Genomic DNA, 70215 nt, shown 5'->3' with positions numbered 1-70215 from the left:
AAACGCTTATATATGCCAATTACAAAGTCTTTCTTTTTATCTTTGAGGGATTAAACGTCCAAGCCTAAATATGGTTATATAGAACTAGTGCACGCGACCCGTCAAAAATAGCTACTAAATATTTATATAGATATGCACGCAAGCGTACCATCCTCTCACCAGAGTATGACTACTCCCACTCCCCCTATCTGAGGGATGGAGAGATGAGCGTGATGGGAAAGGAATATATATATATATATATATATATATATATATATATATATATATATATATATATATATATATATGTATGTATATGTATGTGTGTGTATATGTACAGTATATGTACTGTATATGTATATGTATATGTGTGTCTGTGTGTGCGCGTGCTAAAAACGGTTCCACAATTATGTAAGACGCGTATAAAGCTGTGTATTTTAGTCCATCATCTATGGACTTGGTCACTGAAATAATTATAAAAATACTGATTTAATAGAAATATGTAAATATATAGACACTTCAAATACATAGCCATACAGTTAAAAACTGACTAAAAACTAATAACATAACCGTTTCAGGTTGTCCTTTTCAAAACTCGATGTTCAGGTAGTTATGATCGTTGGACACTTGAACAATTTTACGGGCTGCCAACGCAAGAGCCCGTGTCTTACACAAGGTAAGGCAATCTACACACACACACTTGAACAATCTGTGTTGAACATGTTGAACAATCTGGGGAGGTTGCACCTGTGAAGGAGGAATAGGGGAGGAGGCATCTTACTTGGCACATATATTTCTATTATTACGTATTTTTCTTCACCTACACATTTCCGCACTGATGTTGACATCTGTTGTTCCCTTGTTACCGTCAAAGGTCAAATTTAAAGAGATCACAGCTCCTTCAATCGTTGCCCATAGGAAAGTTCTACGAACTAGTTAAGACATCTGTAGAATCTACAATTTTTTTTTAATTTGAAGGTTAATTTTATCAGCAAAAAGATAGTCTCAAGAGAAACGGACAATCAATTACCCTTTCATTGAGACAACGTGAATGTCTTTTAAATTTTCTGATTTTAGAAAGAGAACGCATTCAAATTCATTTATTAACTTCTTTACATATGATGTTAAAGTTAAATTAAATGTTTTAATAAATCTGTTTTTCCGCGCATATTGCCTATGCGACTCTTTATATTGGTAAAGAGATTATGTTTGTAATACACAGCTTTGGGAACCTATGTTACCTTAAATATTTTATAAAGAATTGCCGCACAAAAGCGAGGAAGATATATTTTGATCCCCCTGACAAAAAAGGATAAGCCTGGTTTAAGAAAAAAATCTCTTCTGCATCCTTTCAACAAAGAACTCGCCAATTCCTCTGATAGTTTGTGTAGAGAAACCGAGATATAACCTTGCTTTTCAGTATATGATTACCCGATAAACAACAACCCTGGTAAAGATGATGAGGAGATAGGGGTATATGTAATTCCATGTTAGGATTGCCAGGAATGCTATATCGGGCAAAGCGGCCGCTCGTTGGAAGAGAGAAAAGGGGAACATATTGCAGCTTGTGGAACAGGGGACTATTACTGTACTGTATAGTGCCATAGCTCGACACACTTAAGGGAAAACCCATGAAACTGATTTTGAAAAGGCAGAAGTCATTTACAGATGTCATGACAGGTCAATGAAGATAACGATGGAAGGAGCTGTGATCTCTTTAAATAAGACCTTTGAAGGTAACATAGGAATAACAGAAGATGTCAACATCAGTGAGGAAATATGTAGGTGAAGCAAAATCCGTAAATATAACATGTGTCAAGAAAGAAGATGCCTCCTCCCTTGTTCCTCCTTCACAGGTGCAGCCTCAATAAATTGTTCAAGTGACCAACAATCAGAACTACCTGAACATCCAGTTGGATGGTGACCATCGCAACATAGGCTACCACCCAGAAGATCTCGAAGAATTTTGGCAAGGACAAGGGCCCAACAACCTGAAGCTGTTATAGAATTAGTTTTTAATCTGTTTCTAACTGTGTGGCTATGTATTTGAAGTGTCTATATATTTATATTTTTTTTTCCTTACATCGGTACCAGATTTGTATTTCTATAAGCATTTTAGTAACCCAGTTCACAGATGATGGCCGAAAGCTTTAAAGTTCATTGTACACAATGTGCAAAAATAAAGTTTTATAAACCCCTTTCAACATTGTAGAACCTTTTTAGCATAATAAGGAAGCGAGGCATTGTACTTATTTGTACCATATATATATATATATATATATATATATATATATATATATATATATATATATATATATATATATATATATATATATATATATATATATATATATACACTTTATATATATATATGTATATATATATATATATATATATATATATATATATATATATATATATATATATATATACTGTATATATATATATATATATATATATATATATATATATATATATATATATATATATATATATATATATATATATATATATATTAGATAGATAGATAAATAAAGAGATAAATAGATATCTATTAATGTAGAGTCCAATATATCACTAACTTTTTTCTGACATTAAACATTTTTCTTTTTGAAACAAACTCATTTTTCAATCGTCAACAAAAAAACCAGCGAATCAGCTCAAATAACACTCATTTTTATTCCCCTTAATTCAAAGTAAATGAGATCAGGAAAACCTTAACATACTTTTTTATCACTCATATATGTTAGTTCTATAAATTTGACATACGAGTTTTAGAAAAATAATTCCAGAATGTAAATCAGAATTCTGAATAGAACATGTTTGTGAAACTGCATGAAGTAGAATGGAATTGGGAAATGTAATTGACATTTCATTTTGCTATTTACATCATAACAGTTGTTATTGGTCGATGGGATTTAGATTATAGCTTACAACGTGATCACTGGATTTATATCCTAGTTAAAAAAACAAAAGCTAGGTATATAAAATACCGCCTAATTGGAGCTTTCCTCTACAAATAGATATGTGTATCTGCAACTGAAAGTGCGTCATCACTGGATTATTATCTTGATTAACAAAAAACAAAAACTAGATATATAATATAGCTCTAAACTGAGGCTTTCCTCTACAAATAGTTAGGCGTATTAACGATTGAAATTTCGTAAAAACACTATGGGGATTCTGCTCTCTCTCTCTCTCTCTCTCTCTCTCTCTCTCTCTCTCTCTCTCTCTCTCTCTCTCTCTCTCTCTCTCTCTCTCTCTCTCTCTCTCTCTCTTACGTTATCACAACAGATATTGTAAAGTCTTATAAGGGATGAATTTCCATGACGTACCCCAACATTCAGCTTCATAACCCTTCTTTGTTGAATCTTTTTTTATTCTTAAATGGTAGCCTACAGTATCTGTCCAAACATGAAGATTTGTGTGTATGTGATTGTATCTAATAACTATTTACTGTGTCTCTTTACTTTTTCTTATACCTTTATGAACATGTAATTTTGTTGGCATGATATGTGATTATGAATATAAGTAGGCTTTATAAAAGGGGCGCAACTTTCGACTTCAGGGCTGGAATTTTCGAAGTTGAAATTAATGTAATTTTGGATAGTAGAAAGTCTATGATTTATTCTTCAAATAGTTATTGTAACGCAAAAAAATCTTTGATAGTTAAAAAGTCATTTTTCTTTATTTATTCGAGGAAGTCAGGTTCCGTAAGCGACATTTTTTCGGATCTAAGGATCTATTTAAGTCAAAGCTATTATATTAGTTACCCATATTATTCTAACGTTTTCTCTGACACCTGAGGCAGGAATTTCCCATTTTCTTTATACAATATTATCTTTAAACAATCGTTACAAAGGCAGCGATTATGTTGAAAGATGCATAGAGTTTTGGAGACAATGATCATATAGGTCAAATCGTGAATTTTGGTCAGAAGAGGAGGGGAATATGTATATATATATATATATATATATATATATATATATATATATATATATATATATATATATATATGTGTGTGTGTGTGTGTGTGTGTGTGTGTGTGTGTGTGTGTGTGTGTATATATATATATATATATATATATATATATATATATATATATATATATATATATATATATATATATATATATATATATATATATGTGTGTGTGTGTGTGTGTGTGTGTGTGTGTATATATATATATATATATATATATATATATATATATATATATATATATATATATATATATATATATATATATATATTATATATATAATGTATATATATATATATATATATATATATATATATATATATATATATATATTCAAATAAGCCATATATATTTTTGATATATTAATGTCTGGATTCTCTTAACGACCTCGGGATCAAAGCCCCAGGCGAAATCTCACAAAGACAAGAGCTTGGCTCCGGCCGGGAATCGAACCCTGGTCGGCAAGCTTATATAGACAGTGACTAACCCATTCGGCCGAATGGGTTAGTCACTGTCTATATAAGCTTGCCGACCAGGGTTCGATTCCCGGCCGGAGCCAAGCTCTTGTCTTTGTGAGATTTCGCCTGGGGCTTTGATCCCGAGGTCGTTAAGAGAATCCAGACATTAATATATCAAAAATATATATGGCTTATTTGAATATGAAAAACACGTAAAAATGTGCAAAATTTATCATATATATATATATATATATATATATATATATATATATATATATATATATATATATATATATATATATATATATGTGTGTGTGTGTGTGTGTGTGTGTGTGTGTGTGTGTGTGTAGGTTTCTTTCCTTAAATTGGGTCATCGTTGACTGAAAATCTTTTAATCATATATTTTAGAATTCGTGCACACTTTGCGCCGAAAATATTCCAGCGAATATTAAATCAACAATATCTGCTAACAAGTTGGCACTGACACATGGCACCGAGCCAGTGTCATACTTGAATGAACGATGTTCCTAAATATGAGTATAAATAATCAGCAGGATCTGATTTTATTTTATGGCGCCATTGCTCGGTAAGAAATGAATGGACAAATATTGAGCTGGTAAAAAACTCAACAGCTGAAATTTATCCCCGTTTTGCACAAATAAAATAAAATAGCAGTATGAGCAAAGAAAACGACATGGAAACAGTTTTTGCTTATGATATATAATTTCATTCCTTTGCCCTTCATAACATAAGGATAGGTCAAAGTATCAAATATAACGTAAGACCAAAATCACAATATGAGCAAAGAAAACGACATGGAAGCAGTTTCTGCTTATGAGATATAATTTCATTCCTTTGCCCTTCATAACATAAGGATAGGTCAAAGTATCAAATATAACGTAAGACCAAAATCACAATATGAGCAAAGAAAACGACATGGAAACAGTTTCTGCTAATGAGATATAATTTCATTCCTTTGCCCTTCATAACATAAGGATAGGTCAAAGTATCAAATATAACGTAAGACCAAAATCACAATATGAGCAAAGAAAACGACATGGAAACAGTTTCTGCTAATGAGATATAATTTCATTCCTTTGCCCTTCATAACATAAGGATAGGTCAAAGTATCAAATATAACGTAAGACCAAAATCACAATATGAGCAAAGAAAACGACATGGAAACAGTTTCTGCTAATGAGGTATAATTTCATTCCTTTGCCCTTCATAACATAAGGATAGGTCAAAGTATCAAATATAATGCAAGACCAAAATCACAATATGAGCAAAGAAAACGACATGGAAACAGTTTCTGCTAATGATATATAATTTCATTCCTTTGCCCTTCATAACATAAGGATAGGTCAAAGTATCAAATAAAATGCAAGACCATAAACGTAAGTCGAAATTCCTTGGCGTCCAAATTTCTTGTATCTTAATTTTCCCTTCGGAACATTGTGTCATTAATACGATGGATATCCTGGCTTACGGGGGCACTCGTGAAATTGCAATCATATTAACAGGATTTCCTTCTTAACAATTTTCCTCCGGAAATTTTACGTTCTTGTTTCCTGGATTTTTCTTTTTTATTTGTCATATTTCTTTGTTCCAGAATATTATTAAAGCGGTAAATATTTTTGTACAGAGTTGTAGGCGTATCTCATTAAAAGGTGTATCTTACATGACTTCAATATATATTTCTTTTTATCAAGCTTACGCAGTTTTGATTTCTGTAATGTTCAGTTTCTAGAGAGAGAGAGAGAGAGAGAGAGAGAGAGAGAGAGAGAGAGAGAGAGAGAGAGAGAGAGAGAGAGAGAGAGAGAGAGAGAATTGAGGACTGCTTCAAAATTTACTGCGTCCAAGTTTCTTCAAAAGAACGTGGTTGGTCGCTGATTTGTGAGAGGCACTGCTGCTTACGAAAGAGAGAGAGAGAGAGAGAGAGAGAGAGAGAGAGAGAGAGAGAGAGAGAGAGAGAGAGAGAGAGAGGGGGGGGGGTCAAAACCTATCACACGCACCTCTTCAAAGGAACGTAGTAGCCAAAACGCCAGTTAGAAGAAATCCTTAGATAACGTAGCAAATGCCTTCAACACTCAATTCATCACTTCCAACTCCCTAAAAGCTGAGGTTGAACCATTGTTTATGATAATTGTCGTTTCAATTTGGATAAAAGAGCTTATATCTTTATTAGAGATCCATAGATTTCATGAAGCCATCCTCACAGGACAAAAGAAAATAGGTATTGTTACATGTTATGAAAAGAAAAATTTATTCCAGAATTTATTCACATGTCGCAGTGCGTATTAAAGACACGTCACTTGGAACTAAGATAGTGTCCTTAGTGGACAGTTTCTGATTCAGGAAGATGAGTAAGACAGCTTTAAAGCCTTTATTAGATTTCCTTGGAATTCGGACAGCTCATGACTCAAGACGGAGGAGCCGGATATGAATACAGGTGGCCTGACTGAAGGTTTGAGAGGTTAAATGATTAGTTTATATCACAATCTTAGAATTATCATCCTTTTCATTTAGAATTCTCTCTCTAAAGCTTCAAATCTTTGTCATGTATATTACCAACTTGTTTTCATTTGGTAAGGGGATGGGAAATGTCACGGTATTTGAGTTATCCTGGCATATTCTGTTAGATCAGAACATAATATTTTTCTTACTTCTGCAGTTGTATTACACGCGAGACAAAAGAATAGAATCAGTAAAACCATGAAAGCTAAACTTACATCTTAATATAAACAAAAAGATAAATTATAAAAACTTTAAAAAGTGGTACTGCAAATATAATGACCGCAAGCATCGTTAACAAACAAAATCAAAACAAATATATCATAATATAAATTATGAAACAAAACCAACAGTATTTTCGTGCGTACTTTTAGAACATCTATCCGAGACTTTATTACAGTTATGAAAAACGGCTTCTCTCCTCAGTCATATGTTTGCTGAATGGTCTTGCGCTGACGTAGGAAACATAGGATTTAAAGAATTAGAGGTTTAATACTTAGTTACATTATCAGTATAAAGAGGAGTGATTTAATTAGAAACAGTCCATATTGTCTATATTTCCTTCAAAGAATTTTATATTTGTATTTTCATTTCAGTTTATTATTGATCAAAAGGTTGGTCAACTGATCCCATTTCCACGTCGAATATATATATATATATATATATATATATATATATATATATATATATATATATATATATATATATATATATATATATATATATATATATATATATATATATATATATCTCCTCCTACGCCTATAGACGCAAAAGGCCTACGTTAGATTTCGCCAGTTGTTGTATCTTGAGCTTTTAATTCGATACGTCTCCATTTATCCTCATCTACTTCACACTTCATAGTCCTCAGCCACTGATATATATATATATATATATATATATATATATATATATATATATATATATATATATATATATATACATACATATATATATATATATATATATATATATATATATACATATATGTATATACTTATATATAGGCCTTTATATATATATATATATATATATATATATATATATATATATATATATATATATATATATATATATATATATATATATATATCAAGTTCCATACATTTGTTCAAGGTTTTCTTTTCCTTTTTTACCACTTATATTTCACTTGTTTATATATATATATATATATATATATATATATATATATATATATATATATATATATATATATATATATATATATATATATATATATATATATATATATATAATCAAGTTCCATACATTTATTCAAGATTTTCTTTTCCTTTTTACCACTTATATTTCACTTGTTTCATATAGGTAAGAAATTACATTCTTAAATGCATTGATAATAATCTTCTTTCCAATTTCTCCATTTTTAACATCACTTCTTTTGATATTCAATAATCAGTACCTTATAATGATCATTTTTTCTCTGGCTATGGTCACATATTTGAAAAAATTATCTGTAATACCATAAGAGTAAATTAGAATTGACTTTTTAAATAAACAATAAGCTTTTGATCTAAAAAAATGTTCTTTAGTGCTTATTCATTTTACATTTTATGATTAAGTAAGAAAGTTTTTATTTGTGTCTACTTTCGACGAATTAATATAATACAGTTCTTCGTCTTAATATTTTATTTTTCAACTAACAAAATAATTAAAAAATATTGCCTTTTAATCAATAGAATACTTCTTTTTGTTCAACTAAATATCATTGTATTACTCTGCTCTCTCTCTCTCTCTCTCTCTCTCTCTCTCTCTCTCTCTCTCTCTCTCTCTCTCTCTCTCTCTCTCTCTCTCTCTCTCATGGTATTTATATCAAGGGAAATATCTCTTATAGCTGCATGTGAGGCTTCCTTAAGTACAATAAATAAACTAGACTTTCTTTCTGGACTAATTAGTCCTGTGAAATATTATATTTCTTGATCTAAAAACTTCTTCTAATTATGACATAGTATAAAATTAGATAAATAACAGGATTAAGATAATTAATTGCGCATTAGTTGGGAAAAATACCACCGGTGAATATAACCGACTTTCTTAAAAATTGGTGAGTATCAAGGTCTATATATATCTGGACCGTGGTGAGTATATAGAGTATATAACTACTTTAAGTTTTCTTTTGTAGTATATATATATATATATATATATATATATATATATATATATATATATATATATATATATATATATACATACTATATGTATATGTATATATATATATATATATATATATATATATATATATATATATATATATATATATATATATATATATGTATATATTTGCGTATACATACATACACATAATTTATCTTATACTGTATGTTTATATTCATGAATAAATGTATGTTTGTATGTGTAGGTGAGTTTTTGGATGTGGTTCTATGTAGGATATATTCTTATTGGCTCGACTATTAGAACTATCAGAACTGTTTTTGAGGCCTGGCCAAAATTGTGCCAGAATCCTTTGCAAAAAAATATTTATCACCAGTGCCCTATGAGACGAACTTGATATAGTTTTCATTTATTTACTAAAAAATCTATCTTCCTTGTGTATAATATGTAGACTGTCATCATGTATTAACGTATCTCAACTGATTTCTTAATAGATAACTGTTCCAATCTTCCTTGTCCCTTTAATGGACATGCAAAATCCATGATATATATATATATATATATATATATATATATATATATATATATATATATATATATATATATATATATATATATATATATATATATATATATATATATATAGATGGCATATGAATGTGTGCATTCTTTATTAGGGTGTCTATGGATTTGTTTGCTTGGATAAAAATTCGAAAAAATCCGGGGAAAATGTAAAAAAGTAGTTCTTTGTATTTCCTCTGTTTTATCGTAAAGCCGGTGTACTTGAATAGACAGTTAATGTATCTTTTGTTCTATCTTAGTGCCGTGGTATTCAGGGGAAGAAAGGATTAGATAGTTATTCAAAAATAGATTTCCACATTCCAATATTCCTGCCAAATGTATTGTTCCGCATTGGAGTGTGTCATTTCACTACTGGTTGTTGTTGGGGTAGGAAGAGATAGAAATATTGTACATCGTCTTATTTGTATTTTAGAGTATCCAACGCTACGCATTTTACCAAAGGTTGGTACCGTTAATTTGACTACCAGTTCAGGTATATTTAGTTAGTTTCAAATAACAAATGGATAGCAATGTAGATTGTCATGCTGGTAAACCTATTTCGTTTTGTGGTTGAACTTTGTTAGAATCCCACCCAGCGGTTTTGTTGCAATATACATATTTGTTTGGTGAAAGACGTTAAAAAACAATACTTGTGATAACGTTATCGGGGCAAAGTCGTAATAAGAGAAAGATAGTCAGCTATTTTAAGTAGTGACGTTTTTTAAGTTAGGCTTTGTTATTGTTCACCCTGTCAGTCATAGTAATCCCTTTACTTCTGTATAACTAACTTCTGTTTAACTTCACCTCTGTATATTGTGGTAATTTTAGCCTGGTTGTGCAGTAGCTCCACCAGGATCAGGTTACTTCGTATCAAAGGCACCCTATACCCAATTCATTTCGTACCAGTCACTTCGCACCATACAGTGGTCGTCTCGTACCCAAATGAACAGTTATGCCAAGGTGTCTGGTTACCGGTAGGATATAGGTGGTTTGGTCATCGAATTTTTGTCAGGCAAAATATTCCCCCACTCGGCTAACGTGCGGAGCGCAACGCTTAAAGGTCGCTCATGAATGGCAGAGACAAGGAACAGTGACATTGCCCTATCAAGCAAGACAATGTCCTAGAGAATGACCATAGAAACATGAGATCAGCACCCAAGCCCCCTCTCCACTTAAAGTATGACCAAGGATGGCCAGGCAGTGGCTGCTAATGACTCAAAAGATGGACCTAATGGCTCCCCCAAACCCAGCCCCCTCCCATCCTTAACTCATAAGGATAGTGAGGTTGCAGCGACCAAAGGAACTAACAAGTTTCAGTGGGACACAAATCCCAGTCTAGTGATCACCAGTCAGGAACGTTATCACATCGGCCACCACAACCCTAACAATTATTGTTTGTTCATTAACCATCATCCTCATGGATATAATTACGGTAACGTGTATACTTTAGTGATTTTTCTTCTCATTTTATATTTTCATGTTTAAACTCAAATGCAGGTGTGCATAACCTCGTAATACCGAACGGTAAGTGTCTGTTTGTCAATATTCAATGTTAATTTGGAAACTTACCCCATATAGATATAATATAAGGTCAGCTCTTAAGTTCTAATTGATTTGCTTACAAAGATAGTCATTTTCGGTAAGATTCTAGAACACGGAAGTAAATTTCCAAGAGAAAAAACCACTTTTCCTACTGTAATTAATGTGCTTTCAATGAATTTGACCTTTCTTCCACTATAAATACGCTGTTCTCCCTTACCAGCACATGTATATCTTGGAAATGAGAGCAGCCTTTCTAGCTCTCCAGCAGTTCTATCAGTTGTTGGCGGGTCACTCTGTGTTGTAAATGAGTGACAACACCACAGTAGTGGCTTGATAAACAAGGTGGTACCTTTAAGCAGCCCCTATGCCATCTTGCAGTAGAGATTCTACAATGGTCAGAAGATCATTCGATTTCCCTATCAGTTCGCTTCATTCCTGACAAGAGGATTGTGCTTGCTGACAATCTGAGCAGAGAGAGACTGATAGTGGTCTCCGTATGGTCTTTGAATCCTCTGATAGCCAGCAAAGTCCTGACTGTGGAGTTTCCTGACAGGGGATCTGTTCACAACGTCCCTGTACTGCAGGCTCCTGAATTACTGCTCTCCAGTCCCAGACCCTCACTCTGTGGTAGGATGCATTTCAACAACAGTGAGACAACATTGATGTGTACTCCTTTCCCCCGTTCTGTCTGATGAGGCGAGTGCTCAACGAAACTAGAGCATCCAACAACTTAATGATGGTCCTAATAGCTCCACTATGGCATCATGCAGAATGGTTTCCGGGCCGTCTGCGCCTCATAGTAGATCTCCCGAAAAAACTTACTCCACGGTCAGATCTACTCAAACAACCACACACCAACATCTACAATAGCGTCCCATCTTTACGGCTTCCAGCCTGGAGACTGTCCAGCACCCCCTCTATCAGAGAGGTTTTTCGCAACAAGTTGCAAAGAGGATGTCTGGTGACATGTGGAAGTCCTCTGCCTCTGTATACCAGGCAAAGTGGACAGTCTTCTGTGGCTGGTGTTGTTGAAGGGGTATCTGTCCCCTTGAGGCCACTATTCCAGTAATAGCGGAATTCCTTTTATACCTTTGAGAGGAAAAACTCCTCTCGGTCTCGGCGGTGAAAGTGTATGGCTCAGCCTTAAACCTAGCCTTTAGCCTGAAAGGAGTAGACCTTTCCTCTTCATTGGAGGTTTCCTGGTAATTTTTCGTAATAAACCCACCCAGCACTTTTTTCATGAAAAAAATATTTTTTTCGTTAGTTTTCTTGTTTTGTTGTGTTCTGATGTGATTAACTTCCGCGAATGTATCATTTTCTGAGTATCGCCACCCAACAGTAATTTAAAGAAGAACAGCTTGGGTACTGAAAAATAACGAATTGCGGAAGAGAATAACAGCAAAACACAACAAAACAACTAGAAAAATAACGAAAAAAAATGTTCTTTCATGAAAAAATATGAGGAACAACACTTAATGAAAACTATCGTTGGCCCTTTTTCTTTTGAGTCCTGTTTTCTATTGAATGTTCAACGGATCTGTGCTCAGCCGTATATTGCGCTACACGGGAACCACGAATTACTGGAATCCCCTTGAAAATTACCAAATTCCCCTACAATATCACTGCAAACCCTTAGAAGTCGATAAATAATGTTTTTTAATAATTTACATTATTTTTTAGTAAATTAATTAAATAAAATGTTTTAAAGCATTTTTCTATATACCCTTAACAAAATATATATAGGGTACAAAAGGGTACAGAACCTAACAAACCCACCTAACCTAATCTAGTAGTTCCCAGGTCACAACCTCTAGCCCCTTCCCAGGTCAAAACCCCTAGCTGGGGGCAAGCCCCAGGACCCCCTTCCCAGGTCACAAACCTTCCCAGGTCACAGTCCTTAGCCAAGGTTCTACCTGCAAATATATAGAAAATATAAATGCTAAAAACAGATAAATGAATTTACCGTGACACTGCCAACAATGGCGATCAGGTCGCAAAGAACACGATTTGTAACACTTCGGGCAAGTTATTTCTAAAGGGAGCACACTGTGATTACGCAAAAATTTTAAAGTTTCTTCATTATTTGTTAAAAATAGTCTAATAGCCTCTTGTGTGGTAAATTCACAACCAGTACACAGTCGCCATCACTGAACTAATGAACGGTCAAGCGGCCAATGAATGCTTTGTAATTTGAAAATGAGCGGGCTTCATGGATATGCATGAATAACGTTTTTCATCAAGGACCAATGAAATGGTGAGATTATAATGTATCTAGATTCTGATAGGCCAATTCATATTAGAGCCCGCAAAATGGGAGAAATTTATTTTTTTTTCATGCACGCGCAGTAGGGTCGTGGATAACCACGACTTCGGCGCAATCAGGAGAAAATTATCACAGTGAGCAAAGGGGTGGAGCTTAATAGAATAGGAATGAACATACGAAGTAACAGGGGCTACTCTCCGTGTCACTGTGAAGATAAAAAAGGTAGTTAGAAAAAAATCTGTATTTACCGTAAGTTAATTTAATTTTTTTTCTCGTTACGTATTTGCGAGGATAATGTATTGACAAGAATTTATTTTTTTTCAGGTTTTACCGGACAAAAACACATATAACAACTAAAGCGCTGGGTGGGTTTATTGTGAAAAATTACCGGTTTCCTTACTCATACAAAGTTATGAGATCACTTGCCCCAAGTCAGAAGTAAGACCTCCTCCTTGGAAGTGTTTCGCGTCTTGCAAGCTCCCTGAAGTGATCTTCATACGAACCATTATGCCATGCAATAAACCGTAATCTCACTTTGAAGATGGCTCCCTACTTGCTTTAGCTTCGGCAAAGAGAGTTCGCGAACTTCATGGTCTCATACGCCATCACCCATTCAAGGGGATGGTGGTAGGTGACACTCAGCTTCATCCCTGAGTTCATTGTTAAGGCTAAAAATCCCGGGGTACTGGACCCTTGATTTAGGCCCTTTCATATTAAGAATCTACGTTCTTCAACCAATGATCCAGATTCAATTATTACTATCCAGTGAGGAGTCTACGATATTATCTTGAACGCACTGCACCAACCCAGCCTCGACTAGCAGCATTATTTGTTAGTTCGGGTTAAAGGAAGAGGAGGTAACCAAATACTGTACACCATTTTGGCTTGGATCCCTGGGGTCATTGACCATTCTCTATATCAGAACCCTCCTCCAGCTCAGACCTAGGGCTCATGATGTCAGGGGCATCACTATGTCCCTGGCATTCAAACGCAATTATTCCAGGTTGCAAGTTTTAAAAGAGGGCATGTGGAAGCGTCAGACGACCTTCACCACCCACTATCTACGAGACGTGACCCACAGGAGACTCTATATGTTCTCTATCGATCTTGTGGTAACTGCACAACAGGTGGCTTAGAATGACCTCTAGCACCTTGTTGGTCAAGTAACAGATGGTTGAGAGTATTGATAACCCGGGTTAAGTCTGGGATGCATGAAAGTGTCTGGCATTTTTCCTTTCTTCATCTCCCCTCATTTGGGATACAGCTCCATAGGTCCCTATGCAAGCTGGCTTCAACTTCTGCAGGTAATAACCATTTCCCGTGTTTAACCTAGTACAGTTAACATTTATACTTGTACACGTCCCCAATGCTTCCTGCGAGGTAGGCATTGGGAAATGTCTTTATTATGTGTAAGTTTCCTATTTAGACTCCAGGCATATTACCTAGACGTTCATATGCTATATCTCACAACAATGATGTAGCTCAGGCTGCTATCAGTCTCGCTTTGTTTTGATAAGCGAGGTGGCAAGGTTTTCCCAAGACCACAGTCTAACACTGTACTAGGCAAATGTGGGTCAATGACTAAGCCACTACTATGAGATTCAGGGCCTCTGTAACACGGTTTTTTCGCAATAATTTTGTATCTATGAATTTCATAAATATAACGCTCCTTCAGAATGCACATTATATCTACACATAAATTTTGACTATATTTTGCATTACTTAAGTTGAATAAATTTGGTACTTATAAGGTAAAAGTGACGTTTTTTGAAGACGGGCCAACTTACTCAAGAGAAAAGGTTTCGAACGCACTCGTTACGTAACTTATGACGGCATTTCTTCCCTCTTTCTCCATCGGTGATTGGCTATACGTAACGAAGGCTATACCTCTGCCAACAATGACACAAAAGTTTAAATAAAAGCAAAGCAGTACACCTTTATGAACTCTGAAACCTCTCCACTGATAATTGTCATAATGAACAAACCAACAAAATATGTTAATAAATACAAAAACACTTCGATTATTAGTCTAACTCCCAAAATAAGTTTCCTAAGAAATTACAGTCTACTTTATAGGTCACAATCAGGTTGACAAGGTGTAGGGAATAGTTGGTAATTTTCTAAAACGTAGAAGACAAGCTTGATTTGGTAACTGCTATATCCAATGTCAAGGAATTTTTATTTATTGTCTATCTACCTACCTATTTACTGTAAGAAAAAAAAATAGCCGATACCGTATTTTGGCTTTAAACCTTCACCAAGAATGATGACTTCATGAGGCTCCTCCCACTTTGGCCGCGTTACAATTCAGGATAACACTGAAGGCTATCATGGGCATTGTTGGATCAGAAAATTTAAATTCTGGCTATAAAAACTCATTTCTCGAGTAGTTGTAAGAAGTGCTAAATGATCTTCAAGGATCCCAGCAGTTAGCCTAAACGTTTAATTATGTATACTACTGTTGCGGCACTACTGCTACAGTAGTATTACTACGCTAGCACAGATACCCCACCCACATTTATGTATCGTTACGCCATTCATAAGTCTTTGTAGTGTTTTTTCACTGTGCAATAAGCCATGGCGTCCTCAGAAATTAAGTTTAACATTAGATGATAGGTTATTTTATTAAGCTGTCATATTATGGCAACTGGGTATGTTATTGCCGATGTTGAAGCTAAAGATAAAGTATGGTATCATTCCTTCATTGCATTATCATCTTTACTACTATTTGTTTTGCTACATGTAGTAATTATTTTAAAGGATAAATGAATTATTTTCACTCTACTTCTACAAATTCCCATTAGATGTACAAATAAAACTCCTAAAACTATTCATGATTTATTTACAAAATGCAGTCATGCCCAAAACATAGCCAACACGGTCGTACGGCCTAAGAAGAAGAAAAAATATTATATTGGATGATCCGTTGGTCTGCTGGAGAGTTTAGCACAAAATTCTTATTTTAACAAAAATAGTCATATAAAGACTGTTTACATACAATCTCTCTCTCTCTCTCTCTCTCTCTCTCTCTCTCTCTCTCTCTCTCTCTCTCTCTGTGGCATAGTGAATAGTTAATGGAAATGTTCAAAAGCCTGAATGACATTACAAGTATTATAACCATGTTACGCTACATACATATCAGACCATAAACATGGGATTTAAACTAGAAACTGAATAATTACCTATTCAGGCTATAGTAAATATGGCCACGGGCTTTCTCTTGACTGTATAAAGTTGCAAGTCGTAAGACAAATGCAGTTTTGCAACCACGGGGGCAATTCCCAATCCTGTTAGCCATTCTTGACTGTTAAGGGTTTCAGAGCCGATGGAAGAAGGTGAATGGGTGTCTGGTGGATGGGCGGGGCAAAATGTTGTCAAAAGGTGTTTACATTGCTTACGTAATGAATGTTTTCGACTCTTGGCTCGTTATCACTGGCCATGGTGTCAGCTAGATCATTTTTACTCTATAAAAATTAAAACTATCGGCTTTAGGTTATTGATAATGCTGACAAAATTTGTGTGTGGTTGTAAAATATACATATGTCAACTTTCAGCTACATCCGATGCTTTGATAAGGAGCAAAGTCCAAAAAACCGTGTTACAGAGGCCCTGAATCTCATAGTAGTTGTATTTACCACCTACCTAAGGGTGAGTCATCCATAAAAATAATGTAAGGTTTGTAAGTGTGGGAATAAATGACAAATTCATAGATCATTTGTATTTTTTCCCCAATACAAACCTGGAGTTTTATATTGTCTTGCCATCACCTGTTCCCAGGTAAGTCCTGCCTGCAATAAAAAAGTGACAAGATTCACTGAGCTGTTAGTTATAGGTCGTTGGGTACCCCCTCCACCCCTACCTACCCACAGCAAGTGTTTAGGTAGGCTTGCCACTCTACAATTAGAATATTACGGCTACCTTCCAGCTTTGCCGAAAGATTAATCACATAAATAACTCCAGGTTTGTATTAGGGAAAATACAAATTATCTTCGAATTTGTCATAAAATTGATACTTTGATAGTAACTTGCAAGTATGACGTTCACATCACATTTATGTACTGCTTGCCAGAACAGAGGAGCAGTGAGATCGTTCATTTGTTAGCGAATAAACATGTGAATCATAGGTAATATGATACTACAACTTCGTGCCATTTATTGTGCATTTCTGACAATTTACTATTGCTGCAAATCACTTGTGTCATACCACCCAATACCACAGTTTTCCCACCCAGTACCCCAGTTTTCTCACACAGTACCCCAGTTTTCTCACCCAGTACCCCAGTTTTCTCACCCAGTACCCCAGTTTTCCCACCCAGTACCCCAGTTTCTCACTGGGGTCCCCCATAAGGGTTATTATATGGGAGGTAGGAAAACTTATGTACAGGTGTTTGGCCCAATATTCATGGTTAGAAATGGAAAATCACAACATAAGTAGGGAGAATGTATAGCTCATGTATTTGGCTAGAAATAAAGTATCATATATTTTCCATTTATTTTTTAACGAAAATAGAATTCGCTATAAGAATTAAACAGGTGTTGGCTATTTTGGCATTTTTGTCTATGACTAAAGGGGGCCTGGGGCATAACCCCTGTATCAATTGACTAAATTGTGAACACTACTTAATTTTCCAAGCTGATTGGTTACTTTTCAGTGATTGTTGGTTATTGCGCATGCATTGTTACTTTTTGACAGCTTTTTTTATTCAACATAAACATGAGCTGGCTTTTTTAACCAATTAAGAGCTTCTAAATATTCATACACAAGTTCTCTGACGTTGCTTCACAAGTCATTTTTTTTCCATCTGCTTCAATTCCAGCATACTACAGTCACAAGAATAATTCAATATATTTTTAGATTTAGTGTAATACTATGTTTGTTCCGTAACTGGAATACAAACCACGCTATTTAATAGGGGTATTACTTTCGTCATAGCTGAAATGACGAGCCATTAATTTTTAATGATCGTTTACTACCCACACTGCTAGTCAGCGGGGTAGGGGAGGGTAGTTAGTGTAGGGAGTGGTCTGCCTCCCAGTGGGAGAGGTTTTCGCGATGACGGAAGAAGTCCAAACGAGATATTTCTCCTTCGAAGGTTGCTTCGAAAGGAGAAAAACCCAAGGCCTCTTCTTTCGTTGCGCAAACCTCCTCCGAAGCACCTACTCGGTTGGTCTCTTCCGAGAGACCATCGAGTGGAAGCGTAGACTGATGTATTGTTAACCAACCTCGGGTCTCGAGAGATAACGTTGCTTCCCCTAGTGAAGCAGCTCCACCTCTCCCCCCGGGGGAGGATATGTCACTAACCTCCTTATTTCAGCTTTGGGGCTTACGGGTTCGCCCTCCAAGGTGGTTTTGCTTAACTACATCTGATCGGGTGCCGCTGTCAAGCATTCGTCGTCGCTGTCAGAGGTTGATCCTCTGTCTCTTGTCTACGTTGTGGTGTCAGAGGTATCCAATGCGGTCTCACCCATCTCTTCCACTCCAAACTCTACGGTAGCTGACGGCTTAGTTTCTCCCGTTCCTGGTCAACCTATGAGGGGGAAACTTAAGTCCATCGGCAGTCTCTCCTGCTAGTGTTTCTCTCCCTCGGGGGAGTTCACTTACAGAGACTACTCTTCGGAGGACTGCATGAGGTCAGCTTGCTGATCCAACGGCCCCCAGAGGGCGCATTCGTCGGAAGGCTCGCCTTCCTCTTCGCCATAGAGGCCCTCCTTCACCTGCGGTAAGGAGGCGCCTCTTTGGTTCAACATCTTCAATGCAGTCCCCCGCAGAGGAGCCTCTAGACCAGTCATCCGTCACTGCACCTGCATTGTTCCTGGACCTTTCTGCAGATCGTTTGCGATCACCTTCAGTGGAAGGTTGTCCTTTTAAAGTACACGTCGACCTTCCACCCGACAGACTTGCCGTCACCGTTTCTGCATGGGCCTAACAAGGCTCCACCCAAGCGTGCTGTTGCGCGCCAACAACATACGTGCGATGCGCCCACGAGACCTGACAAGCGCTCTTTAGTAGCTCGTCAGGCCCCATCGCTATGCGCGGACATCCATCATAACCCTAACACAGGGCATCAAGAGCGTACGCACCAACAGGTACATACGCTCCACTGCACAAACTACGCCCATGCGCTAACAGTCTCCTATGCGCCCGCGCCCATCTGCGGGCTAACACTCACCTGCGCACCATCAATCTACTGCGCAGTGACGCTCTCCTGCACGCCAGCACTCCCCTAGGCGCCCACGCTCTCCCGCGCACTAACATTCTCCTGCACGTGCGCATACGCACCCAGCATCTAACTCCTGCGCGTCATGCTGCATACCATCCTATGCACCAGGTAAAACCTGCGCGCCATGCTGCGCACCATCCTACGTGCCAGGTAAAACCTGCGTGCCATCCTACGTACCAGGTAAAACCAGCACGCAAACTTTCAACTTATAGCAGGCCTTCTGGGAAGTCAGCCATGCTGTCTTCTCCCGCGCGCCAACCCTTACCAACGCGCCAGCGCTCACCTGCGCGCCAGCCTTCTCCCGCGCATATCCACAAGGATATGTACGCACGCTTAGCCATCTTCTCCGATGGATGCGCGCCAACATTCTCCGGCGCGCCGCCCCACATGTATCCATAGGGAACTTTCTCCTGCGCGGGCGCGCCTTACGGCCGGCACAGACGTGCGCGAACATTCCTGCGCCCACGTACTCTTCGTAATAATCCTGCGCGCCTGCGCGCCATCAGTCTCCTGTGCGCGAGCGCCATCGTCCTCCCTCGCGCGGGCGGCATCGTCCTCCCTCGCGCGGGCGGCATCGTCCTCCCTCGCGCGGGCGGCATCGTCCTCCCTCGCGCGGGCGGCATCGTCCTCCCTCGCGCGGGCGGCATCGTCCTCCCTCGCGCGGGCGGCATCGTCCTCCCTCGCGCGGGCGGCATCGTCCTCCCGCGCGCGAGACTACATACCCTAATGAACGATGTACGGCAAGGTAGCCATCGCCTCATTCTCCTCCCTGCAAGCACATACCACTGAGCATTGTGGGAAAAGGGAAACTTCCAGAGGGGTCCAGTATCCCAAAGCTACCACAGGCGACCCACCAATGATTGTGACTCCTCCCGGGGATCCTTTAATCCCTTTCCCTTCAAAGGGTATGTCTGTCAGCCAACAACCATGGTTCGGTTCCCTGATCAGAGCTGTAGCTCAGGATTTCAAGCCTGTCTTCTCTGAATTGGGACACAGAACCATGGCTTCTTCTACCCCTTTGAAGAGAAAAAGAGGAGTCCCAGACGCAGTCACTTCCCCAAGGGCGAAACTGACTCCACGCAGACCTTCGAGGCAGGTTCCTTCTATTCCTCAGAGTGCCTCTCCTTCCCTTTCAGACGAAGATTTCCTGTCTCCAAGAGAATCACGCGAGGAGAGACTTTCCTCCATCGCACCAATGGAGGAAATCTCTCTTCGAGCCAAGGTGTCTACTCAGTCGGGGATTGGAAGGGACACGCCACCCTAGTCAATGTTGGAGTCTTATATCCTTCCCAGGAAGGAATCTAAAGACTCCAAAACATTGCCTATGTCCTCTACTAGGACTAGGATGGAGCCAACTAGCCACTCAGGAAATGTCTGTGACTCTCCCCAAGAAGAGCCTTCGGGGATAGAAGGAGACTTCGCTGCAAGTCCTACATTAGGAGGAGACCAGCAAGAGTCATAACATGCGTTTTGGCAAGTTCTGACTAACGAGGGCTCTCAACGGGTTTTCTACCCAGAGATCCCTCCTCGAGAGGGCAAAGACATGGTCTTAGACCGCGTCTTTGGTACTCTAAAACCCTCTAAGACCAGTGCAGCCCTGCCCTGGTCTTAAGGGGTAAAGAGTACCAGGAACAAGATCTCACAACAGCTCTCCGAGATGTCCTCCTCCAACCAATTCCGGTACCACCAACAAGCTCCTCCCACCTCCTCGCGTACAACAGAGGAGGTACTTCGAGATCCTAGAGGAGCCTTGTCTAGCTCTTCCACTTCACCACTCACTGGAAGAGCTAAACGGCGGAGTCCCTCTTGAGAGAGACTCCAACCGGCAGGTCTCTTTCTCGGCAGCCGAGATCCTCAACCAGGAAAAAGTTGCGAAGTGTGCTATGCAAGCCACTTCGTGGCTCGATATCTGGTTGGGGACCTAGGGTATCCTGATACGTTCGGAGGATTTCTCCAAGGAGTGTACCAGGAAAGCTATGGAAACCTTCTTTCCCTCAGGTACTCGCACGATCGAGTTTCTGGCCCGCCAAGTCTCGAACTTGTGGGCAAATACCATCCTGAAATGCCGGGATGCGGTAGCTGAGAGATTCCATCAGAAGTTCCCTAGCGCCGAGATCAATAGGCTCAGACATTCCTCCCCAGAGGGATCTGTCCTGTTCGAGCCTAAGGATGTGGAACATGCCGCTGAGAGGTGGAGGAAGTCTCATCAAGATTTCTGCCTTCATAAGCCTTTAACATCTAAGCCCTATAAGCCTCCAGCACCCCAGCAGCCCCGTCCTACCAAGACCACTACGACGACAACAGCAGCGAAGACTTTGGTGTCTAAGCCCTTTCCTGTCAAAGAAAGGAAAGGCAAAAAGTCCCCCAGGGGAGGCAAAAATCCTAGAGGGAGCAGCCGAGGCCGCAAACACTAGGATAGGCAATCCCCCTGCAGTAACACCAGTGGGGGGATGCCTACAAAGTTGCTCAAACAGGTGGAAGCAACTCGGGGCCAATTCCTGGGCAATCTCTGTAATCAGTCTAGGATATCGCCTCCCGTTCATAACATCTCTACCTCCCCTGACGACGAATCCAGTGTCATTGAACTCCCTTGCCATGGGATCGGCAATGGGGCAAGCCCTTTGGGCAGAAGTCCAGACCCTCTGAAAGAAGGGAGCTCTCCAAGATGTCCTCGACGGATCCCCAGGCTTCTTCAGTCGACTTTTTTGTAAAGAAGGCGTCTAGAGGCTGGAGACCAGTCATTGACCTCTCGGCTCTGAACAAGTTTGTCAAATAAACTCCGTTCAGCATGGAGACGGCAGACACGGTCAGACTAGTAGTAAGACCGCAAGACTTCATGTGCACACTGGACCTAAAGGATGCGTACTTCCAGATCCCAGTCCATCCGTCTTCAAGGAAGTACTTAAGATTCAGCCTAGACAACAGAATGTACCAGTTCAAGGTGGTGTGCTTTGGTCTTTCCACAGCACCACAAGTCTTCACCAGAGTGTTCACCCTAGTATCATCTTGGGCACACAGGATTGGCATCCGTCTCCTCCGTTATCCGGACGACTGGTTAGTCCTAGCAGACTCGGTGTCAACCCTTTTTCAACACCGAGACAAACTTGTGAGACTTAGCCAAGATCTGGGGGTCATGGTAAATCTCAAGAAGTCTTCACTGCTTCCCACTCAAAGACTGGTATACTTAATCATGATTATAGACACCACTCTCCACAAAGCCTTCCCATCAGGCGACAGGATAGCAAGGCTGAGGAAGGTCGCAAGACCTTTTCTCAGACGAGAACTTCCAGCCCAATCGTGGTTACGTCTCCTCGGTCACCTTTCATCGCTGGCCCGTTTAGTTCCCAATGGTCGCCTCAGGATGAGATCCCTCCAGTGGCAACTCGAGTCCCGGTGGAATCAAGCGTACGACTCCCCGGACATCCAGATCCCCATAGGACCTGCGGAACTGACGGATCTCCAGTGGTGGGTGCCAGACGAGAAACTACGAAAAGGAGTGGATTTCCTCGTCCTCCCCCCCCCGGATTTTATGCTGTTTTTGGAAGCCTAAAAGAAAAGGGTAGGGGGGCCCACGTGCTGCACCACACGACCTCAGGGCTCTGGTCAGAGTCGGAAAGGTACCTCACATAAATCTCCTAGAGATGAAGGCCATCTTTCTAGCCCTTCAACAGTTCCAACAGGACCTGGCAAGTCACTCTGGTGGTGATGAGCGACAACACCACAGTAGTGGCCTACATCAACAAACAAGGAGGTACTTTTTCGCAGCAACTATCCCATCTAGCAGTAGAGATACTGAGATGGGCCAAAATCCACTCGATACCACTATCGGCACGCTTCATTCCGGGCAAGAGGAATGTGCTCGCCGACAACCTGAGCAGAGCATCTCAGATAGTGAGTACTGAGTGGTCTCTGGATCATCTAGTAGCCAGCCAAGTCCTGACTTTGTGGGGTTCGACTGTGGACCTCTTCGCAACGGCCCTGAACTTAAGGCTCCCGCTGTACTGTTCCCCAGTCCCAGACCCCAAGGCTCTCTGGCAAGATGCTTTCCAACAACGGTGGGACAACATCGACGTTTACGCCTTTTCCCCGTTCTGTCTGATGAGGAGGGTACTCAACAAGACCAGAACATCGGTCAATCTTTTAATGACCCTCATAGCTCTGCTATGGCATCATGCAGTGTGGTTCCCAGACCTTCTGCAACTCCTAACGGAGCCACCAAGAGAACTCCCTCCACGACACAATCTACTCAAACAACCACTCGCCAACATCTTCCACAAAGCCGTAGGTTCATTACTACTTCACGCCTGGAGACTATCCAGCATCTCCTTTCTGAGAGAGGATTTTCGCAACAATTTGCAATCAGGATGTCTGGACACCTGCAAAAGTCATCAGTAGCAGTCTACCAGGCAAAGTGGAAAGTCTTCTGTGGTTGGTGTCGTGGAAGGGTTATCTCCCCACTCGATGCCACTATTCCAGTAATAGCGGAGTTCCTCGTGTATTTGCGGGAAGAAATGCGCCTATCAGTCTTGGCAGTGAAAGGCTATCGCTCAGCCTTAAGCCTCTCCTTCAGACTGAAAGGAATGGACATTTCCTCATCGTTAGAACTTGCTCTACTCATACGTAGTTATGAACTTACCTGCCCTCAGTCGGAAGTGAGACCTCCCCATGGAACGTTTTTCGAGTTCTCAGGTCTCTTTAAGAGACCTCCCTATGAACCATTACGCCAGGCATCAGATCACCACCTAACCTGGAAGACGGTGTTCCTACTAGTTTTGTCCTTGGCCAAGCAAGTCAGCGAACTTCATGGTCTCTCGTATGACATCGCCCTTACAAGGGGATGGGGGGAGGTAACATTCAGCTTCATCTTTGAGTTTATTGCTAAGACTCGGAATCTAGGAGTAGCGGATCTTCGATTCGACTCCTTCCGGATTTCCGTACTGTAACAGATGACCCAGACCATCTCTTACTATGCCCGGTAAGGAGCTTGAGGCTATACCTCAAAAGAACAGCCACAGCCCATCCTCGTGTGCGTGCACTATTCGTCAGCACAGGAAGGACTAAGAGGAGCGTCACCAAGAACACCATCTCTGCATGGATTCGTAGGGTCCCTAACCTGGCACTGAATGCAGACCCTCCTCCGTCACGTCGCCCCAGAGCACATGATGTCAGGGGCGTAGCTACGTACGTCCCTGGCCTTCAAAAGAAATTTTTCAGTGACAGGTTCTTTAAGCTGGGGTGTGGAAACGGCAAACCACGTTTACATCCCACTACCTGCAAGACGTGACCCACAGGAGACTCTATACGTTCTCTATCAGTCCTGTGGAGGCTGCACGACAGCTGGTTTAAAACCTCAAGCTCCTTATTGGAGAAGTAGCAGAAGGTTGAGGGGGTTGTTACCCAGTTTTAGTCTGCATGAATGAAAAGGTTTGACTGGCCCTTATTCTTTTCTTCATCATCCCCTCTCTTGGGGAAAGCAGCAGCCTGGGCTCTGCATAGCTGACCTCAAACCACTGCAGGTAAACCATGCTCCCTTGTGTTCCTAGTGTTAATATTAATACGGTTACGTCCCCATACCCTGACGAGGTGGTATTGGGAAACTCCTAGTCTACAAGTTTCCATCTAAAGAACTTCAGAACAACTTTCTAGGATGAGTCACACTTCTTCATACCTTCACACACAGCTTGCGTAGGCCGCAGACCTTGCATTGCAAGGTTTTAGCGAGGTGCAGGGACTCCTTATTTCTTGGGTGCTTACACACTCAAATAAGGAGTCCCCGGGCAAAGCCAAATGCCAGACTGGCTGGGATGTCCACCCTTCCTAATGTGGGTGAGTCACCCCTATTAAGTAGCGTGGTTTGTATTCCAGTTACGGAACAAATGACAAATTCGTAGATAATTTGTATTTTTCCTAACTATACAGACCTTAGCCATTTAAGCAAACTTGCCCCCCAGCCCTATCCCCTTTGAAGTCCTACCTCCAAGCAAAGTGAGCTCAAGCACAGGTGTGTGAGAGGGGGCCGGTGTAGCAAGCTACCCTCCCCTACCCCCGCTAACTAGCTGTGTGGGTAGTAAACCCTCGTTAAAAATTAATGGCTCGTCATTTCACCTATGCCGAAAGTAATACCCCTATTAAATAGCTAAAGTTTGTATAGTTAGGAAAAATATAAATTATCTACGAATTTGTCGTCTTGAGTTTATTATTAATTTATGATCCTTACTATTGTTGCAAATCACTTCTTTTTTTTTTTTGGTGTTGCCCCCTTCTAAAACCCCAATTTCCTACTGGTATTCGGTGTTGCCAAACCCGCGGTTTACCCGTCCAATTGGGGTACTTTCGAACACCTTGTCGCGGTTTATAAAAGGGTACTGCTACTTGCCTGAAATTGGACTACTCTGGAGGAAATAAAATGCGGTCAATAAATTGTTTAAATGGTCTTTACAAATGCAATTTCTTTTATAATAATTTCAAAGTGGAAATGTAGATTGATTATTCTATTTCAAATTGATTATTCTATTTCAAATTTCAATAGTTCATAGACAGTTTAAACCATAATGAACAAACTAAGGGCTAAAAACTTTTTCATTCTTTCACGAGTTACTGGTTTCCAGCTTCTATATTTGCTTCGTGGATGTTCTCTAATCCACACTTCCTTACTAGGTAAAAATCTCTTGGCATATATGTTAGTCTCACGAACAAGAATATCTATATCATCATCAGTTATAACTAAAGAAAAGTATTCAATAGGCTTTGAATTACGGTTAGGAATCCCAAAAGGACCTACATTTCTTTGGGTAAAAACAAAATCATTCCCACAGTCAATACCTTCAGGCTGATAAATACGTGCCCAGGGTGAAGCAACAGGTTCAATGTCAAGATTGTCGTCATAAGCTATGATTAAAGAACTACAATCTAGTTCAATTTATGATCATGTTGAATGAACAACAAATCTATTTCTTCTTATTTTGCTCATTTTAATTTTGTTAAATGTCATTCAACTAGTATTTACTTTTTGCAAAAAATATACAGCTTTATTTTCTGTGTTTTTTAATACAAATTATATAAATTTTTCGCTATACTCTTCTACAAAAGCTTAGTTGATTGATTTTGATCCTCGCCCCAGTCAATACCTTCAGGCTGATAAATACGTGCCCAGGGTGAAGTAACAGGTTCAATGTCAAGATTGTCGTCATAAGCTATGATTAAAGAACTACAATCTAGTTCAATTTATGATCATGTTGAATGAACAACAAATCTATTTCTTCTTATTTTGCTCATTTTAATTTTGTTAAATGTCATTCAACTAGTATTTACTTTTTGCAAAAAATATACAGCTTTATTTTCTGTGTTTTTTAATACAAATTATATAAATTTTTCGCTATACTCTTCTACAAAAGCTTAGTTGATTGATTTTGATCCTCGCCCCCCCCCCACCAATTTATTCTATAGAATATCATATCAATAGTTGTTAGTACCAATTTAATGATGGCTAAGTTACTATAATTGGGCTACTTTTGAAGCAACTGTCACAATTTTTGAGGCTTTGCACAGCGGTTTGGATGTCAAGTTATTTAGCAACCCTGCTGGTATCCCCCAAAACTGTTATTGTAAGGGGGAGGGGGATTAGGACAACTCATTAACAAGTGGTTTGCCCCAATATTCAAGGTCAGAAACAGATAAGACACAAAACAAGAAGTAGGGAACATTTGGTTCATTTATTTGTCTTGAAAATAAAGTATCATATATTTACCAAAGAACAATTGTATCAATCTTTTTGCTGCTTTAGAAGTTAGGGCTGAATAATTGTGCCTATGCTATTGTCATATTTGTTTAGAACTTTTTAATATCTGACACATTTACTGGCATTTTGAACCAAATGAAACATCCAAAATTTTTATGTTACAGGTCTCAAAGTTTTATGTAACAACCATTTCTTAGAGCCTATGGAGGTACTTGATGGCTGATGTGTATATTGAAAGTGCTTGTGGGTAAAAATATATAATAAGGTCTTCATTTTCTTACTGGCTGCCACATGTGTAATAACTGCTTTAGGGGCATAAAATCTATTTATACTGGCATTTAAATAAGGTAAATATGATGTACATCACATTCACCTGTGTGCACTCACCTTTTAATGCATTCATCTTTCTCACATTTTCTGGAGGGCCAATTGCCCCCACACTCCTGATCACATGCACCCATCGCCCACTCACACTCTCCTTCACACTGGCTCCCATCCATTGTTATGCAATTTCCAGTACGCAAACGATCTCTTTTAGATGTACTTTTTTGCTCTCGCTAACTAAGACACTCTCCCGAGGACACATGCTCCTGTTTGTCAAAGTACATTCCCTGTGCCATGTCCTCTTCTATTACATTGTGCTCTAGGAAAATTGAGCAATCGGCGCACATCCTAGTTGGACACTCACACTGGCTACCTGTCCTCTATCACAGGAACAAGTGTGCACACCACTGTTAGGAGTAAGGGCCTTGCCCTTCTACTCTTTAACTGCACGAGTACCGTCTACCCTTTAAGTGAGTGAGGGAAAAGATTCACACTGTACCAATTAGAACAGACATCGGTACACACCATTTGTCAACCATCGTCAATCAAATACCAAATACTGTGCCCTCAGTTGAATGATACTGCTACACTTGAAGAGTAAGACAACGTCTGAATAGGTCTTGTCAACATGGTTACGTGTCTTACAATCCTAAAGTACATGAAGGGGTTACATTCAGAGGTCATACCCAATGCTAAGTAATCTGTACCAAGAGCGTACTCAGTGCTGAGCGTTGTGGGATAAAAGCGATTACAGACCTGTTGGTTATACTACCTCATACAAGATAGAGCTCTCATTTTCTCGATGGGGAAAAGGCCCCTACCCAACCCTTTAGAGTTATGTCTTTAGACTGAAGGGCTCATCGTGGGAATTTTCTATACTCATGAAAGGCTTCGAGTAGTCTTGCTCACCAAAAGAACTCTGGCAACCTGCTTGGGATATAACCAGCCCTTAGGTCTAAAGGGCATGTTATGAACCATTATGACGCTTGTCAAGTTAGGACTTCATTTTTCTTTTGGGATTAGTGTCAACGGAGAGTATGCATACTTCACGGAATTTCCAAGGTTGCGACTTATTCCAAGAGATGGAGTAAGGTCTATTTCGCCTGTGTTCAGAGTTCATAACAAAAACCTAGAACCCTGCCATTGACGACAGATTTGAGTCTTTCTCCATCTCCTTCCTTAAGGTAGCAACCAACTGTCTGGATTATTTGCCTATTTGTCTTGTGATTGTGCTTAGACACAATTTGAGAAAACCCAACCCTTCAGGCTACATTTTCAAAGTTTTCATTAGTGATGGGAACGACTGAAAAGAAGAATTCAAGGAATACCATTTCCTTCTGGTTTTGTGAAACCATCAAGAAGGCATATTCCCAAGCAGCAGATGACCCAGAAGATTCAGTTCCTGCACATTTTCATGAAGTTGAAGGAATTGGTATGCTAGCCTTTGAAAAGAAAGAACCTGTCAGTGGCATAAGTACTAAAGGCTGAAGTCTGGAAGTAGTAAACGACCTTTACAGGCCACTATTTGGGGTAGTATACTCACAAGTCTTTAGACATGGTTTTACTGGAACATGTGGTAGCTGATCAGCAGGTTGTGTAGTGTATTGTGTCACTGGCATTTTTCACTCCTCCTTTCCCTCTCTTGGAGTGCAGCGGTTGTGGTATTATTTACTGGATCTAATGTTTGACGCATGCAAGCTTTCATACCGAGCTCTGTTCTTTAAAAAATGTTATAGAAACTTTTATCTACTCCATCCTCTTCACAAGGGGAGGATGCTTTTTGTAAAAAAAAAAATAAAAATTCTTTATAAAGACCCCACATAGCTACATTATAACAGCATCTCCTTACGAGGTTATAAGTTCTCCATTAACCATCTATCCAAGGACAGTAGCCTAATCTAACCTTTTAGAATCCATTTCTTAAAAAATGGAAGGTAGTAAGAGTCATAATTTCCGCACTTCTTAAGGTCAATGCGTCTTGAAATCTCGCGATTTTAAACTAACCAGTAGGGGTATAAGGTGTTTCTTCCTCCTAATGGTGAGTTCCACCCAGAATGAAGGTTTTATTCATGTAGGAACAATTCACAGATTTTAAAAATTTGTATTGTTCTTAGCTATACAAACCAGAGTCCTCCAAGTTCCACTTCAAGCCTCAACCACCCTGCATGCCTTAAGTGAAGGTTGAATTAACTTCTTTGTGTTCTGGCGAGGGGGTGGGGGAGCTTCCCTACCATTCCCATTAACTACCACCTTCTCTTTATGAATTTTAACAGCAAATTTCCAGCCAAAATGAAATCATACTCCTATTGTAGGACTTTAGTTTTTATTGTTAAACAAAATATGAAGGACTTGCTACAAAGTTAATTTTACTGGAACATAGAAAGGCGACTGAAATAGGTTTTTAGTTAGGGTGTGCCTACTTGACCAGGGAGTGTCTAGCCAGTCTAGTTACCAGATAATGAGCAGCAATGATGTCAGAAACTTGAAAACTAAAACCAAGGGTATCATTCTACCAACAAACAAGTGCTACAAGATCTAGCTTGGACCAATGGTCTCCTCATTCATTAACAAACCAAAGACGAAATTCAATGTCTACATGTTAGTACTAAACGCAGTAGTATTTTGTGCCCATGAATTTATTTCATTTTTTCCAGGCCAGTGAAGTATAGTATCATAGCCATGGTTAACATCTCTGTAGGAGATTAGTGCCATCAGTCTACCTCACATTGGGTATTTTAGGCGTTACTTAAGGGTCTTTGCTGTGTTCTCTTTGCCCCTAGCTGTGCTTGCTGCAAATCCTACCTTACCTCCATTATCACTTCTTTCCTTCAAGCATCTTGTGAATAACAAGAAATTCGAGCAATCTTTATATATAAATTTCAGAGGGAAAAGCTAGTGACACCATTAACGATAAATTTATGATTTTTAATTTCAATTTTCATCAATTCTTGGTAATGTATAGAGAGTTATAAAATAGGAACAAAAAGAAATGCACGTTTTTTTTTTTTTTTTTCAGGTTGTACAAAAGGTGACTAAATTTTACTTAAATAGCTGTAAAATTTTCCGTAAATACACTTAGAGGATTTTGGAATGCTAATCTACATCAAATGTGCTTATTTTGATACTAAATTAATTAATGTAATATTTTTTTATGTGTTTCACCATTTTTGGCTTATATTTACTATACTATATCTTGTGAAATAAGTTAAAGGATAAGGGTGAGCTCTTAGTCGATGGATTATCAGAGGCCTGTCATTCAATTATTGTAGTGTAGTATTTCCTTGCTAGGATTTAGGAAGTAATACTCTTCCACTTTGTGATATACTTTCGGTTGTAATATTTGCCATTATAAATGTCATGAACATGTCTAGCTTGTCATTATTTCCACTATTTTATATTCATTACAGTAGACTATTCTATATTCTTTATAGTTTATCACGCAGAATAGTTTATTGAAACTATAGTCTTGATATTGAAGTGCACAGTAAAAAAATTTAATAAGACTGAAGTATCTGTACATTAAGCATATTTTATTTATTTTTCAGACAAGAATCTTCAAAAGAAAAGGAAATTTACAGCATCTGATCAAAATTTATACTTCAAATGCTGTATGCCCTAAGTACACTATAGGGAGACATTCCTAATGACACCAAGAAGATCATCTGCTGAAATAATCTGGGGTTTACAACAACAACAAAAAACCTAGAAAGTTTTAGTATTCAAAGGGGAGAACCTAATCGTCTCAACTGAAGCAGCCACTTCATCATCAAACTTTTCTGGAGTATTGAAGTACTCTGAGAAACATCATTACATGACTAGAAATACCTTGATTTGCTCAATTGACTGGAGTTCTTGAGATTTTAGGGTGTTGTTTTACAATGGTCACTTCATTTACAGTATATCCAATAGGTATCCATAACAATCAATAGCTGAAGATAAAATACTAGTAAAGTTAAACTAAATAAATAATATGAATTTTCAAAATATTACCAGATTATTTCAAGTTTATCAGTGTCTTTATTTCTGGGAGTGGTAAATTTAATTATGAAAGCTATTAAATTATATTCAGTCTAGTAGAAAGTATTTTATTAGATCTTAGTCAATGAATATACAGCTAATTTTAGTTAGTCTTTAATTCTTTATATCTTTCTGTTGGAAAATACACATGTTATTTTTTCTATTAAATTCTAAACACCCAAAATTTAACTTAAATACTATTTCTAGGTGTTTTTTTCTACTTTCTAATCGATACTATTTCTAGGTGTTTTTTTCTACTTTCTAATCGACATTCAGATTGTTCTTTAAATGTTTTTGAAAAAGAAAATTTAACATTGATAACCAATTAAGAGCAACAAATGTAAATGAAGGACTTCTTCCTTTAGAAATTTGTTTCTCATGTTTTCAATTTTCATTAACTAGCTATTAAATCTGTCATTTTCCTCTGGACCTCTTAACATACTAGTACAGTACTTCAAGATTGTATCATTTTTAGAATAGTTTAAAGTACTGTAAACTAGTTATCTAAATGTGACCGAAGAGAAATTAGATTAATAATCTTTTTGGCAGTTGATTCAAATTCATTCTACAATCTGTATATTAAATTATATTGATTGCATGTGAATATAACCTTTAAACTAATTATTTTAACTAAGAAATTTATTTCATCTTTGTCTATGTATACCAATTCATCTCTCTTTCGAGATCATCATCTAATTATTAGCAACTGTCATTAAGTTTTCTTCTACACAATTCCAATTATATAATAGGCCTTTGTTCTCTTAAAAGTTATTAGTAGATATGCTTAAGATAGTAGCTATTAGACAAAAAAGTATGGCTCTCTAATTAGCCTGATCTTGTCAGTGCTGTTCAGTCACTTTTTTTCCTTGTGGGCAGGAAGAATACAGGAGTCTATCATATTCAAGTAATAAACACTTATATAAGTATGTGTATTATAAATATACTAGAGAAGTGAAAATATTTTAGTTAATGATTTTTGCTTGTACAGCATGTTTTAAAATAAGTTTTATTTCCTACTTTGTAATAATGCCATACTGTATTTTGCTTAACTGGGTATTCAATATACAGTCCCAGTACTAGAATTATTTTATTTGACATGTGTTTCAGTTGGAAGGAGAACCAAATATGCTCTAAAAATGTCACTTAATTTACTAGTTAGGATTACATGTACTAGCAACTAATCCATTTATCTTGTGTAACGGTAAGCAAGGAAAGTCATGAATAGAGTAGTTATGAATATTTGGGGAAAAAATCATTGCAAATTATTTAAGGTCTTAAATATTAATGCTAAGATTTTGAGGGCTAATGTGACACACACACACACACACACACACACACACACACACACACACACACACACACACACACACACACACACACACACACACACTCTCTCTCTCTCTCTCTCTCTCTCCAAAAAAAATATGACCATTGTAAAATAAGTATTAGATTGTTTTTAAAAGAACATTTCTCCAGGGTTTGTTGTCTTAATTTCAAAACTTCATATCAAATATGTTAGTAATTTTAGTTAAATTAATTTTCCCCTAAATATCTATTTTTGTTATTCTGGTTATGTTTAACATTCCGAATGCTTGTTTGCAGTAAAAGATCCTATTTATATTTCTTTAATCCAGTGAATTGGAATAGTTTTAAAATATTTAAATGACAAAATGATAAAATCTCGTGTCTACTGGTTTTAAGCTTTGCATATTCCTAATACAAAAGATGCAATTAATGATAAAATCTCAGCTGGTTTTAGGCTTTGCATATTCTTTATGCAAATGATGCCATTAACTGTTTTTTTTAGTCTAAAATCTAATTTAGAGTTCAAACTCCAGTCTATATAGTTAGTAAGTTGTAGTTTGGAGCATTTTACAAATTGAATTTGTATCAAAAGGATTTATGAAAGGAATAGTACTGATAATTTAATTTAAGTTATTGCAGTTTAAAGATAAGGAAACCATCAGTGAAGTAGTTTTAAATCAACATCCACAGAATATTTCTTTAGGTAGATGTTCTAGGAGTGGTTTTATTGTAGAATTTCAAGATTATTCTTGAAAGACTTAACGAAGAAGGTATACCAAATGAATGGCTTAAGATTATTTTTCAAACAATGTTCGGACTGTTCTTGTTACATAGGCTAATCGGGTCGTAATCGATTTAAGACAAAATGAGGAATAATTAGCGATAAAGAAGCTCAAAGAAAAATAAATTATTGGTTTAAGATAATCTGTAGAATGCCGGCCAGAGTCCTTTTAATGTAGTATTTTAAAAGTTAGTGCATTGAAATAATAAACTTTACGGATGTAGAGGTTAATGATATGGTTAAAAATTTCAGTTAAAACAGAAATGTAGATTGTGTCTTATAACTACCAAAAGAGGTTTTACAGGTAGCATTTATCTGCAAATCTAATAATTAACCATGTAAATAGGATGTGAATTTGAAATTATAATTAAGCATATATATCAAGTGCTTAAAACCAGTTTAATTTTATATACATTAAAATACTGTTTTGTCATTTAAAGTTTTATTAGATACAAATAATCATCAAAACTTAATTTAGAAGCAAATGCTTGTATAATTCAAAACTGTACATTGGTTAGGATTATTATTTCAAATATTCTTTATTGTAAATAATGGTAAACAATCACTTAAAAGGTTTAGTAAGTTACATATAGCAAATTGATGGAGGAGGCAAAGCAGTAGATATTTTCTTAACGTGTAAAGTCCTGTGGGCAAACTGCCAACAGCTTCCTGAATAAGAAAGGATTTATTACAATCAAATGACATGCCATATTGAACAGTATAAATGCCAACAAAATATTTCAAGTTACTGGAGTTGAAAATATTTGAAATACTTTGTTGTAATTATTTGGCACTATTTGATAATGTCTATTGCATAAGAATAATTGGCATAGACAAAAATACTTGAATATACAAGAGCTAGTTTTGATTGATAATTTATGGCAAAGTAGTGACATACTGCTGGTAATATTATAATTAAATATATTGAATAAGTAAAGATATATGGTCCACCAATTTGACATCGATAAAATGAGTATTGCTGACAACTTTATTCTTATTCTAAGTTCACTATAGTAAGAGAGCTGGAAAGAATTAATTCATTATATTGAGTACAAGATATCTGAATATCTAACTAGAGTGCAATCTTACAAATGAGCTAAAGCTTTACCTACTTAAGTCTCATTTCTGTTACGAATGAAAAAGTACTTGTATTCTAGTTAGATATTCAAATATCTTTTAACTCACTATCACAAAAGAATTCTTAACATCTCTTGACTAATGGACCTAGAATAGGACTGAAGTAATCAGTAATGCTAATATTGCTGACATCAAAATGCTGGACCATCTACATGTACATGTATTTAGTTATATTACCAGTGGTATGTCACTTCTTTTGCTATAAATTATCTTTCAAGACAAGCTTTTGTATATTCAAGTATGATTATTATTATACCAATTATTCTTATGCAATAGTCCTCCTTATTAAATAGTGCCTATTTACAACAAAATATTTCAAATGATTATTAACCATCTTGAAATACTGCTATATTGGCAATTGTGCGGTTCAATATGGCATGTCAAGGGACTTTTTGAGTAGGGTAATTATTATGTTTTGTATACCTTGAAAAGATATTGAAACTAAATTGAATTGCTCAGATATTTATACCATACCAATTGTAGAATTTTAAAAATACTGAAATAAAATACATATGAAAGTATTACTTTTTAATTTAGTTTCCCTGGTACATAAAAAAAGAAAACAATGAAAATAAAAAAGCAACAACTTTGAATATTTTCCCTCTATCAAACTTCATGTGACAGAGTGTTCTCCCTAAGCAGCCCCCCTGCCCCTTTAAGTACCAGCAAATGCCTTTTTCCCCACGAAAAATGGGCTAAAAAGCCTCATGAAATGGTCCTCTCTCCTAACTAGACACTTGTCCATTTGGACCGTCATTGATCCCCAACAAACGTAACTTGTTCACCCCCCATAAACACTGCTGGTTGAAAGCAGCAGTACAAGTGTGTTTTTAATATATTCTAAGGTCAAGGTGGCCAAACTGTTGTATTTCATTTTGGAGCAGAGTCCACTTCTTAATCCAGCTGGCTGTCAAATAGGGTTTTTATTAAAGTCATGATGAATAATGACCTATTTCCATTAGTTAATATTCCTCAAAAGCCTCCTATTCAATGTTGAAGCCATTAAATTAACATTTTAGGTACAAAAGTATACCTATGTTCTTAAAAGCTTCCAATTAACACAATATGGGTAAGGAAAAAAATTCTAAATTCCTTAAACAACTTTTATTATAGAAGATTGAATGCCAAATGCAAGACAGGTTTCAGTGTAATCAGTTCAATTATATAATAAAAATACAAACTATGTAGTCAATGACAAATATGCATCAGATCCATGAAATCCCATTTTCTGAAAGCTTTAAACATCCTAGATTCAAAGAAAACTTAACGTTTGTCATGCATTGAGCCAAGAAAGCCTAAGTGAGTCATACTTAACATCCACTATGGTGCAAGGAATGACAAAACGTCCTGTTTTCTTTGTTTTTCTGGTGGTGTCCATTTTTTTTTTTTTTTTTTTTTTTTTTTTTTTGAACACCTGTTGGTGTATTTGAAGCTCAGCATTTGAGATTACATATTTCATGATTGTGCAAGTAAGTAGTGCTTTCTCTAATAGAAAGGTAAAATTATTAATAAAAAAAAAGGAGGAAAAGGAAAGCCCACCAAGGCCATCCCCTATCCCACCTAGTAACCAGAAACTTGATGCAAAGTTTTTATGAGGAAGCAATGTCACTAGGCCCTTGAATGCTTTCCTTTTCCTTCTTTTTTTTCAAATTTTTTATTGATAATTTTACAAACATTGATATCAGGATTGCAATTGAAAGACTTCAGGAATAGTTTGGAGCTCTCCTGAAGTTAAATGAAATATTTGTCAATATTTATTTATATTACTATAAGGCAGACTCCAAAGATTATCGAGTTACGTTAATTTTTTTTTAATGAAACAGGAAATTATTCACTTAGAAAAAGAAATTAATATTTCTAGAATGAAAAATAAATTAAAAATCTAAAAAAACAATAAGATTCATTTTCAGACCTTTGTGCAATTTCAGAACAATCCATTACTACAGACACCCAAAGCTCACTGAAAAGCAGACAAGATTTATAAATGCCAAGTTGCCTCCCTGTCTCGTCCCACTTAATGCACATGATTGAGTAAGGTAAAAGAGAAGAGACATGCAAGGCTACTGCCCTGACCATCCTTGCTACTTCTCCCAGCAGACAGTCAGATCGGACCGAAGTACGCATTCACCTTACACATGGACACCCAAATCACTTTAGCTGTGTAATAAGTTCTCAAATACAAACCCTAGCAAAAGAAATGCTGGAAAGGGAACTTAACCTGAAACATTTTATAAAGCTAAGACACTAGAAAAATACCAACTTTATGTAAACGGCTTATTTTTACATGCCTACAGACAGTGTTATGAAAGATTTTCACTGAATATTTATCTACAGTTTTAGGTAGAAAAGTTTTAATTCAAAGTTCATGTAAACCCTAATAACAAAATTTTGGTCTACAACCTATCAACCCCCAAAACATAGAATACTCCTAGAAATATGAGTACAGTGTCTTATACACCTATAGCCTATGATTAACTAAAGTCAACCCCACTAAATACTATCTTCCACTTATAATTCCTTACTACAGTATATTGTACTATCCTCTGCATATAGGCCCTTAATATACTATCATCATCTTATAATTATTTATACTAAATTCCTTACCTCAAAAAACTCTTCCTATACTACTCTCTGCTCATAATCCCTTACTATACTATCACAAACATAAATTGCCTGACTAATGCATTCTCAGCCAAAAATCAAAGATGTTTCTTCAATATTTATTACGTATTTTACGCAAGTCCTGTGTAACTTGATACATCACAAATTACGGTCGAAATATTTAAGATCAAACTAATTTTAGTAATCAAAATAAATGATTCAGAATTTTTGTCCTTAAAAGACTTTAGATTAACCCAACCTAAAATTAAGTTTAAAAGTTACCAGAATGAGCTCGGACACAAGAGAGAGACAGAGATTACGTTCGCCAAGCATGATACAGTATTCTGCTCCTAAATACTATACCTTTTAATGTAAGGTAGTTGAAAAAAGTACCAAAGAAGGGAAATATATCTTTAGATTAAAGATCAACCAATTATCTATGATACCCAGAAGTTTAACAGAATAATAACATTTAATAATGAATTCATTACACGTTTTGAGTCACAATAAAAAAAGACTAGAATCGCTTTCGAAATATAGAAACGCAGGACCAGGAATTATAGCTTTTATACAAGTTAATTAGTGTTAGGCATATATATATATATATATATATATATATATATATATATATATATATATATATATATATATATATATATATATATATATATATATATATATATATATATATATATATATATATATATATATATATATATATATATATATATATATATATATATATATATATATATATATATATATATATATATATATATATATATATATATATATATATATATATATATATATATATATATATATATATATATATATATATATATATATATATATATATATATATATATATATATATATATATATATATATATATATATATATATATATATATATATATATATATATATATATATATATATATATATATATATATATATATATATATATATATATATATATATATATATATATATATATATATATATATATATATATATATATATATATATATATATATATATATATATATATATATATATATATATATATATATATATATATATATATATATATATATATATATATATATATATATATATATATATATATATATATATATATATATATATATATATATATATATATATATATATATATATATATATATATATATATATATATATATATATATATATATATATATATATATATATATATATATATATATATATATATATATATATATATATATATATATATATATATATATATATATATATATATATATATATATATATATATATATATATATATATATATATATATATATATATATATATATATATATATATATATATATATATATATATATATATATATATATATATATATATATATATATATATATATATATATATATATATATATATATATATATATATATATATATATATATATATATATATATATATACTAATAAAAAGCAATTCATCAAACTTAAATCTTTTTGTAAAAAGAGAAAAATATAATGTATCATTTATTTCTTGGTGACTTTATGAAGACTGAAATTTTCCCCTTGGATAGTTCAGCAAATCACAAAATTAATACCTCAAAACTCTAAAAACAAGAAAAGAATTTGCTCTTTATAGCATTTTTATATATGAATTCATATAAAAAAAAAATAAACTGTTAAGTTAAATACACAATTATCTCAGAAAATCTATTTTATGCATATACATGATTTTTTTTTTCTCTAATAGCTTTATAAGATTATAAAGGGCTATTTTGAAAACTTAAAATAGCAGTTTTTTAAAGTATATGCTCTGCTTACTGAAGCTGAGGATTCTACAGTCTTGGAATGTACTTTATTGAAGAAACTCAAATTTGAAGCTTGTCAATTGGCTGACTGACTGGGTGTTCTACTAGCTATAAGGATAAGAGGATATTTTTCACCTTTTCACATAGTTAAACAAAATTTCCTCATAAGCTACGTTACGGAAATTACACTGCAAAACCCACCCTGTTCTACATGAGACACCTACAATCCTAATTCGTACCCATCTATCTAAAAAAAAATTGTAACCAAAATCCTTTCAGTCCGACTTCCTCATGGAAACGCTGGCAAAAAAAATCGATATCGCTTGCCCCATTTAGAACACGCTCTAATAAAAGGAACTAGGCAAAAGAACGTTCTAATTTCTCCACATGAATTTCACACCATTCATTCAATACTAGCATAACAGCAATCCCTCATTCCTTAGTGGAATTTTTAACACTTTTATAGCACGTGTCCCAACATTTAATATTTGCAAATTCTCATCACAACATCAAAGATGAATATTTTCTAGGTTTTAATTCTTTTACTATACCGATGTGCGAGGAATAACCATATTTAACAAGTAAGAGCGGCTCAAAAACAATTAATTTGGTTAACAATAATTTTTTTTCCTTAATTACTCGATAGGGAATCCTGCGATTAGCATTTTTTAAGAGGGAGACTGATTTTAATTTAGGAATATAACCCAGCGCTTGGACTTGTGAGGCCATTCAGCATCCAAACACAAGTGGGGGAAAACATAGATACACTTTGAAGTGAAGTTATAAGATGGCAAGATGGAAGAATGAAGGCAGGAGGAGGTAAAGTTGAAGATTATAAATCTAGTGCAGCTACAATAGGGCCTGAAGGAACGGTTTCAAGACCATTAAGTAAGTAAGTAAGTAAGTAAGTAAGTAAGTAAGTAAGTAAGTAAGTAAATAAGTAAGTAAGTAAGTAAGTAAGTAAGTAAGTAAGCAAGAGAGAGAGAGAGAGAGAGAGAGAGAGAGAGAGAGAGAGAGAGAGAGAGAGAGAGTGCGAGTTACTTCACTGCGCTGAGGAACAAAAATAAGTAACATTAAGGTAGCTATGTTATGCAATATACAATTTCCCATCACCTATTTAGTAGCCTCATTAATCATTTTTAATCTAACCTTATAATTCCCCATTTAATACTCAAACTACTCTAGCCCGAGTGAACTCTGATGACCCCTTATGGGCATAAAACTAAACCAATGGTATCATTGAAAGGTGGTCACAGAAATAATTACTTACAAGGTCTGTAGTAGGTACTTTGTTTTTCCCAAGGTTTTAGTGACATTGAAATACATAACATTTAATACTGTATTGCAATATTTTAAATTTTACCCTCTTTTAATATCACAATCTTTAAATTTCTCTCTACAAGTAATGAGTAAGGTTTACTATTACAGTGCTTTAATAACTATCCATGTTCTGAGTGTGGATTATTTTAACCATTATAATTCAAATCAAAGTTAGCACTAGCTTTTAATGGGATAAATTGATACCAGTTCTCTAATGAATTTAAAAAAAAGAAAAAGAACTGTCCTAAAGGCCAGACAATTTAACAAATGAATAGGAGCTAAAATGGCTACACAAAAGATATCAGGCATGAACCTGGCACCAATCTAGGGTATAATCTAATAATCTTACAATGTATGTACATTGTCAAGATATCTAACCATGAAGATAGTTAAGGGATTAAAAAGGAGTAAAACAGATTATGAATTACTGTATCTATATTCAGGCCATTGGCAAGCCTTTGAGTATGATATTGCAATTATTGTGAATTGAGCAGGAGTAAAATACCTGATATGCCTCTTACAATGTTATGAATTCTCCTCAAGGAAGGATACTGTTTGAAGACAGGACTATTTCTGCACATCAGTACTGCATTAACCAAAATACCTACCCAGAAATCAATGTATCTTTAAAACAGGTAATGCAATTATGGAAATGAAATTCTCATACCTTGACCAATGTAAGGAAATGAAAATATCTTTCTCGTGAACCCAGGAAGCTTTGCACTTGAAACACACAAACCTGATGAGATCTTTTGTCAACAATTTACAAACCTATTCTTCATGCAAAATCAGTTTTCACACCCTTTAAACAACACAAACTCACATATACACATCTGAACAGCTTTCCCAACAACAAGATATTCAAGAACTCATTACACAATTCATCTAAAAATGAGTAAAGTGTTATTTATCCCTTCTTTATGTCATAGGCACAAATGACGCGAGCCAAGAAACAAACTGGAATTTATGAACCGAGCTGTGCACCTTTTCAGAGAGCCCAGGTATCTCGCCATAATAAAAAGCTCTGAAATGCAAGACCTCAAAATGACCCTGTTACCAAATTCCTTGAAACACTTACGTTAATTATACTTATCATTAATCTTCAACATTTTAATTATACTTTAACTTCAAGTTTTTAGGAAAAATTTGGAAATAATAGTTACCATCAATTGCACATTAACTTCTAAAAAGAGCGTAAACACGTCTGGAGAACATTGAATCACAATCCTTTAACATTAGATAGAGTTTCCACTACTTACAATACACAGTTCATAACAAATTTGATGTTTTCGTCATTGACACAAGTGCATACAACTTGGTTAGGAATGAAAATGACAATACCAAAACCTGTGCATTTGACATTATAACCTCCTATAATGTAATCTTATTAAAAATTGTAAATGTTTGATTTAAATAAAGTTATTTATACAAAATTCTAAAATCTGATAAGCCATTACACACACAGAATTTAAGGCTTTTGAGGAAGTTAATAATGGAATAACACAGCCATAATTTTTCATGACTTTAGCTGTCAGGATAAAACCTTCACTGACAAGACAGCTGGGTCAAGAAGCCGACTAAAGTCCAACATGTTTAACAGTACAGGCTGCCAGCCTTTGACAAGTACAATATATTCAAGTTAACACATTGAGCTACAGCTCTCAAGATACCAGTAAAAGAGTGAACAAGTTATGTACATGGGGAATAAAATAACAGTCTAAAAAACAAGTGATTACTCTAGTTAAGATCAGGATCTACCTCATGGACTCTTTAGTCCCTTTTTGTGGTGAGGAATAAAATGCAAATGCCGATGCTCAATGGGGAGGGGGGCAGTGGGAGACTCATCAGCCATATGGGGCAAGTCTCTTTGGTTTTTTATATAACATTTCCAAATTTGGGATAAGGAAGGATCAAGGATGGGGAGTGAGAGATCTGAAATTGGAGGTGAGCATCAAGTTGAAATAAAAGAGAATTTCTTCATACAGTATTTAAACCTTATTGGAAAATTTTACAAAATCTCCCTTTACTTTTAACAATAATTATGTTATTCTTCAAGGCATATTTATGTAGCACAGAGAGAGAGAGAGAGAGAGAGAGAGAGAGAGAGAGAGAGAGAGAGAGAGAGAGAGAGAGAGAGAGAGAGAGAGAGAGAGAGAGAGATTACTTAAAGTACCTGGTAATTAAATGAGTTTCTTTAGATTGGAGTGGCTATTAAAATGCATCTTCTCTATATCCCATCTATTCTATACATATCACAAACCAACTTTTATCTACACAACCATATGATTCAAAACTCTTCTCCCTCCCCTTATCTAAACAGGAACACTCTACACGAAGGTTTTATTGACCAATTAAAATTTTCATCATATATACAATCTACTGCAAAAGTTTTTCAGTAATCAGCAACTAGCCGAGGTTGCCCTCTAAAACTCCTAATTAATGGTCGATCCTTTCCAATATCAGTGTACAATCACACCATTAACAGTCTTTTATTTCATGCAATAGGTCAACAGTTAGTGATTCATAAATAAAAGAATCAAACTCTTAGGAGTAGAATCTAATACCTGCCATAGCTTATTTCTGTATAACAAAACATTATGAAATACTTGTCCCTCTTAAATCCATATGATCAACCTGAGTTTATAGCCTTTTATATCATTAATCTTTACTCCGGGTACATTTTCATTCACAAATATCTAAAGACCAATATTTCATCACATGTTCTTTATTCCTCTTAAAATTATATATACTTTATACTTTCATTAACCAATATATCATGGGTTATTCTTTCAGTCACCAATATTCTTTTAAACTGGCAATCATCCTTAGTCTATAATATATTTAGGATTGGACTCAAATGAGAAACTTTGGTGTTAAAACTCAGCCCTGGGGCCTGTGAAGCCATTCTGTGCTCAATTGTATCTGGGGAATACTCTTGCAGTTACACTGTAGTAAGAGATGAAAGAATGAACAGAAATACAGAAGAAAGGATGTGGGAAGGGAGTTGAAGTAGAATGATATAGAGCAAGTGCAGGTTGGATCTGAAGGGTTACATAAGGTGAGAAGTAATGTCTAAGTACACCTAGGGTTAGAAGGAACATGCAAGTGCAGGTAGAGTCATAATGACTGTGTAATTGCAGACAAGGTCAGAAAGAATGAGTAATTGCAGACAGAGTCAGAAAGAAAGTGTAATTGCAGATACTGTCAGAAGGAATCTGCAAGTATAGGTAGGGACAGAAGGAATGTGCAAGTACAGGTAGAACCAGAAGGAACCTGCAAGTGAAGATAGGGTCAGAGGGAAACTGCAAGTGCAGATAGGGTCACAAGGAGCCTGCAAGTGCAGGTAGGATGAGAAGGAACTTGCAAGTCTTAAGTAGGGTCAGAGTAACATACAAGTACAGCTATGGTCAGAAGGAACATGCAAGCGGAGGTAGGGTCAGAAGGAACCTGCAAGTACAGGTAGGGTCAGAAGGAACTTAAAAGTACAGGTAGGGTCAGCAGGAACTTAAAAGTACAGGTAGGGTCAGCCGGAACCTGGAAGTACATGTAGTGTCAGAAGGAAGGTTGAGATGGCCTTTAAGCAATACCTCCAATGGACTGCCAGAGGTACAATGATGGCACTAAGCCCATACAGAGATAATATACTTAATTTCATATCTAGCCTTTCAATAACTTTAATCTTATGATCTGTAGTCTTCGCAAGTAATAGTTCATAATCTTGTTCGATGGACGTTCATTGACCTAAATTTCATTACTTTCTTTACCCTTTGATCTAGTTTTATTAGCTAGCCTCTCCATTATTTCCCTCACTTTAAGTTCCTCAATTCCTCATAAAAGATATGAAAGAGAGAGAGAGAGAGAGAGAGAGAGAGAGAGAGAGAGAGAGAGAGAGAGAGAGAGAGAGAGAGAGAGAGAGAGAGAGAGAGAGAGAGACTGTTGCAAAGTAATACAAGAAGCCAAAGCGAGGATAGGTATTAAGACAAAATTTGCATAATATCTGAAAATTATTCACACGTGGTATTGGGACAAAATTTGATTAATAATCAAGAATTATTCATGTCTTAAAGAACAAGATGTACAAGATGCCATACTATTCTTTATCTTATCATACAAATCAAAAGGAGGATTGTAGTTTGTTTTCATCCTTATAAAACAGAATTGTAAAAGGGGGATACGTTACTTTTAATAAAAGGAAAGCAAAGGTTAATTATTGTACATAATTTTTCCTTGGCAATGTACAAGAAATTTACAGAATACAATGTTTTAATATTAAAAATATTTTAAGAAACGAAAGAGGATAAAGCAAATTTCTAGCCAGTTTTATGATTATGTAGCAGATAGCATAGGAAGAAAAACTTGAGGTGCTACATGTGGGCAACATACCTTGAAATAAATTGATACAGAAGTTCTCTTTTGAATATCCCCCAAAATATAAAAGCAAAATCATTGGAAATATGTATAAATCTTGAATCCACCAATTACTGTACAAAGATTTTGTCAATTTGATCTTAATTCACAGAGCAATGCCACATAACTCTGGAGCCTAAAAATTGGCAAGAACACTGGATCTCTTGAAAACAAGATAAAAAAAAAATGAAAGAAGGAATTACTTGAAACAGAAACCAGGAAACAATGAGACATGAAATAATCCAATGTCCACAAAATAGCTCCTTAGGCCAAGGTGTGTGCAGATAACTCCATATACAAAAGATTGCTCTCAATAATTCCATTGGCAATACAGGCTCCAAATAACTTACAGATAACTTCATTATCCAATGAGTGACTAAGACATCCCCTAAAATTGCTCTAAATGACACTAAAGACGATTGTCCAGAATTACTTCCAAGACCAAAAATGGTCATGAATAACTGAATTGTCAAAGGAATAGGACCCAAATAGCTCCATAGACAATGTGGTGTCCTGAATAAACCAGACAGTTTTACAAAAGAAAAAAAAAATACAAATGAGGGAATACTCAAAGACTGGCAAATCATTTAAAATCCCTGGATAGCTTATTGAATAAGGAAACCCGTCAAATAACTCCATAGAAAAAGAATTTCAAAATAACTGCATAGACTACTTAATATGCCAAATAATCTAAATACAAAACATGTAAAGCCTGAATTTCTCCCCAATCCATGGCTAGGGAGTTCTTCAGATAAATCCATAGACAAAAGGAAGTTTACAAAAGATGTTTTAAGCAAATCAAAACTAAGGAATATAACCACCTAAGCTAGGAAAATCAAGGCATTACCCAATAGCCAATCATTGCTCAGAGAAAAATCATAAAACAAAGGGAACTCTGCAAGACATTTCTAAACACAAATTGTACAAAAAACCATAATACTAAAGAAAGCCCTTTATACCATAGAGTGACCGAAAAATGATATTTTAATTATAAAATAAATTTTTGAATATACTTACCCGGTGAATATATAATAGCTGCAACTCTGTTGCTCGACAGACACATACAATAAAAAACTCGCCAGCGATCGCTATACAGGTTGCGGGTGTGCCCACCAGCGCCAACTGTCGGCCAGATACCACTCTCGATGTAAACAAAGACTCAATTTCTTCTCATCCCACTGCGTCTCTATTGGGGAGGAAGGGAGGGTCGTTTAATTTATATATTCACCGGGTAAGTATATTCAAAAATTTATTTTATAATTAAAATATCATTTTTAAATATTTAACTTAGCCGGTGAATATATAATAGCTGATTCACACCCAAGGAGGTGGGTAGAGACCAGAGTTAAATATGTTTACATCGTATAAGCTAAGAGTTTTTTATTTCATTTTGGCAGTTATCAATATAACAAAACCAAAATAAATAGGTACCTGGTAAGGAAGTCGACTTAGACGATTACTCTGCATTGTAAGCACGTCTTCCTTACGGAGCCCAGCGATCCTCTTAGGATGCTGACAGACCCCCAGGAGCTGAAGTATCAAGGGCTGCAACCCATACAACAGGACCTCATCAAACCCCTAATCTGGGCGCTCTCAAGAAATGACTTTGACCACCCGCCAAATCAACCAGGATGCGAAAGGCTTCTTAGCCTTCCGGACAACCCATAAAAAAACATTAAAACATTTCAAGAGACAGATTAAAAGGGTATGGAATTAGGGAATTGTAGTGGTTGAGCCCTCACCCACTACTGCACTCGCTGCTACGAATGGTCCCAGTGTGTAGCAGTTCTCGTAAAGAGACTGGACATCTTTCAAGTAAAATGACGCGAACACTGACTTGCTTCTCCAATAGGTTGCGTCCATGATACTTTGCAGAGATCTATTTTGCTTAAAGGCCACGGAAGTTGCTATAGCTCTAACCTTGTGCGTCTTAACCTTAAGCAAAGATCGGTCTTCTTCACTCAAGTGGAAATGAGCTTCTCGTATTAACAATCTGATAAAATATGACAAAGCATTCTTTGACCTAGGTAAGGATGGTTTCTTAACCGAACACCATAACGTTTCAGATTGGCCTCGTAAAGGTTTAGTACGAGCTAAGTAGAACTTAAGAGCTCTAACAGGGCATAAGACTCTTTCTAGTTCATTGCCTACGATCTCCGATAAGCTAGGAATATCGAAAGATTTAGGCCAAGGACGAGAAGGTAGCTCATTTTTTGGCTAGGAAACCAAGTTGCAGAGAACAAGTAGCTTTTTCTGACGAAAACCCGATGTTCTTGCTGAAGGCATGAAGCTCACTGACTCTTTTAGCCGAGGCTAAGCATACCAGGAAAAGAGTCTTAAGAGTGAGATCTTTCAGGGAGGCTGACTGTAAAGGCTCAAACCTGTCTGACATGAGGAATCTTAGGACCACGTCTAAATTCCACCCAGGAGTAGCCAAACGACGCTCCTTAGAGGTCTCGAAAGACTTAAGGAGGTCTTGCAGATCTTTATTGTTGGAAAGATCTAAGCCTCTATGCCGGAAGACCGAGGCCAACATGCTTCTGTAGCCCTTGATAGTAGGAGCTGAAAGGGATCGTACTTTTCTCAGGTACAGTATAAGAGAAAATGATATTTTAATCATAAAATAAATTTTTGAATATACTTACCCGGTGAATATATAATAGCTGCAACTCTGTTGCTCGACAGACACATACAATAAAAACTCGCCAGCGATCGCTATACAGGTTGCGGGTGTGCCCACCAGCGCCAACTGTCGGCCAGATACCACTCTCGATGTAAACAAAGACTCAATTTCTTCTCATCCCACTGCGTCTCTATTGGGGAGGAAGGGAGGGTCGTTTAATTTATATATTCACCGGGTAAGTATATTCAAAAATTTATTTTATAATTAAAATATCATTTTTAAATATTTAACTTAGCCGGTGAATATATAATAGCTGATTCACACCCAAGGAGGTGGGTAGAGACCAGAGTTAAATATGTTTACATCGTATAAGCTAAGAGTTTTTTATTTCATTTTGGCAGTTATCAATATAACAAAACCAAAATAAATAGGTACCTGGTAAGGAAGTCGACTTAGACGATTACTCTGCCTTGTAAGTACGTCTTCCTTATGGAGCCCAGCGATCCTCTTAAGATGCTGACAGACCCCCAGGAGCTGAAGTATCAAGGGCTGCAACCCATACAACAGGACCTCATCAAACCCCTAATCTGGGCGCTCTCAAGAAATGACTTTGACCACACGCCAAATCAACCAGGATGCGAAAGGCTTCTTAGCCTTCCGGACAACCCATAAAAAAAACATTAAAACATTTCAAGAGACAGATTAAAAGGGTATGGAATTAGGGAATTGTAGTGGTTGAGCCCTCACCCACTACTGCACTCGCTGCTACGAATGGTCCCAGTGTGTAGCAGTTCTCGTAAAGAGACTGGACATCTTTCAAGTAAAATGACGCGAACACTGACTTGCTTCTCCAATAGGTTGCGTCCATGATACTTTGCAGAGATCTATTTTGCTTAAAGGCCACGGAAGTTGCTACAGCTCTAACCTCGTGCGTCTTAACCTTAAGCAAAGATCGGTCTTCCTCACTCAAGTGTGAATGAGCTTCTCGTATTAACAATCTGATAAAATATGACAAAGCATTCTTTGACATAGGCAAGGATGGTTTCTTAACCGAACACCATAACGTTTCAGATTGGCCTCGTAAAGGTTTAGTACGAGCTAAGTAGAACTTAAGAGCTCTAACAGGGCATAAGACTCTTTCTAGTTCATTGCCTATGATCTCCGATAAGCTAGGAATATCAAAAGATTTAGGCCAAGGACGAGAAGGTAGCTCATTTTTGGCTAGGAAACCAAGTTGCAGAGAACAAGTAGCTTTTTCTGACGAAAACCCGATGTTCTTGCTGAAGGCATGAAGCTCACTGACTCTTTTAGCCGAGGCTAAGCATACCAGGAAAAGAGTCTTAAGAGTGAGATCTTTCAGGGAGGCTGACTGTAAAGGCTCAAACCTGTCTGACATGAGGAATCTTAGGACCACGTCTAAATTCCACCCAGGAGTAGCCAAACGACGATCCTTAGAGGTCTCGAAAGACTTAAGGAGGTCTTGCAGATCTTTATTGTTGGAAAGATCTAAGCCTCTATGCCGGAAGACCGAGGCCAACATGCTTCTGTAGCCCTTGATAGTAGGAGCTGAAAGGGATCGTACTTTTCTCAGGTATAAGAGAAAATCAGCTATTTTGGCTACAGAGGTACTGGTCGAGGATACGGAAACTGACTTGCACCAGTCTCGGAAGACTTCCCACTTCGATTGGTAGACTCTAATGGTAGACGCTCTCCTTGCTCTAGCAATCGCACTGGCTGCCTCCTTCGAAAAGTCTCTAGCTCTCGAGAGTCTTTCGATAGTCTGAAGGCAGTCAGACGAAGAGCGAGGAGGCTTTGGTGTACCTTCTTTACGTGTGGTTGACGTAGAAGGTCTACTCTTAGAGGAAGACTTTTGGGAACGTCTACTAGCCATCGAAGTACCTCGGTGAACCATTCTCTCGCAGGCCAGAGGGGAGCAACTAACGTCAACCTTGTCCCTTCTTGAATGGTGGGTGGGAATGCGTAAAGATCTAGATGTGACCAATCTAGGAGGAAGGCATCTATATGTATTGCTGCTGGGTCCGGGACTGGAGAGCAATAGATTGGAAGCCTCTTGGTCAGCGAGGTTGCAAAGAGATCTATGGTGGGTTGACCCCAAGTCGTCCAAAGTCTCTTGCACACATCCTTGTGGAGGGTCCATTCGGTTGGAATTACTTGACCTTTCCGACTGAGACAATCTGCTAGGACGTTCAAGTCGCCCTGGATGAACCTCGTTACTAGGGAGATGCCTCGATCTTTTGACCAGATGAGCAGGTCCCTGGCCATCTCGTACAAAGTCAGTGAGTGGGTACCTCCCTGTTTGGAAATGTACGCCAAGGCCGTGGTGTTGTCAGAGTTTACCTCCACCACCTTGCCTCGAAGGAGATTCTCGAAGCTTATCAAGGCCAGATGAACCGCCAAAAGCTCCTTGCTGTTGATATGCATGCTCCTCTGACTCGAGTTCCACAGACCTGAGCATTCCCGACCGTCCAGCGTCGCGCCCCAGCCCAAGTCCGATGCGTCCGAGAAGAGAACGTGGTTGGGTATCTGAACTGCCAGGGGAAGACCCTCTCGTAGGCTGATATTGTCCTTCCACCAAGTCAGACAAGACTTTATCTTTTCGGAAATCGGGATCGAGACCGCCTCTAGCGTCTTGTCCTTTTTCCAGTGAAAAGCCAGATGGAATTGAAGAGGACGGAGGTGTAGCCTTCCTAGCGAGACAAATTGCTCCAGGGATGACAGCGTCCCTACCAGACTCATCCACAGCCTGACTGAGCAGCGTTCTTTCTTCAGCATCTTCTGGATGGAGAGCAGGGCTTGATCTATTCTGGGGGCCGACGGAAAAGCCCGAAAAACTTGACTGTGAATCTCCATCCCTAAATACAGAATAGTTTGGGATGGGACCAGCTGTGACTTTTCCAAATTGACTAGGAGTCCCAATTCCTTGGTCAGATCTAGAGTCCAATTGAGATCCTTCAGACAGCGATGACTGGAAGAGGCTCTGAGAAGCCAGTCGTCCATGTACAGGGAGGCTCTGATCTCCGATAGCTCGAAACTGGTACCCCACATTCCTGTAAACAAACCTCAGAAACGGTTGGGAATCCGGGAGTATAGGAATGTGGAAGTATGCCTCCTGAAGGTCGAGAGAGACCATCCAGTCGCCTTCCATAAATGCTGTCAAGACAGCCTGGTAGACTTCATCGTGAAGTTTGTCTTGACAATGAATACATTGAGCGCACTTGCCTCTTACGTACTCCTGCAGTGAACATGGCTGCCAAATCATGGAGCCATCCCTGAGGGACTTGTCCCTGCGGAGAACGTGGCTGTCAGATCATTGGAGCCATCCCTGAAAGCCTTGTTTATGCATGACATAATTGTACAGCAAAACTTCAAAAGGCTCGAAAATAGCTGTGAAGTTGACCTGTAAAATCTAAGAGCGTCTCCTGGCCAGGCGCCAGGGAGAGTCTACGAGATTTGAGAAGTCTATCTGGGCAGAGGCAGGAACTCCCAAGCCGAGAACTTCTCTCGTGTCATATCAGACTCTCGCTCTATAAGCCAGTTTAAAAGAAGGGAAAGCAAAGGCTGTATCCCCCAAACTCCTCCTGGTGATAAACCAGTCGCCTAGCAAACGTAAAGCTCTCTAGGAGAGCGAGAGAGCACTAGCTTATAAAACAACGGCTTCGAAGTAGCTAGGCCTAGTGTAAGCTCTGACGTTTAGGCGAACGAGGAGCAGCAGTTACAAAAAGATCCGGACAAAGATCCTTAAAAATCAGCATGATTTATTTAAAGTCCATAGAGGGCTAAGCAGCTTTAGGCTCCTCTCCGTCTGACAGAGTCCTCAAGGGAATATCAGTAGGAGGGGGAACAGCAACTTCCTCATCTAAAGGAACCTTGTCCGATAATAGCCGAGTCTCAAGCAAGGAAGAGACCTACCATGGTGGCAATGCTTTACAAGCAGAGTCCACACGCACTGGTGCATTAGTAGCGGACCAGGACGCAACGTCATGTAACTGCTTGACAGTCTGTGAACTGTCAACAACAACAGGTGCGAGAGACCAGGACGCAATGTCATGTAACTGCTTGACAGTCTGTGAACTGTCAACAACAACAGGTGCGTGAGGACGCACAGCGTCCACTCGAGACTGCTTTGACCGCCTAGACTGAGCAGTCAAAACAACTCTAGAATGCGGAGGTTGACGCACAGCGTCAAAACAAGTCAACTCCGATTGTTAGCGAACGTCCTGAACGTCAACAGGAGCATCAGCAAGTGGCCTAACGTCCAAATGTGGCTGAAAATCCACGCGAGACCGCATCGAGTGTGGTTCTAAACAACCTGACTGACGTGACTTAGCTACGCCAACGTCAACAGGACGCACAAAGGAACGTTAGGTTGGCTGAAAGCCAGGATCTCGATGAGATAAACGGCTAGGCTCAACGGACTAATCGGCAGAATAGTCTTCCATAAGGGAGGCAAGCTTATTCTGCATGTCTTGCCGTACAACCCATTTAGGATCAACGGAAAAGGTTGCGGTAAGAGACGAGGGTAACGTCTGTGACCGCAAAACCTTGCCAACAAAAAGACTCGGAGTCTGTGTTACGCTTTTGTTAGGCGGCGAGCAGTCTTCCGATGACTGCATAGGGTCAGAGCTGTCCTAATGGCTACAACCAGGACGCTGGACCTGTCCTGAAAGGACTGACTTTCGCTTAAGGGCCTCGAAACCTTGTTTCAGGTTTCTTATGCGAAAAGCCTTCGGATGACGAGGAGAAAAACGTCTCTCTCGCCTTATGGTAGGGGTGATCTTGGTAAGATACACCCGATACCATAGAGGGAACGTCTGTTCGCTGATCAAGGCCTCTCGAACCCATAAGTCGTACGACATTACTTCTCCCCTGGGCTTGGGAGCTTGCAAGAGGTCCCGGACTAGGCGAACGACAGGCACGAACAGACGAACCCTCGGTCGCAACACTGATAACACTTTGCGCAATATCACTTTATCACTACGATTTTCTGTTTAGCACTTATTTCACAGAAATCGAAACTTTTACTGATTTCTACCTGAAGCACGCAATTCTAACCTCATCAAAAGGTAGTAATAGCAAAATTAGTCGTATAATGCAAGCACATTAATACCAGCAAAAAACAGTAAACATATTTTAAGATAAAAATTTCAGTGGATGGGGAAGAGACTAAACACTAGTTCATTCAAAACTACGTTTTCAATCTCTCACCGTACATTGCCTGGGGACGTGAATAAAAAACTAAAAACGTTTTATCCTTTCTCCCCGTACAGAGACTAGGGACGAGAGTAACTCGAGAACAACGTTACCCGCTTGAACGGAACGTTTTCTCCCCTCTCTCTCCCTCCGTCTCTATCTCTCTCTCTCTCTCTCTTGATTACGCACCTAAGAGAAGAGCCCACTTACGTTTCGTCAAAAAAACATGTTATTTGACCAAAGGAAAAAAAACTGAAAGGTTTTTCAATTAAAAAGTTCCTTTAAAATATAATTTAAAACATTTACTCTTTCTGCAAAGTGAAACCCTGATACTCTCTCTCTCTATCGTAACGATAGAGCGCAAACTGCGTAGCATAAATAAACTAAACGTTAGTTCATCTTTGAAACAGTACGAAGACTATTCAAAGAAAATCTTTCATAAAATATCTATTAAAATATATTCATTTAAAAAGTTTTAAATCATTAGCTCTTTAAAAGCTATTTACGATTGAAAGGGCTCAACGTTGTTTAACTTCAGTTTCCAAGTTAGGACCGCCTACTCTCAGGAAGGTCGCATATAAACAAATCATTAAAATTTATTTTTATGTTTATTATAAATGGAAAGTTAATCGAAGAGGCCTAATAAAGGCGGTGAGATATAGAATAAATAGAGGAAAATCTATAATTAATTTATAACGTGATAAGATAATTGCTAAAAGCCTAAACACACTTCCGTCTAAGGGAAGGGTCGGCCATTTAAAAGTCAAAGAAAGTCCATACTCTCTTTGTCATCAAAAAATTAAATCTATCCAAAAACGAGTTCAAGATTTAAGACGAAGATAAAACACCTGCACTGCGAAAGCTCAAACCAAATTAAAGTACTTCACCAAATATGATGGGAAAAACTCCAGGTTCTACAGCGAGTAAAAGTACGTCTTGTCGACACGTCGACAGAGAAGAAATTGAGTCTTTGTTTACATCGAGAGTGGTATCTGGCCGACAGTTGGCGCTGGTGGGCACACCCGCAACCTGTATAGCGATCGCTGGCGAGTTTTTTATTGTATGTGTCTGTCGAGCAACAGAGTTGCAGCTATTATATATTCACCGGCTAAGTTAAATATTTAAAAATATATCTTTAAAACAGAATTATCTGAAAAATCTGTAAACAACTCTATGGAGCAAGGAATACCCAAAGTAACTCAACAGACTCAAGAACAAACACACAGGATATCAGATTTTACTCTCAGGAGAGATACTTTAAACCAGGCCGGATCACCCCCTCACAAAAAACAAGTCAAGGAAAATTCCAAAATCTCTTAAAACCAAAATGGCTCTTTCAAAACTCAGCTAGAGTGGCCTAAAAATTTTCTTAAGGTAGGCATAATTCTAAAACTTCGGGGGAAATAAATAGCACAACTTTGGAAACCTAAGTACTGTATGAAGGAAAATATTTTGAACTGAGGTGGGGAGATCATAATACTTTACATAATTTTCTTAAATATGTTTACAACTGATAATAAGAGTCCCAAAGAAGAAAAGCATAGACATACTAATGTCCTTAGGGTGAATATCCTTGGAAACCCACATGAGAAATTATTACCATTAATAAAAACTACCGGTAGTTATCAGTTGCTATTGATTTTATCAAACTATTTAATTCTCCAGATATCTATAAATAATCATAATCAAAATTCAATTTCCTCCAGTAACCATTGGAGCAAAATTATCTTAACTATTCCTTAAAGAGGGGACATGCCAGAAGCCTTCAGAAACACTAATATCTAAAGGAAACTAAGCTGTGAAATCAACATTGAAATCATCCTTATATCTCTCAATTATATCAATATTTTCCATATAAAAACACAATAAACCTATTATGAAAAGAAATATAAATTTCAAGTGTCTAAATGATCCTATTTCAGTACCAAATTAGGAATAAATTTTGTAGAAGCCTTAATTACTTAAACACACAATCATTTCCAATACATCAAACCATCAACAATTAGCCAATGATAAAACACCAGCCTTCAGCAAGATCCATGATAAGCAACTTCAAAAGATTTTTGTTGAAGTATCAGACTATAGATTCTCAAAGAGAATAGCTTTCTGGAGAGAAACTTCATACTGATCAGTTACTAACAACATAAACTTGATAGCTTAGTGAAGTTTACCACTGTACTGCCAAGGCAGTCTATTAACATAAGGTAAGAATTTTCATCTAACCAAACAATGTATATCATGTGCAATTATCTAGATTATTTAACATCATGAGCAAACTTCACATACAACAGAGCAGGACAGTGGGAAGAAATTACTATTCCTGAATCTTGGTTATTCACAAAAAGAGCAACATCCAAGTAGAGAACTCAAAAAAACCCTAAACAATCCTCATAGGTTTTATGGCATGAAGGTACATAAGATGTGTTCGAATTGAAAACAAACCTTAGTGACCAACAAATATTTAAAGAATAGGAAAGCCTACTGGAAACTAAGATTAGTAAAAAAAAAAATTTATACCATAAGCTAAAACATATAGTATAAAAACAGGAATTGTTGAGTAGCTTTCCAATCTATCAGCCTTAGTCCAAAAGATCAAATATCTGGGCATGTGAAAACATAGTTTTAAAAAACATGCACTGTTACACATGATCGCATTGAAGATTTTCTATGTAATATTCATAAAAAGAAGAAAAAACTTACCTAAAGATACAATACAATAATATTTGTTTGCAAAAAATTAGTCATTTAATACTATTACCAAAAGATTTAGCCGACAGGTTTTCTGATTTATAATAGTACTATGATCAAGAGATTGTATCTCTTCAAATGTTATAAGGAAATTATGACAAACATACAATACAAGCATATTGGTCAAATCAATTTTGAATTAAGAGGCACACAACTGAAAATTATATGACCTTTTTCTAGTCTTGATAAAGAAAAAATATTGATAACATTCTTATACCTCGTACATAAATAAAAAGAAATATAAGTAAAATAAGTAAAATTTTCAATTGATGACAATGCATTAGTAAGAGTAAGATTTAATATTGAGGCATCTAGTAAATTTAGTATGACACAAAATAGCAAAAGACTGACATGATGATCAAAGTTGTGAAAGTGGTGATTCAGTGAGATTTCAAGTTGCAAAGAAAGTACTATATAATTTAATTTTACGCTTTGTTCTTTGTTGAAATTTTCAAATAAAAAATTGGAGAGTAGCGATTACAATAGTTAAGACTTAATCTGTATGATGTAAAATGAAAACTATTTGGCACAGACAACAACAGATTTTTGGAATTATAAAAAATATCAGTTTTGCAGTTGAACTCTTAACAGCTAACTTTCAACAGATTAATTAGGCGATATTAGGGTACTTAGACCCTCACTTTAAATAGTTCTACACAAGAATTTTGAAAATGATTAATTCTCCCTACACCTAAAACTATGACGCATACTTTTTTATTTTTTATAGAATTCATGAATCCTATATTTCAATTACACAATAGAACATTAGTTTTCTTGTAATTAATGGACATCACCATTATATCTGCTTTCAGTCATTTGTTATTCTCAAGCAAGCGACGAACTGTATCCTGAAAATGATATTTTATGAATTACTCATCTTACAATTTAGTACAAATATAAAGCTTTGATAGGTAAACTGACACAATAAAAGACCATATAAAAACTGTTACTGGATGAGAATATAGCAAAAAAGAATTTTTCTTTTAAGAGCTATTCTTTCATGAAAATTAATGGAAACAAGGACGCACATTCATTGGATTCAGTTTATAAAAATCTCTATCAGGTGATCTAAATGAATAATTTATATTTTACAAAAACCAAATAATTTTCATTCCCAAGTTTGCTCAAAAATAGCGTTCTTAGATGGAAACTAGCTTTAACAAATGTAAATTAGGGTATCAATCATCATACACAAACTTGTCAAGAAATTATAATGACTGTTTCAAGTAACTGGATGATTAACATTTAGAATATTAGATATAAACTAGTTAATTATCATATCCTCTATTATTATTTCTTTAAATTGACAAATACAAATGAGTAAAATGTTCTATTTACAAAAGATCTAATTGGTAGCCTACAAATGTTACATTTCAGTATTGAATTGATTTGTTTATATAACCTTTGTGTACTGTACATAAAAATTTCCCATTTACAAATTGCAATATAAATCAAACAAAGCCTCTTATAGTAATCCAGCAGCTGAACTTGCCTCAAACATCAAACGAGGGGTCCCAGGTCAAATCAATTTAAGCAGAACAATTGGTCATATGGGAAGTGAAAAAATAGACTTCCTAATAATCTACATTACTATTTTTTGCTAAAGATGTTATGAATTTCAAGGCAACATTACAATTATTAATTATTTGACAAGAATCATACTACAGGTTTAAGAAATATGATAAGTTTGGAAGTAATGTGTATTTTTCCTAGCAAAACAAACCTGTAGTTCCTTACATAGGAGAAAAAATCAGCGCAAGGTGGCATACAGCTATAAAAACCTTTAACGAGGTGTCAGTAACCATGCTGGTTGCTACCGGTGGTACCTGGGAGAAGCACTGCCCTCTGCTCACTCATACCTTCTTCACTTTGATCACACACAGGACTTTCGTTGGAGGTAAAGGATGGCACGTAACATACATGTCAAGAACTACATTTAAGTGTTAGGAAAACTACAAATTACTTCCAAATTTGTTATTTGTTCCTTTTAATACCAGTGGGTTGATGGTACAAGCAAAGGTGACTGTGAATGTAAGAATGAAACTGTGATGGTCATGGCTATGTATACTCACTGGGTTTGTGAATATACACACTAAGAACCAGACATCCAAAATCCCCCTTGTAAGGAGATTGGGGACATAACAGGGAATATATAAACATATATTCTAGCTACAAATGACATGGGACTTGCCTGCAGTTGAAGAGTTCCAGCTGACAGGGTCTTCAGTTGCTATGTCCCTAGAGAGAGGAAGAGGGAGATAAGAAAAGGCCTGGCATTCTTTTTTCTTATATCTCAGACTACCACCATAGCCTCTGCTTTCAAAAGACTGCTAATAGTCCTATGAGGAATTAAGGTAGCTATACCAGATGCTGCGCAGCTACCACATAGTTATTAAATATGTGTCTAGGATTGATTGATTGATTGATTGAAATTTTTCTGGCATCCTGACATCTAAGGTCATTGACGCCGATAGCATTTATTATATATGAAAAATAAAAGGGAATTCAATTAAAACCATAAAAGTTAAGAAGTCATTATAATAATTAAATAGTTTTCAGAGGACCTGCTTCTGAAATAAATCTAAAAATTCCGCTCTCATAGTATGACACATCATGTCCTAGAATCTTGGCAAGGATGAACCTGCCATCCTCACCTCGAGCCTCAAACAGATATCTATTCCTTAAGTTAGTAAAATTAGGGCATTCGGTCAACAAATGCCTCACTGTTAAAGGTACTAAACAGTCCTCGCAATACGGTTGGTGTTGGCCCTTCACCAGAAACTCGTGCGTCAACCGTGTGTGACCAATACGGAGACGACAAAGAGTAGTCTCCCATTTTCGAGGTATCATGTTATACCTCCAAGGTGATATGATATTTGTCACTTCCCTCATTTTATTGCCATCTAGACTATCCCAGTGTTGTTGCCATTTAATACAAACCAATTTCTTGATGTAAGGTAGGAAATCATTACAGGGAATGAGATACCTCCTTTGTAGCAACTCGGATGCCGCATTCTACACCAGTAAATCTGCCTTCTCATTCCCAGACACACCTACATGTGCTGGAACCCAACAAAATCGAAAAGTTATACCTCTCCGTCCAATAATAAAAAGCCATTCTAAAATCTTTAAAACTAGAGGGTTACTAGAATTTAAAACTTCTAAAGCTTGAAGAACACTCCTTGCATCACTAAAAATCGTAAAATTACCCTCCTTTTCCATCGCTATTTTCTCAATAGCGGTTAGTTTGCCATACAGTTTGGCAGTAAATATGGAAGAAGTTAGAGGAAGTGCACCGCTACAATTAAAAACATTACTATGTACTTCAAATCCAACGCCAGCATCAGATTTGGAGCCATCAGTATATATAAAAGTCAATCCCCTATGTTCTGCAACATGTTCCATAAAAAGAGACCTGGATTTTAAGTCAGTCATATTCTTCTGAACTCCAATAAAGTAATTACAAAAAGATACGTCAGGTAATGTCCATGGAGGCGTTGATGATACCTTGAATGGAAGCACCTTAATTCTAATTATATCCAGATTGTTTAATAATTGTTTCACCCGAAACCCAAAAGGTTGAGGAGATTTTGGGTGCAATTCAAAGTATGTTGAGTGCCTTACAAGGCTTGCAGTCTGAAAGGCTAAAGAATTAGGGAGTCTTTGCAATCTAACCCAATACCGAATAATAGAGGACATTCGGTAAAGGTCTAGAGGCAACTACCCAGTATCAACAAGGAGACTTGTGATAGGTGAAGTTCTAAAGGCTCTTGTGGACAATCTAATACTAGCATGATGTATAGAATCTAATATTTTAAACTGGCTTGGGGTGGCTGAGGAGTATATTTCACATCCATAACTAATTTTGGAAAAAAATCAAGGCCTTGTATAATTTTAAAATAATATTGCGGTCTGCCTCCCATGATGTATGGAACAATACTTTTAAAAGATTCATAGCTTCAAGACATTTACCTTTTAATGCTTTTAAGTGAGAAAATCATATAAGCCTACAATCAAATATCAACCTTTAAAATTCAGCTTCACTTGCACATGGGATCCGTTGACCTTTGATGTATATATCCGGGTCTGGATGTACTCCCCGGATACGACAGGAATGGACAATTGTAGTTTTACTTGTCGAGAACTTAAATCCATTCATATCGGCCCAATGGATAATTTTATCAATAGAGAGTTGAATTTTTTTCTCAACCATTGCCATTCTAGCTCCAGCAAATGATATGGAGAGATCATCCACAAATAATGTTGCGAGAACATCCCGGGGAATGACTGAGGATATCCCATTAATTGCTAGTGCAAAAAGGGTTACACTCAGAACACTCCCCTGAGGAACTCCTTCCTGGCATTTACTCTGTGATAGAGCTTCCCCAACTCTCACTTGGAAAACTCTATGAGAAAGAAATGACTGAATAAATAGTGGTAGCTCTCCTCTTAATCCGAACTCATGGATTCTTTTAAGTATACCGTATCTCCATGTGGTGTCATATGCCTTTTCAAGATAAAAAAAGACTGCCACATGGTGCTGTTTGGAAGCAAATGCTTCAAAAATGGAGGACTAAACTTGTATCAGCACATCAGTCGTCGAGTGCATTTTTCTGAATCCACATTGAATGGGTGATAAAATACCCTTCTTTTCAACGTACCACATCAGTCTTACATTGACCATCTTCTCCATGATTTTGCACAAACAAGATGAATGCAATTGGCCTATAATTTGCTGCTAAAAACTTGTCCTTACCGGGTTTTTAAAAGGCTAAAATAATGGCTAGTTCCCAAACACTTTGATAACTATGATCATGCCATATTCTATTAAAAATGGCTAAAATAAATAACTTTGTATTAAAAGGTACGTGTTTAATCATTGCATATGGAATTTCATCGGGTCCAGGGGCTGTATCATTACATGTAGCAAGAGCAGAATCCAATTCTCTTCCAGTAAAAGGAGAATTGTATGACTCTTGGTTTCTTGTTGCGAAGTTTAAAACTTTCTTTTCTTCAATGCTCTTATACTGGTGACCAGGAGCTGCTTCACACTTGCACGATACATTTGAAAAATGGTCAGCCAGGGTATTGCTAACTTCGGCTCCAGTCATATACTGGCCATTTACCTTTAACACTGGTGGTGGGTTTGGGGTGAACTTGGCTGCTATCTTTTTGACTTTCCTCCACACAGATGATGTTGGTGTTCTACTGTTAATGGAAGAAACAAATGACATCCAAGACTGGCGCCTAGCTTCTTTCATGGCACGACGGAACTGTACTCTACATTTCTTGTAAATTCTCCTAAGTACGGCACATGCGGAATTGAGTTAAAGACTTTCTTGTGGCTCTGTGCAGGGCAGTTAGTTCTGATGACCACCAGGGGACTGGTCGTCGTCTGAATATCCCTGTTGTTTTTGGAATGGAATTCACTCCTGCTGCGTGAAGAGTTCCATTAAGTAAGTCTATGGCATCATCAACACTTTCAAACTGTTCTGCTTTTCCTTCAGTTTCACTTAACTCCCAAAATCTATTCCAGTCCGCCTTATCAAGATTCCATCGAGGCGATCTCTGTAAAGGTGGACCATTGTTGGTGTTTATAATGATTGGTGCATGATCACTAGTATGCCAATCATCTAATGTTCTCCAATTAAAATCGAGAAGACAGTTAGAGCTTGCAACTGATAGGTCAATGCAGGACAAGGTACCTGTCTGAACATGAAAATGTGTGGGCTCTCCTGTATTAAGGAGCCCGACATCTTCATTCTCCAAAATTGATGATATAATATTACCCCCTGCGTTTGCCAAAAAATCACCCCATAAAGGATGTCTACTATTAAGATCTCCTAGTAAGAGAAAAGGTTGTGGGAGTTGTATAATCACCTCTACTATATTATCATATGAGATGTTATCATTTGGAGGCAAGTAGAGAACAGATTGTGTATTTTCTCCCTATATCAATCTGTACAACCACTGCCTGCAGAGGGGTACAGATAGACAAAAATATTTGGGGAACATCTCGACGAACGTATATAAGACTTCCCCCATGGCTCCCTGCTCGTTGATCATATGGCGTCCTATAGCTAACATACTCTTGAGGACAAGGAGTATTAGCATCGAGGTTGCTTTCTTGTAGACATACTGTTATAGGGGAGTGCTCACGTATGAGGAGCTTAAGTTGTTCATATTTCGCCCTTAAACTCTGGCAATTCCATTGCAGAATGGAGGAAAAAACTATGGTTAATTTTTGGAAGACACCTTAGATGAAGTCTTCCCATTAGCAATATTTGATCTAACAATATTTCCCGGTGGTATCTCTAGAGAGGATCTTGATATAGTGGGTTTTGTGTTCCGCTTTTTCTTTGTGTCCTTTTGATCTAATTGTTGTGGAGGATGGTGGACCTCAACTTGAATTTCTGATTGGTTCAATTTACCTTCTAGTTGATCAGAAACATCAGCAGACAAGATATCATATTTATTTTAAGTCGTGACTTTAATGTTTTTTATGGTAGGAGGCGAGAGAGATGGAGGTCTCTCTCTTTTTCGATTAAAAGGTTGTGATCTGTCAAGTTTTTGCACCTTCCCCACTACAGGTTCACCAGGTAAATTGGTTTCAAGTGAAACCTTCATCAGATCAGGCAAGGACACAGCCTGTGAGAGGTTTGTACTATTTAGAATCGGAGTAGTTGGCTTTTGATTAATTTTCAGTTCTTTAAGTATCTGTTTTGATTTTTCTACAATTTCTGGATATAGATTTTCGATGGGACTTTCAGCCTCTTTAACTACTTTCATTTGTTTCTTTATCTTAGAAGAAGAGATATAATTTTCTTCTGTGTGGTTTGGCAAGTTTTTCTTCAGAACCATTGAAAAAGGTTGCCCTGGTCTTATCTGCTTTTCAAGAGCTCTTTTACGAGCCTCTTCAAAAGTAACCCTTTCCATGGTCCTAATGGCCTGAATTTCTTTTTTAAAAATAAACTTAACACAGCTTTTAGATGTAGCTTGGTGTGCTTCCCCACAATGTATGCAATTAGGGTTTTCTATGCATACTCCATGACTACTTTTTCCACAGTTGGCACAAACAGCTGGCTTATTGTTTAGTTTTTCTTTACATTTCTGGCTTAAATGGCCATACATTTGGCAATGATAACATCACAATGGTGAAGGGATATATGGTTTTACCTTCAAAGATAGCCAACCAGCTTTTATAACATTTGGTAATCTGCATTGATCAAATGTTATAATTAAAGTAGCAAGAGGAAAGTAGGTTGGCCAGGGCACCAGCCGCCCGTTGAGATACTACCGCTAGAGAGTTAGGGGGTCCTTTGACTGGCCAGACAGTACCATATTGGATCCTTCTCTCTGGTTACGGTTCTTTCCCTTTGCCTACACAGACACCGAATAGTCTGGCCTATTCTTTACAGATTCTCCTCTGTCCTCATACACCTGACAACACTGAGATTACTAAACAATTCTTCTTCACCCAAGGGGTTAACTACGGCAATGTAATTGTTCAGTGGCTACTTTCCTCTTGGTAAGGGTAGAAGAGACTCTTTAGCTATGGTAAGCAGCTCTTCTAGGAGAAGGACACTCCAAAATCAAACCATTGTTCTCTAGTCTTGGGTAGTGCTATAGCCTCTGTACCATGGCCTTCCACTGTCTTGGGTTAGAGTTCTCTTGCTTGAGGGTACACTCAGGCACACTATTGTATCTGGTTTCTCTTTCTCTTGTTTTGTTCAAGTTGTTATAGTTTATATAGGAAATATTTATTTAAATGTTGTTACTATTCTTAAAATATTTTATTTTTCCTTGTTTCCTTTCCTCACTGAGCTATTTTCCCTGTTGGGGCCCCTGGGCTTATAGCATCCTGCTTTTCCAACTAGGGTTATAGCTTAGCATTTAATAATAATAATAATAATAATATGTTGTTCTCCAACTCCCTTTCTCATTCTGACTACTTTAACTACTCCTTGACTTTTCAGTTCATCCTCAATTTCTTTTTCCTCTATAGCCAGCAATTCTGGAGCATATATCACACCTCCAGTCTGGTTGAAAGTAGGGTGCAAAATGCATTTTACACTATGACCATTCAATGTTGTAAGTGTTTTCAACCTTTCACCTTGTAATGGGGATAGTGTCTCTATCAAGAGACTTACATTTCCCTGGGGTAGAATTTTTTGCTCCCCTCCACATAAAGTAACTATTTCCCTATTAGCTTTAAAAACGTTTACACGCTCATTTCTTCCGTTTTCAAATTCTAAGATAAAATTTTTTTCATAATTCACTACTTTATAGTGACCAGGTAATACTTCTACTTTTCTATATCTTTCTATACTGTCATCATTTTTCACTCTCTCTCTCTTCTTCTCTGGTGTTTTATTATTCACATCACATGAATAAGGTTCTAATGTAACAATATTAGAACTAGAGTTGGAGCTGTCTGTACCGAGGTCCATATTTGTATTTTCCAGGTCGTCAACAGAGGGGCGAGTTTTTTTTTGGTATGAGCAAGACGGGTTATTCACCTCTTATCGGAGGATGTCAGTCCTCCTATCCCATGTGGCCCAACACGAGAAGAGGCTTCAGCGGGGACCAGTCCTCTATTAGAGAGGGGCTGCCTTTAATTAGGTGGGCATACACTGGTCAGTGGGGTTAGTAAGCCCCTCCCACCGTCGGCTCCAATGCCTGGCGTCACCCATTACCCGCAAATATGGGTGACTTAAAACTGGATCACTGGAGCCTGACTCTTAACAGACTTGGTCTGCATCCAATGGGGTCTGCCAGAGGGTGATGGCGTCTAAATTGGCACAGGTTGAGATGGAATGCCGTCCATCCCACACTGTGCCAAATCCAAAGCAGCAGCCAAAGTATAATCGAACATGCCAAAGTCGTCAACAATATCGAGCCCAAAAGGAAGAGATAGGAGAAAAAAAGAAATAACCAAAAGTAAAAGAGAAAGTGCTGACTGATTTAGTTGGATCGACAGCTGGGCACCGAGGTCCAGTGGGAAAGTAGTTCCCACTGTTCATTAGAGCACAGCTGCTAATCCCTAAGCCCCCCATCCTCATCAAGGCTTCAGCATCGGGGGGGGGGGGTATGTGTCTAGGAACCTGTACGCTACGTCTTATAGGTAGTAGGTAGTAATGGGCAGAGAGAGTCATTTGTCTCCTACATACATCCACTTATAGTACCTGCATCACAAAAAGTCTTCTTAAACGCCAAGGATGTACTTATGATCCTGATATCGTGAGCTCTGGGTCATACCCTTTGCTGTTGAAGAGGGGAAGGATTAATGGTACTGTTGATGACCTGTCTAATTCATGAGGAGATGGTATTCCTCGTCACCCTCTTATTAACCATGCCCTAACTGACAAAGAGATGTTTGATCTGTGGGTGAGTTCCTTAAGTTCATGTTAAGTAGCACCTTAGCGCTCTCACAGGACATGAAAGTAGTTGATCAGGACCATCAGTCACCTCCTGAAGAGTCTAAATCTGGAAGGAACCCAACCTAAGATTGGAAAAGGGTTGATTTTTAGTCTTAGCAATGAACTCAGGAATAAAGCTAAACGTAACTTGCCACTACCCCCTTAAAAGGGCGACATCATAGGAGAGACCATGCAACTAACTCACCATCTTAGCAGAGGCTAAGGCAACAAGAAAGATCTTTTTCAAAATAAGATCGCAGTCCAAAACCCAATGTAAGAGCTCATAAGGTGCTTTTTTTAGGGAACGAAGAAATCGGACAAGGTTCCACGAAGCTGATCTCACTTTTAACTGAGGGCTAGCCTCTTCAAAACTGTATAAGCATGGACAACTCTACCAAAGAGGAAATATCTACCCCTTTCAGTTTAAGACTTAGTTTAAGGCTGAATGATAGTCTTTTACTGCCGAGACTGAGTACAGTTTTTCTTCTCACAGATAAGGTAAAAATTCAGCAATTAGGGGTATAGTGGCTCCGAGTGGAGATACTCCTTCCATGACACAAACCACAAAAGATCACCCACTTTGTGTGGTATGCTAGACTGAGGTTGAGGACCTCCTGAGGTAATCAGACATCTGTTTCGCCACTGGTCACAAAAGCCCTCTCTCAGTGAAGAGAAGCTGGATAGCCACCACGTGTGAAGTCATAGTCCTGCTGCTTGATGGTAAATTTTAGCAAGTGGTTGGAGTAAAGTCATGGAGAGGAGGAAGCTCCCTCGGAACCTCCGCCAGCAGCAGGAGGTCCAGATACAATTTTGCACATTGCCAAACGGAGCTACGAATGTCATGGCTAGGTTGGCTGTAGGTTTTACCCTGTTGAGGAGTTTCCTCATTATGCAGAATGAGGGATATGCGCAGATGTCCAGGTGGTCTTAAAGATGTTGGAAGCCATCCTGAAAAGCTGGCTGTGGGTCCGGTCCTGGCGAGCAGTACACAAGAAGCTTCAGGTTTAGGGACATTGCAAACAGGTCTCATGTCTACAAATCCCCACAAAGTTATCACTTTATTCACAATTAAAGAATCCAAAGACCACATGGACCAATTATCTGAGTCTTCCTGCTCAGACTGTCTGCCAAGATGTTCTTTTTGCTGGGTATGAACTGGGCTGACAGAGAGATTGCATTGTCATCTGTCCATCACAGGATTTTGATGGCTAGTTGGCAAAGATGCCGTGAAATAGTACTTCCTTTCTTGTTTAGATATGCCACTACGGCCGTGTTGTCAGTCATCAACATTACCGAGTGACCCGATAGGAGCTGTTGAATATGTTGAAGAACAAGGTACATTGTTTTTAACTCCAGGAGGTGTAAGTGGCATTACCAATCTGAAGGACAAACTCGTTTAAGGTTGAGAGGTTTACAACTGGTCTCCAGCCTCCAGATGCCTTCTCTATAAGAAAGAGTTGACTGAAGAAGCCTGGGGACCTGTCAAGGACTTCTTAAAGAGTGCCTTTCCCCATCACAGTCGGGACTTCTGCCTGTAGGGCAGTCCTTCGCCAATCCCTCTGTGAAGGACGATGATCTCTGAGAACGAATCAGGCAAAGGGAGAGTGGATGCCACTTGAGTTACAAGCATCATCCCATTGGTGGTACAGCAGGAAGAATAGCCCCCTACCAAAGGTACCGTCCCTGTATACCAGCTTTCCCCCCTCGTCCTTTCTGCTTCTTATCTTAAAAGTGTGGCCTAAAAGGGATGGACTTCTTGGCAGTGTTCTGCCTTGATGTACTGTATCCTTTGAAGCCTTGTGGGCTTGTTTTGCCACAGAAGAAAGCAGGTCGGAATGTTGCGGCACAATGAAGAAGAAAGTACCTACTTGCCTTGCTTTACTTCTCAGAACAGCATCCATGTCCTTGACCGGAAACCAGGATGGGGTCCTAATAGAGGAGTTGTGAAGAAACCTAGAGATGATGGAGTCCCGCCTCTTCAAGATCCAGTTGGCTCACTGGTTCGCAGCATTGAGAGTTGAGAACTCCATGGCTCTTGCGCCAGTGAGGATGATCTTCTTGAACACACGACGCTTCTTGGGATCGGACAGGTCTTCAGTAGTGGTTAAATAGGGCCCGGCCCCCAACCAGTGGTCCATTCAAGGAAGACTTTTGAAGAGTATTCTTCACCAACCACTTCATGTTTATGATTTCCATAGCCAAGAACATCACTGACTGCATTGAAAGTTTCTTCAAAGTCAAGCCTTGTACCAAGGCCGACACTCTGCTCATCCTAAGGGAGTCCTTTCTCACAGATATCTGCATGTCTACTTTAGTAAAGGACCCAGCGACCAACTTTAACCAGAGTAACTCCAACCATTGTCTGTTGGCCCTAGGAGTGTGGCATAGGAAGTCTATATGGCTCTCCACTGAGGAGGGGAATACGGGGCCTCACCAAGTCAATTTATCATGAGAACGCAAGCAAGAACCTGCACAGAAGCAGATTCAGACTCGCCTCCCTCTGTGTCAGAAGCCTTGGGGCTGGTAGGTGGAGGCAGGATGCCACTTGAAATATCCCAATAAGAATAATCTCACATCTCCATGCTCATACCAGGCTATTCGCTAGACTTGCCCGAAAAAAAAGCGGGAGTACAGTACTGGGATTTTTTTCCTGCTCTAAAACCTCAGGAGACTGCAGAGGATTGCACTGGGATGGAAGGTACCAGGAAATTAGTGGTGTAAGAAAACTCAATAGGCATGAGCATACAGCAGTCAACAAACAAAATCTCCCTCGAGATCTTGGTCCCATACAGGTCCTGGTATAAAACGAGTCCCCAAGTAGAAGAATGGCCCACCTCTTAGGCCAACGACGCCTCTCATGAGGCTTGATGGACGTCAGGCCCAATTTTTCCCACAAAGGGTCAAAGTTGTATGACTTGACTTAACACCTTTTGCTTCTAAGTGTTGCTGCCACTTAGAAGCATGACCTTCCACTACAGGTGTTGGAGCAAAGCAGCCAGGAAAGGCACTGAGTGATTGGGCACAGCAGTAGCATGTGCAGTGCGAGCTGGCGCTGCAAGGTTGCCTGTCACACCAATAATGGCAGCAGTGTGACACAACCTCAGGTCAGAGGGAGTATGCAGGTCATTGGAAGAAAAGACTTCCTTTCCAGGAATAGTCTGTAGAGGGTCTGTTGTAGGATCATGAGGAGCAGCAATGATGGTAGCCGATCCTCTAAGGATCTCCCGCAAGAGAGCCCCCCAAGACAACCCTGGCACTGCTTGCTCACAGATGGACTGCTCCTCGACTGGAGCGCAAACCATCTGAGATGGCTCGCATGGAGTGCAAAACTGGTTTGCACGAACCTCCCCTAGTGTAGAGACAGGTGATTGCGGACAATCATGAGTTACCAGAGGTTGCACGGCTAACTGTACGTGATCGCGCAATGGATGGCAGCTCTCTAAAGGGGATGGCAGCTCTCTAAAGGAGCGCAGCTAACATGTGCGGATGACTGTCTCTTGCTATCTATCTCCCAAGGTAGTCCACATTCAGCTGCGAGTGATTGAGACACAGGAGGTTCGATCATGAGTGCAAGTAGGTGTTGTGCTGCTGTTGCGAACCTATCTGGTGAGCTTTGGGCAGAGCTCACCTGATGAGCCATCACAGGTAACTGTGGAAGTTGGAGACAAGCAGAGTCTCCAGAGGCCACACCAGTGAGGTCAGGCATACTGTATGCTGGGCTGCAGGGAGATAGCAAAAATTGCCTGTGACCTCCAAACAGTTCAGTTCTGAAGAGCTAGAGTGCACTGGCGAAGTGTCGCAATACAGTAGTGGTACATCTGAGAAACAGAAGGAGATGGACACCCAGGCGAGGACAAAGTCTCATGCTTGTGATGGTGTCTGCTGTATAGAACCGGATTAATGGTAGGCTCAGAAGGGAGAGGATGACCAGAGTTATCTTCGTGCTGAGAAAGCTCAGTGAGCATGATGACCCCAAGGGCAGAGCGACCTGGGGAGATGTTCTGGCAAGCACCAGCCCCTAGATCCTCCAATGGGAGAGGATCTGAGGAGGACAAAAGGTCCAGAGGACACAAGACCGCACATAAGGAATCCCCTCAAGTTGACTCTAAAGGAGAGAGTGCCGAAGCCAATCCCAGCAGGAGCAGAAACATTCTCCTGCTGTGCACCCCTAGCTAACACCTCCAAAAGCCATCTCTCTTATTCAAGTGTCTTCCGGAGAAGAATGAAAGAGCAGAGTCAGAGAGGAAGGTACAAGGAGAGAGAAAGAACCTGGGATTTCTTGGACTTTGAGGAAGACTCCAAAGGTAAAGAATCCCTTTTAGACTCCTGCCATACCACTCAAACTGGGAGGATGGCCACTCCCAACACTCAGGGCAAGGGAAGGCTCCAAACAAGTGTCTTCTGCACAAAGGACAAAGATGGTGAGGGTCCGTGTCCTCCTTTAACATAAAAGTGCCTTGCTCTGGCAAACTCGCATGTTGTGCATCCTCAAGTCCACTTACACTGAATCACACTTGAAAAAAGTAAAATGGAAAAGCATTAATTCTGCAAAAGCCAGTGAACATGGAAGGAGATGTTTGTCTTCAACCAAAGCCGAGATCAAAGTGGAGAAGGTATGAGTGAACGGGGGAGGGGGGTGGGGACGGTGTTTTCCACAACTATCACTGACCTGGTTAAGTTTTTATGGATAAATATTAGCTTGCTCTGATTTCTTTTCCCTTGTAAAGAAACTAAGGTTTTATTTTGTGTAGGAACAAATGCCATTCTGTGGCCCTAAGGCCGAGCATTTAAAATCTATGACCCATGAGAGTATACTATCTAATCTTACATTAACTACTACTTCACTGATAATAAAGTGTTTTTGAGAATTTAACTTTTAAGATATATTTGTATATCTAAAATTACCTGTTAGTATAGACATAAAACTAATAATATATAGCAATGACAAAATCTATGACCATCTAACCAAACAATAATTTGAGAACAATTGCATTTTCAAAAGAACTTCTGTGATACTGTACTTTTTCAGATAGTATATGCTTAATACTTTATTGTACACTGTATATATGCTACCATCCACAGATATTTATTGCAT

General features: G+C 37.9%; 1 long non-coding RNA gene across 1 annotated transcript; it reads left to right on the top strand.

Moving 5' to 3' along the window:
- The first annotated feature begins 9983 nt into the window (after positions 1–9983).
- Positions 9984–31453, top strand: LOC137643689 (uncharacterized). The gene is made up of 2 exons (XR_011045049.1): positions 9984–10086; positions 31258–31453. It is a non-coding gene; the product is annotated as an uncharacterized lncRNA (long non-coding RNA).
- Positions 31454–70215: the final 38762 nt, after the last annotated feature.

The sequence above is a fragment of the Palaemon carinicauda genome, chromosome 7 (genome assembly GCF_036898095.1).
Source record: "Palaemon carinicauda isolate YSFRI2023 chromosome 7, ASM3689809v2, whole genome shotgun sequence".
Lineage (NCBI taxonomy): Eukaryota > Metazoa > Arthropoda > Malacostraca > Decapoda > Palaemonidae > Palaemon > Palaemon carinicauda.
Note: the sequence above shows the minus strand (reverse complement) of the source record. Positions and strands in the feature narration are given on the sequence as shown.